Source organism: Halichoeres trimaculatus, unplaced genomic scaffold (genome assembly GCF_033239565.1).
Source record: "Halichoeres trimaculatus isolate MK-OKI-2021-1 unplaced genomic scaffold, fHalTri1.1 fHalTri1_scaffold_12, whole genome shotgun sequence".
NCBI classification, from domain to species: domain Eukaryota; kingdom Metazoa; phylum Chordata; class Actinopteri; order Labriformes; family Labridae; genus Halichoeres; species Halichoeres trimaculatus.
This window is the reverse complement of record NW_027437190.1, coordinates 33,653,643-33,712,542: the sequence shown is the minus strand read 5'-3', so window position 1 is coordinate 33,712,542 and position 58,900 is coordinate 33,653,643. Positions and strand designations below refer to the sequence as shown.

General features: G+C 41.6%; 1 protein-coding gene across 1 annotated transcript; it reads right to left on the bottom strand.

Moving 5' to 3' along the window:
* Positions 1 to 371: 371 nt before the first annotated feature.
* On the bottom strand, positions 372 to 19,418 carry prdm1a (PR domain containing 1a, with ZNF domain). The gene is made up of 7 exons (XM_074683596.1): positions 19,233 to 19,418; positions 15,193 to 15,543; positions 10,907 to 11,026; positions 8,493 to 8,745; positions 2,897 to 3,933; positions 2,666 to 2,794; positions 372 to 2,555 (listed from the first exon to the last, which is right to left on the bottom strand). Exons 1-7 carry the CDS (start codon positions 19,257 to 19,259, stop codon positions 1,965 to 1,967), a joined length of 2,508 nt encoding a protein of 835 aa, XP_074539697.1. The 5' UTR covers positions 19,260 to 19,418; the 3' UTR covers positions 372 to 1,964.
* Between the last annotated feature and the right edge of the window lie 39,482 nt (positions 19,419 to 58,900).

The window sequence follows — 58,900 nt, the reverse complement described above, 5'->3', positions numbered from 1 at the left end:
AGCAATTTAGCAAACTCCGGCTAGCAGGAATGTTTGGTGCTTTTTAGCTTATTTGGATATTCACGTTTTGGGCGCATACTTTAGATATTGAGTTGTTGCTTCGCTGTTAGCTTCCTGCCACCATCTTTAAAAAAAATAGTGATTATTTTTTATTTAGCTGTCAAAATTTTTTGGCTACCTTTGCTCAATTCAACAAATTTAATACCTTTATGTGTTTGTCAAATAGAGAGTATCACAATAGTCTCTCCAGTGTTGTAGAAACTGTTAGCTCTTCTTTGGTTAGCCCACCAAACAGAATAAAACTCACAGAGTCTGAGGGTTTAATTTGGAGCAGTGAACATTTATATCATAATTTACACTTTTTTGACATTTTGCACATAAATAAGTATGTAAACCAGAATGTAAACAGAGACAGTCCTTTGGGGGATTCTCCTGTGGAGTTAAAGCTCTGATCAGAGAGAAAGAGACGCTTTGGTCAAACATGAAAGAGACAGAGGAGGAAACGGAGAGATCCAGAGTTCAGGTTGTTGATGTGCAACTGCTGCAGAGAGTCACAGCTGCTTTAGCGACATTAAGCTGAGTTAATGCCATCATGACCAGTTTGGTTTATCTGTACACAGTGTTAATGGTGCAAGCATCGGCACTGAAGTTATAAAGTAGGAAGAGGGGGGGCCAGTGCATCAAAGAAGGCCGAGGTGCTTTGGTTGAGCCAGTTCATTGCCGAGTCGGCGGACGGGAGGGTTGGAGAAGGGGCCATCGCTTCCCAACCGAAAAACAAATATAAACAAAGACATGTACAAAGCCAACACTTCATCGTATACACACACAGTTCTTCTTCCCTTGTCAGCATTTTGATTCCTCAAGTCCTTCTTCCCTTCTTTTGATTTTCCTTCCCTCTTTTTGGTGTGCGTTAGAAATTAAAGCCGAGTGAACTTTGGTAACTAGCGTGGAGTGGGAATCCCTTAATGTGTTCACTTCCCTGGTGGGTGCTGACAGTGTTGTAGAAAAATAAAAGGATGAACTAAGGCGGTGGCTCGCCGGCCTCCTGAGTCCATTATGTGCTACATGTCAAGCGGGGCCGCGCCGCAACACGCCGCGCCACAGCGCCGCTCCTTTTGGACCACGTGAAGAGCTGCACTCCAGTTCAGTTTGGTTTCTTCTTCGTCTTCTTCAAGTAGCAAAATCAAATAAATAGAAAGCTCCCACTTCTTGACGTCCCTTTCAACACTCACACATCCATCCAGCCACACACACACACACACACACTCTGAGGTAACCGTTGTGAAAAATATACAAAAAAATGCCCGTTCTGTTTCTTTAAATTACACAGGCATTCGAGGACACACACACAGTTAAGGGAAGCAGAGTTGAGATAAAGCTAAATCAAATTTATGTGCCATATTTGGCAAGTTCTTCAACCTGCTTTGACTTTTTTTCAATTTAAATACATAAACCCTGAAAGTGGACGCCCCCTGGCCCTAAAGGTCAGAGGTCACAGGACGGATACAAGCAAAAGGAGCGTGTCATCTGCAGAGAAGTGGCCACAGAGAGAAAAATCAAGAATAAAAACGTCTTAACGTCGATTTCACGCCGTCAGTGTAACCATCTATTCCTCTTATTGCTTCTGGAGACAACAAATACAAAGATAATAAATTAAGGAGGTTATATAACAACTAATTGATCCAAAACAAAAAGCGTTTGAAAATAGAGACCAAATTATTCAACAACAACAACAACGATAATAGCATTATATTAATTACATTAAAGGTAAGTCCGGTAGATGATTGTCTCTAAGTTTAATAAACGCTGAAGCTGCTAAGTAGTCATGGGACAGTGTCTCTTGAGCCCTGAGTACGTGAGTCCCTGATAGGTTGGAAACCTGGATGATGTCACTCCTGATGACGACCAGGTAGAGAAAGAATATTTACAACTGTTGCTGTCTTTGTCTCTGGGGTTAAAGGTCATTAAGCGTGATCCTCTGACTCCTGCTTGATGGTGACGTTGCCAGGAAGTGGGTGAAGAGGGCTACTGCGCCGCATCTTGATGACCGACGTCTCCTTAGGGGATTCGTATACTCCATAACCGGACCGGAGCTCAGGTGGGCTGGACCGGAAGCGTGAGGACTTCAGGTCGGACTCGCTCCACAGCATCCCCAAAACCTGCTTCTCCAACATGGCCTCCACTTCCGCTCCTCCCTGCAGCTGCTCCAGGCGCTCGGCGTGCTCACTGACGTCAAAGCGCTCAATCTCCTCGTTGGCGCGTTGCACCTCCTCCAAAGCGGCCTGGCTGGAGACGGCGGGGCTGGCAGGGCCGGAGGTAGCCGCCAGGCAGTAGCCCTTCAGGTGGAGGCGCAGGCTGCACAGGTGGATGTAGTGGCGGTGGCAGTGGGGGCATTTGTGAGGGCGCTCGCGAGAGTGCAGGCGCTTGTGCAGCTTCAGGTGCACGAACTGGGTGAACTTCGCCGGGCAGAGTTTGCAGTGGTAGGGTTTCTCTCCTGAGTGCAGGCGCAGGTGAGTTTTCAGGTTGCTGGTGCTGCTGAAGCGCTTGTGACAAACCTGGGAGAGCAGAGGGGAAAGATATTAGTCAACAGCTTGTACAGACCCACAATCTGACTCTCACATCCAGTCCAGGAAAGTAGTGAGTCATCTTCAGCTCTGTTTCTCACCTGGCACTCATGCGGCTTCTCCCCAGTGTGGACCAGGAAGTGCTTCTGCAGGTGAGCCAGCTGGGTGAAGCCTTTGTTGCAGGTCTGACACTTGAAAGGTCTTTCTCCACTGTGCACACGAAGATGAACCTGAGGAAAGAGGCATGTCTGTTAAGGCACTGACCGGATTATCTTGATACGCTTTGATCTGAGCGCTGTGTTTCCTTTACGACATTTCTCCTGGGACCTTACCTTCAGGTTCGACAGCTGTCCGAAGGTCTTGCTGCATATGTTGCACTCATACTTGATCTTGCCGTTCTGCTTCTTCAACGGGTACGGCAGTGCCTTGTATCCAGCGGAGCCGATCCCACGCTTCACCTTACTCAGGTTGATGGCCTCCTCATCCTCGGTGTCACCCAGCAGGGCTGAGGTAGGCTTGGTGGGCACCCGCTCGTTGGGTGGTGCTGTGCCAGCTGTTGGAGAGCCGCTGGAGGGCGCATGGGAGGGCCCATGATGATGGGGGTGCCCAGAGTACGGGTGGTGAGGCCCGGCTTTGTCCTTCAGAGACGTGGCAGCTGAGAAGGCACTGGTGGGCCCTGGGAGGAGGAAGTCTCTGTGGGAGGGGTGGACTGGGTCTGGGATCAGGAAGGGCCTCCCTGCTGCATCAGAAGGCAGGATGGGGACATGAGGGGGCAGGAGGCTGCTGTACAGAGGGTACATCCTGGGGAAGATCCCAGTAGGGACACCACCTGCCGGCAGAGGGTAATAATGGGGCAGGAGGTGGCGTGAGTAGGGGGCTCCAGGAGGGTAGAAGGATGAGGAGAGAGGGGCAGATGGTGGAGAGTACCCAGGGTAGGACCCCAGTCTGGGAGGGTAGAAAGAAGCAGGGGTTGGACCTGAGGGGCTCCCATGAGGGCTGCTTTCTGGGCTGCTCCTTGCTGATGGACTGGGTGTTGCTGAAGACTGGTTCCCAGGAGAATGAGTCACAGGGTAGCCAATGTGTCCAGGCTTGTGGCTCAGGAAGTCCTCAGGGATGTGAGGCCTGAGTGCTGGGTAGAGGGCACGAGGGTACAGGGGGCGCTCTGGGCTGTCGGCACACCTCGGGCGTGTTGGGAGAGGTCGACTGGGCTCCCTCTTTGAAGACGGGGAAGAGGAGGTGCCACGCAGGATGGAGAGGACACTGTGCTCCCTCTTGGGCGGGTTGGGTGTGACTGCGACGGAGGTCGGACTGGAGGCTGAACGCTCCTCGCTGGTCACCTGCTGCTGCTTCACCTCCAGGAGAGACTGCTCTGTAAACACATAAAGAGAGGAGAGAGGTCAGTAGGAGTTCACATGACCAAGAGAGAGGGCTCCTGAGTAGCTTTAAAAAATTTGGACACAAAAACTGTTGTGTGGTTGGGAAGGCCTTCAAACCAGCCCAAAGTTCAACATCCGGTTCTGGCAATCTTACTGCTAGACCCAATATATGACCCAATCTTTCTTCCCCAACAACTTCTTCCCCTTTGTCCCCTTAAGCACATTGCTGGGCAGTGAAGGAGAGAGAAAAACTGCAGCTCTGCATGTTTTAAAGTAAGATTTTTCAAGGATTGATCCAGGCGTTCGCCAGGGTCACCATCCGGGCAGACACGGAAAAGGCAATGCCTAATCGGTGATGAATACTGATACATGTGATCCCTCTCTGCAGAGATAAACCTCCTCATCAGTGTGTGAGTGTGTCATGGGGGTGGGGTGGGGGGTCAGGGAACACCAGAAGTAACTCAGTGAATCAATTAAGGTGACAGACTTGATGAACGAGCACGAGGGGCGAGGAAGGGGGGCGCGAGCCTGGAAGTGAGGCGTGACAGCCGCCTTTGGGCATTGTGTGTGTTTATATCAGTGTGTGCCTATGAAATCAAGATAAAATCAAACTGGTGGCAGGGCTGATGGAAGGTTTCCTGCCCTGGCCTCCACCTGCCCTCCCCCCGTGTGACAGCACACACCGAGCCGCCTGCACACAAAGGCCTCTGTCTGATTTGTTGACTCTCCCACTTCTGGAGAACACACACTTTTGATCACTGCTGATTTCTCTCAGCCCTTTGCTTTTGTTTCCAGGTGAAAGGTCACATCAGAGAGCTTCCTCCTGGTTCACTCGCACCTTCAGTGTCCTCGCCATGATGAAAGAGTGGATTAGGCGGAGAGCTTGCGCGCACACTGGCTAAAAGCTTTGGGTAGTCAGTTAGCGGGACATCTCGGCTGTTAAACGGCGCAGGCCGGCCCTTAAAAAGCTGCTGTCTATTATCTATAAGCTCGTTTACTGCCCAGTCAACTTTTTACCAGGAGGTCGCTCAGAGGGAAGAGTGTGAGAGTGTGTGTGAGAGCGATGGTGGTTGTCAAAGTTAATCCTGAGTGCCAGCGCTTATGAAACTCCCCTCCCTCCCTCACACAGCCGGTGACCCTTGCATCAGTCGTATAGCTGCAGAGTGTAAACATTAGGTTATCAGCTTCCTCCTCCTCCTCCTCCACCTCCTCCACCTCCTCCAGAAAACAAACAGGGCTGCCATCTTGGAGATATCAATCTGTCAACACGGCCCTTCTGCCAGGAAGTTCAAGTAGTCAACAGAGGGGGGGAGGAGGTGCCACTCCTCTACCTCTCCCTCCTCCTCCTCCTCCCTCACTCTTTCTGCTCCTTTCAAGTGGCGAATATATCAGAGCAAATGGGCGACACACACTTACACACACTCACACACAAGCGAGTGTGAACGTGTTGGCATGTCTTCCTCAAACACACACACACACGGTGGACAGGTGCTTTCTAGCGCTCCAAGAATGCAAAGTGGCGATGGCGAATAAAGAGCGAGATGAGAGGAGAAAGTGCGGGAGGAGTGAGACTGCGGTGCGCGCTCAGTCACACACACAGATGTCAACACACTCACACGTCTGGTTTTGCTATGACTGCGCTGGAAAGAGCTAAAAAAGAAGAAGAAGAGAGAGACGACGCGATGGTTCCGTGATGATCTGCTTTTCTACTCCACAGATCGACAAAAATTTACTCCAGAGAAGAAGAAACTTCTGCTGCAGGATTCAGAGGAAATAAAAACACTCGCTGGCGTTTTTCTCTGCGTTTTCCTTCCTCTTCTTTTACCTTTTGCCCTCATCTCCGGGTTTCAGTTTAACGTTTCTCAGGTTGTGGTTTCTTCTCTGTTTTACTCAGCACATGAGATTATTTCTGACTGGGGTTGTTGAGCTAAATCTCCACGCTAACAGTCAGAAGTTTGACTCATCCTGGGAACAAACGCACGACACGGCAGACCAAGGTTCATTCACTGAGTTCAGACGCTGAGTGGAGGCACTTTTTATTTCATTCTGGAGATTTTACTCTACCTCTGCAACATTTCTTGGACATCTTTGATCCTAAAACTTACTTTAAAGCCAAGATTATACCACAAAGGTTAATGATCGTGTTAAAAAAGGGAGGTTAACAAGCTTGATCGATGGAATTTGCAAGAATAAAGTTGCAGTAAATCTACAAAGAAAAGTTGTAAATTTATGAGGATGAAGTCATAAAATTATGAGAATAAAGACTTGACTTTATAAAAATGAAGTCATGAAATTTACAAAATTGAATTAACTCTACAAAAAAGGTAAATCAAAAGAATTAAGTCATAGATTTACAAAAATAAAAGAGTAAATCTACAACAAAAAATATTGTGAATTTACAAAAAAAATCATAAATTAATGAAAATTAAGTCATAAACTCACAAGAATGAAGAAAAAAAATCTACAACAAAAAATATTGTACATTTCAGGAAAAAAAATTACGATAAATTTACGAAACTTAAGTCATAAACTCACAAAAATAAAAGAGTAAATCTACAACAAAAAATATCGTGAATTTCGGAAAAAAAAATCATAAATTAATGAAAATTAAGTTATAAACTCACAAGAATGAAGAAATAGATCTACAACAAAAAATATTGTACATTTCCGAAAAAAAAAAATACAATTAATTTACGAAAAATTAGGTCATAAACTTGCAAAAATAAGGAAGTTAATCTACAACAAAAAATATTCGTGAATTTACGAAAAAAAAAATGTGAACATACGAAAATTAAGTCATGAACACAAGAATAAAGAAGTTAATCTACAAAAAAAAATATTGTGAATCTACGGGGGAAAAAAAACGAAATTTACAAAAATTAAGTCATAAACTTACAAGAATAACAAAGTAAATCTGCAACAAAAATTATCATGAATTTGATTTAAAAAACATTAATTTATGAAAAATTAGTCATTAACTCACAAGAATAAAGAAGTAAATCTACAACAAAAAATATTGAAAATTTATAAGACTGAAGTTTTGAACCTCGGAGAATAAAGTAGTAAATCTATGATTTATGAGCCAAAAATCCTGACTTTATTTTTCCCAGTAAAGACGACTTCGTACAACCAAACTGAAATCTGAACAAGAAGTTCGACTATTTGAATTAAGTGTCAGATATTGACGATTTATAGGGAACGCATTTGTACGAACTAGTCCTACATGTTTTATCAGATCAACTCCAAACTTAGCTTGTGTAAACCAAACACATTAAGGAATAAAAGTGGTGCGAGGTTTTTCTGTAACTCAAAAAACGAGCTTGTTAATCACCGCTGATCTGTTTGCATTTGTGCACCTACGTCAAGTCTGAATTTTATTCAAAACGAAGCCAGTGACACATTTCCAGACTGCACCTTGCTCTTTTTTTTGTTGTTGTAAGAGGTGTTGTGGTTTGGACTGAGTGAGATTTAAAATGCTAACTCAGGTGTTTTTTTTCACCTAAATGTGACTTTGATCTCAGCTCTAACTCGGATCTTTAAACTCCTGCAGGTACGCGTTTGTGCTGCAGGTAAATATCAGCGTTTGAGTCAACGGCGGGTCAACAGGAGCCTGTGGGGCTAAATGACAGAGGAAGCTAATGAAAGACAACACAGATACTGTATGCACACACACACACACACACACACACACACTGGAGCATTAGAGAGGAGGAGGAGGGGGGGGTTCCTGTACCTGTGCCCCAGGTCATGCGCATTGTTCCCTGGGCAGAGGAGTCGCCCAGGCTGGGTCTGCTGGTTCCTCTGCCACCTTCACTCTGCTATTAGCCTCAAGACACACCTGGAAACCCCTCAGCGCCCCCCCTCTTTGTTTCCCTCTCAGCTCACGCTCCCTTTGATCCGCTCTGTTAAAGGTGTGTGTGAGTGTGTGTGTGTGTGTGTGTGTGTGTGTGTGTGTGTGTGAGTGAATCTGAACTCAAGTCTCACTCTTGTTTTCAGATTCTGTTTTTATGAAAAGGTTTAAAGAAGTCTCCCTCTGAGGACACTCAGTTTCCTCATTAAAGGTCACATCACACACACACACTAAAGCCATGCAAACACACACACACACACACTCCTGTCTCCACTCCTTTTATTGAGGTTGTGTGTGTGTGTGTTTGTGGGCTTTCATGTTAAAAGCGTCTCTTTAAGAGTGTAAGACTGTGGCATTAGGGGCCATATCCCCCACTGTCTGTGTAATTACACTGTCACTGACACACACACACACTCTCACACACACACACACACACACACACACACTGTGATGGCACTGCGGAGATGAAAGCTTGTCGGTCTTGTCCTCGTGTGTTTTTGTGTGAGGGAGATAATGACAGGCTAACGTTCAGAGAGGAAGGAGACACGGCAACGCTGAAAACCTCTGTCAGGGTTTAAGAGCGGCGACAGCACACACACACACACACACACACACACACTCTCTCACACACACACACACACACACACTTTTACACTTTTTTACACGGCGAAGTTGCCAAACCTACAATCTAACGCCACTTACTGAGTTTCTCCATCATCAGCTCTCCGGACGGCGGGTAGTGCAGTCGTCGTGCGAAGTCGTGGCAGTACCAGACGAGCAGCTCGGCGCCGGCGGGGACGGGCTTCACCGTGTAGAAGTAGATCTCCATGCCATTTTGACACGCCGCCAAGTTCTGCTCCGCCGCCGAGTGGGCTGGGTTCACGTACCGCATCCAGTTAGAGCGCGTCTCATCCAGGCCGTCCACGAAGTGGTGGAACTCGTCATCCACGTAGATCTGGAACAAAGATCGGAGAATTTAGCTTAATACGAAGCTACGAAATTTAACGTCAGAAACTAATTCTTTAAGTCGCTCCACAACGATCGTTATGAAGTGAAGCATTTGTCCGTCAAAAGAACGTAGGACAAGTTTATTTATGTTGGTTTCTGGAATCTGCAAAGTGATATGAGGGTTTATTTTTGTCCACAAGGGGGCGCCAAAATCCACATGAGCACAATGTCTTATAGGAGCTTTAAACCAAAACAGGAAGAAGTTTCATATGATATCAAAACTAAAATCTTTTTTTTTTTTAAATAGTAAATGCAAAAAAAATAATAATAACAAAATAAAAAAATAGAAAAAAATTAGCCTTCAAGCTAACTTGTATATGGATGTACTGTTCCTTTAAATTTCTTCAATTAAAAAAAAAACAAAAAAAAAACACTTGTTATTTACCATCAAAAAGACGCAGGACGAGTTTATTTATGTTTGTTTCTGAAATCTGCAAAGCGATATGAGGGTATATTTTTGTCCACAGGGGGGCACCAAAATCCACATGAGCAAAAAGTTTCTTACAGGAGCTTTAAACCAAAACAGGTAAAAGTTTTAAACATTATCAAGACTAAAATCGGATTTTTTAATGGCAAATGCAAATGCAAAAAAAACATCAAAAACAGAAAAAAAAACCCAGAAAAAATAGCATTTAAGCTAACTTGTATATGGATGTATTGCTCCTTTGAATTTCTTCAATTTCAAAAAAAAATTATACCACTTGTAATTTATGGAGAGGTAAATAACAAGTGTTTTTTTTTTTTCAAAAATTGAAGAAATTTAAAGGAACAGTTCATCCATATATGAGTTAGCTTAAAGGCTAATTTTTTCTGTTTTTGATAATATTTCTTTTTTTTTTTCATTAACCATTAAAAAAATCTGAATTTAGTCTCGACAACATTTAAGTCCATCATGAAGACTTAATGATAGAAAAAAAAAAATTAAAATACAATCCTCATTTTTCCTTGACCTTAAAGCTCCTGTGAAGAACTTCTGGCTTGTAAAGATTTGGTGCCTCCTGCAGTTTTTTACAGATTCATGTTCCTGGACGTAAACCTCTCATCCTGCTCCTCTTTAACCGTCAGGGGAATCATTTATTTAAAGTTGCTGCCGAACAGGTCTGACACCTAACCCCCTTGCTGGAGTTTGAAGACGTTAAAAAAAAGTTCGCAAAAGTGGTTAAAAAAATAATTCTGATGGTGAATCATGATTTTTCAGCCTTAAAGAAACATTTCAGTGAATTTTAGTCCATATCATAACTAGATTAAAAAAATCCTCAGAGGAGCTTTAATATTTTTCATTTAAACTTTACTGAAAAAGATTTTAACAAAGTCGCTGAAAAAAAGGAACTTACCGGATTCAAAGCGAAAGAAACGGACGGAGAGATCGAACTTTAGAGCAACAGAAACTGAAATAAATTTTCTCATCCCTTCATCACTTCATCCCTTCATCTGCACCTCCGGCGGAGCGACAGACGAAGACGAAGAGGAGGAAGAGGAGGAGATCCTCTTTTATACCAGAGAGAAAAAAGGAGGGACGACTCGTTTCTCTATCTATCGTCTGTCTGCTGCACGTGTGTGTGTGTGTGTGAGTGTGTGTGCATGAGTGTGTGTGTGTGAGAAAGTGAGATAAGCCTGAGTGAAGCACCTTTCTGACTTGACAGTCTCCTGTGGTTGAGTTTTCACTCACACACACACTCACACACTCACACACACACGAACTCCTGGTGGAGGCTTTGGTCAGGTAGGTGGTTTGTGAAGGTGTGTGTGAGTGTGTGTGAGTGTGTGTACTCTCACTGTCAGTTACGGGTAGTGATGGAGTGTGTTCTGCAGAACGCTCTCTTTCTCTGCCTCTGTGTGTGTGTGTGTGTGTGTGTGTGTGTGTGTGTGTGTGTGTGTGTGTGTGTGTTACAGGAACCGCGGAGCCACATGTTATTTGTGCGAGGATGACATCACATCCCCGTCTCGCTTTCTCACACACGGTGGCGTAAAAAAACATCCAGCCTGGTTTCCTGTTCCACTGACTGACTTAAAACGTGTGTGACGTCACAGGAAGGGGACCCTCCGGCTTCGCAGGAAGTGTGTGTGTGCTTCCGTGTGTGTACGTGTGTGTGTTTGTGTAGACTTACCCTCCAGAAGTACTTGCGGTTGGCGTCTTTGGGGACGCTGTCGGCCGTGTAGATCTCGCCCACCAGGGGGCCGAAGCGGGTTCCTTTGGGGATGTACTCCTTGCTGCAAACGCCGACCACCTGCACCACGACACACACACACACACACACACACACACACACACACACACACACACACAGACGGGGGTCAGGACAAAGACAGAAGAAGCTTTGAAGTGACGTTCAGGAGCAGAAAGAAGAAGTTTTTCAGACGGACTAAAACATTTTCAGCTCAAACGTCTCAAATTAAAGCTTCAAGCTGCAACTTCAGCCTCTTTAACTCTCACTACACTGTAAAAACATGAGCGGTGACAAAAAGACACCTGAATTATTTAAAAAGAGTCAAAAACCTGCCATAAAAGTTTGTAAAAATGCGCTTTTTTTTAGTTTCTTGTATTTTTAATTTAATACAAGTTACATTTTTTTCTTTTATTGCGGCGCTTGTTTTAAGATGTCACTGCAAAAAATGAAACCCCTGAACCTATTTTAGAAATCCTCAAAGCCTTTTATTCTCACTTTCACTTAAATTTATGTCATTTACTAAATAATGTTTGAGTTTTTATCTGCTTTGCATCTTTAAAACATCAATTTGGACAAAAAAAAACTCACCCTGCACTGCAAAAAATGAGGTAAAACCACATTTTTAAGTTTCATTAAAAGATTTAAGAAGAAGAAGAAGAAGAAAACATCTACCTTTGAGTTTAGAAAAATATAAAAGTTTAATTTCTTGACGTTATTTTCTTTTAATATCTTGAATTAAGTCATTTTTTCAAGAATGTGGCTCAGACTGAGACAAATTTTGCTCAAAACACAACATGAAGATGTTCATTTTTTGCAGGGTACATAAAATAAAAAGTTTATCTGACACTGAAAAATTACTTTTTAAAAAATCTGATGAAATAACCAAACAAAGGGTAAATGGGATAAACTTTCTGGATGCAGAAACATAAAGAAATTATTTTTTAATGACCTGAAAAGTTGAGTTTTTTTGGCATTTTTATGCAGGGTGCCAATTTCACAAGTCGTAAATTTAAGAGCAAGAGCATTTTTCTTGCATGAAACAAAAGATTCAGGGATATTAAAAGGAAAAGTCAGTTAATTTATTTGTCTGGAGTGTTGTTTCTATTCTGCCAACAGTTTTTTTTTATTAGATTAATTTACCTTCGAGTCTCTGGATTGTGAAATTATGCAATACAAGAACAACAAGTGTAAAATCACACAAACCCTCCTCAAAAAGAGTGAACTGTTCCTTTAAAGTATGAGCTGTGATGTAGGATGAGGATTTTAAACATGTGCCTGCAGACTGAGCGTGCTAAGGGTTTTAGAGTGATGTGTGTAAGTGTGTTTTATGAACGTTCATCAGCTGAAAACAAAATTTACTTCCTTTAAAGTTTGAATGTTAGTTTTAATAAAGTCTAAAGTTTGTTTTTTTAACATCCTTCATCTGAACAAGTTAATTTAGTCTTCATGAGTCTCACTGCACGCTCAGAGTCCCGCTCCGCTGCAGCTGATGTGTGTGTTTGCACGCGTTCCTCTTTGTGTGTGTGTGTGTGTGTGTGTGTGTGTGTGTGTGTGTGTGTGGTTAAAAGAAACACAGCCAGATCTCTTCTCTCATTTCTCTTTGTGCTGTCACACCTCGACTTCACCACATCAAACCCGACCTGCTGCCACTTCACACGCCGAGGGGAAACATCCAGACACTCCGAAACAAAAAAGACCAATCTTCTCTGAAAAACTATGAAAGAGGAGGAGGAGGAGGAACCAGTGGTGTGCATAGGAGGGGGACCAGGGGGTGGCCAAACCCCATCATGGCCCAATGGTTGGAGAACACACGCAAAAGTGCCCTCTTGGGGGCCAAACATAGACCAAAGCGCCCTCTTGGGAGCCAAGTGTAGACTCAAGTGGACTCTTAGGTGCAAAACATTCACTAAAGTGTCCTGTTTTGGGCCGAATTTAGACTTAAGCGCCATTTATAGGGGCCAAACATCAACTGCAGCGTCCACCTGTAGGCCAAAAGTAGACCAAAGTGGACTTTTGGGGGCAAAAAGTAGACTAAAGCGCCCTCTTGAGTGCAAAAAATGGTATTTAGTGTCCTATTAGGGACCAAACATAGACTAAAGGGTCCTGTTTTGGGCCAAACTTAAACAAAAGTGCTCTCTTCGGGGCCAAACGTAGACTACAGCAGCCTTTCGGGGGCCAAACATAGACTACAGCGCCCACTTGCGGGCCAAAGTAGACTAAAGTGCCCTCATGAGGGCCAAACGTAGACTACAGTGCCCTCTTATGGGCCAAATGTTGACTAAAGTGGACTCTTTGGGGCCAAACATACACAAGAGCATCCTTTCGGAGGCCAAACATTGACTGTAGTGCCCTTTTGTGGGCCAAAGGTAGACTAAAGTGCCTTCTTAGGGGGAAAAAAAGACCAAAGTGCCTTAGTGGGGGCCAATTGTAGACTTAAGCGCCCTTTATAGGGTCCAAACATAGGCTACAGCGCCCACTTGCGGGCCAAAAGTAGACTAAAGTGCCCTTTACAAGTCCAAACATAGACTACAGTTCCTTTTTGGGGGGCCAAACATCGACTAAGTGTCTTGTTTTGGGCCAAACGTAGACTAAAGTGGACTTTTGTGGGCCAAATGTAGACTTCAGTGGACTCTTTGGGGCCAAGTATACTCTAAAGTGCCCTCATGAGGGCAAAATGTAGATAAAAGCAACTTCTTTGGCGCCAAAGGTACACAAGAGCATCCTCTCGGAGGCCAAACATTGACTGAAGTGCCCTTTAGTGGGCCAAAAGTAGACCAAAGTTCCTTCTTGGGGGCCAAAAGTAGACTGAAGTGCCTTTTTAGGGGCCAAACAGACAGAAGGGCCCTCTTCTTGAGAGCCTAAACGCAGACACAAACTGGCTCCTTAACCTCTGCTGAGGTGGAAATATCCCTTTTTTGTTTTAATCTACTCCTGACTCTTCTTCACACCCTCATCCTTTTGCTTCTTTCTCAGCCAATCAGATCGTCTGCTCCTCTCCTCTCTTAGCTTCCTGTTAATGATTAAATCCACACACAGGTGTCACGTCCCTTCAACCTGCAGCGTCTAAAATCATCTTTCTTGACTCTGAATCCTGCAGATGTCTCAGCGTCTGCGCCGCAGCGCGTGGTCAAACTCCTCTGTTCTCTGACCTCGGCTTCAACCTTTGACGGCTTTGATCGGCTCGGCTCGCGCTTCGATCAATAACTCATCCTCTCTGCTCAGGAGTCACAGGATCTCTGTTTGACGTGTTGGGAAAGAGCTGCAGAGGAAACACCTACACCTGATAAGACGACCTGAGAACCAGCTCTCAGTTCTCGCTGAGGGGCTTTAATTCGTCTTTTGGAGTTTTAATTCAGTAAACTTTTATTTTTTGGAGATAAAAGCTGAGAAATGTAGAGTTTTTATGAGCAGGAAGCCTCTTAGGGGTCAAAGTTTACACTGTAATCCCATTAAAAGCAGATTAATCCAGCAGAATGACTAAATCTGAAGTGTTGAGGTGTGAAACGCTGCCCCCTGCCAGGTGACGCTGGTACTGCAGCTTGTTTAATGACTTTAAGGTAAAAAGTGATTTTTTAAATAACTTTAATCCTCTTATTTAATATTTTATCCCTTTAAATCAACACTTTATCTCTTTTAAAGATAAAATCTTTCATTTTTAGTCGTTTTCCTTTTTTTTTCTGACTCTGACCAAAATTTTTTATCGTTTTCATCCTTTTTTGGTGTTTTTCTGTCGCTGTTTTTCTCCTTAAGTGTCTTTTTTTATTTTCTGAGGTCTAATATTTTCATGACAGGAACATAAACTTGTTCAGATCTGAGACACACACTCACACACTCACACACTCACACACTCACACACTCACACACTCACACACTCCCCTTTAATGGATGCATATGTCTGAATGAGAGCATACATTTAGCCTCAGGCGATTCACACACTCACACAGTCTTTGTAATGTGTGTGTGTGTGCGTGTGTGTGTGTGTGTGTGTGTGTGTGTGTGTGTGTGTGTGTGTGTGTGTGTGTGTGTGTGTGTGTGTGTAGTTTTACGGCGAGACACGACCCCCTCTTCATTACATGACCCACGTCTGACTCACGAGTGTGTGAGCGCCAACAGACGGCTTTCTCTGAGTGTGAGAGAAAGTTTGTCTGAGAGTGTGTGTGTGTGTGTGTGTGTGTGTGTGTGTGTGTGTGTGTGTGTGTGTGTGTGTGTGTGTGTGTGTGACTGACCTCCTTGCTGTCAGCCGGGTGTTTGAAGGCCAGGTTCCTGGGCAGAGACGCCTCAGCTCTGGTCGTCGTACTCGTCGTAACCGCGTCACCGTCTGGCCCCGCCTCCCACGCCGTATCTTTGACGATGTACGTGCACTTTTCCTCAAACTCCGCCTCCGTCCAGCGCGTCATGTCCGCCTCCTCCACGTCCAGCTCCATGTCCACGTCAGAGTCGGCCTGCGTCGTCTCGCCTCCGTCAGAGCCGGATGCTGTGGTGGCGGCGGAGGCCATCTTTACTTCTTGTCGCGTGTCGTCCTGCTCCATGGCGTGCGCCCCCTCACTGGTCAACATGGCCGAGCTATGAGAGGTCGCCTGGAGAGGAGGGGACGGAGAGGAGAGAAAAGATTAATTTAATTACTTCTCAAACGTCAGGACGTCCAAACATCAAAAGTTTAACTTTTAAAGAAACAAAATAAAAACAACAGGAAGTTTTTGAAGAAGAGAAAACGGAGGGAAGGAAAGAAAGGAGAGAAAGTAACAGGAAGCAAAAGAAACAAAGAAGAAGAAGTTTGGAAGATGAAGAGAAAGAAAGATGGACACAAGAAGGAAAAGAAGAAAAAGAAAGGAGATAGAGGGCGTATGAAGGAAAAAGAAAGAAAAAGTGACAAAAGGAAAAAAAGAAAGAAGAGAAGAAAATTAGATACATCGAGAGGAAGCAAAAAAGAGAGAAAGTGACAGAGAGAGGAGACAATGAATAAATAAGGGAAAAAAGGAAAGAAGGAAAATGACAAGATTATGAAGAATGAGACAAAAAAGTGATAAAAGGAAAGAAAGAAAGAAAAATAGAAAGAAAGAAAGAAAGAAAGAAAGAAAGAAAGAAAGAAAGAAAGAAAGAAAGAAAAAGGAGGGAAAATTAAGAAAGAAAGATAAAAGGAAAAAAAGGAGAAAAGGTAAGAAAAAGAGAAAAAAACAAAAAGAAAGAAAGAACAAAGACACTTGAAGAAAAAGAAAGAAAGAAAAAGAAAGAAAAAACAAAAAGAAAGAAAGGAGGAAAGAAAGAAAAATTAAGAAAGAAAGAAAGAAAGAAAGAAAGAAAGAAAGAAAGAAAGAAAGAAAGAAAGAAAGAAAGAAGACACTGGAAGAAAAAGAAAGAAAGAAAAACAAAGAGTAAAAGAAGTAAAGAAAGACAAAAGAAAAAAGAACAAAGAAAAAAATGATTTAAAAAGTAAAGAAAAAGATGATAAAACAAACAAAAAAGAGAAAAAGAAAAAAAAATAGACAAAAGAAAAGAGACATAAAAAAACAAAGAAAGAAAACAAAAAAAGAGAGAGGACGAAAGAAGAGAAAAAAGAAAGAATCAAGGAAAGAAGGGAAATTAAAAAGAATGAAAAATAATGAAAAGAAAAAAGAAAAGAATAAGATGGTAAAGAGCAAAGAAATCAAAAAGTTAAACTTTAAAAAAGAGAGAAAAAAATAAATAAATAGAGAAAAAGAGAAAAGAGGAGAGGGACTGAAGCGCTCACACTCAGAGAGATGAGGAGATGAAGAGTGAGAGGAGGAGGAGGAGAGGATGGATTATTGTGAGGGTTGACTCAGTGAGGAAGGGGGGTCTGACTAACACTGCTGTCACACACACACACACACACACACACACACACACACACACACACACACACACACACACACACACAGAGGAAATCCGATCATTGAACATTTCATCAAATTTCATTTCTCAGACTCAGATTTTGACGCGTCTGAATTAAATCAGTGAATTCTTCAAAAACAAACTTTGATCAGTTTTTGTTTCTTTGGACGGTTTGAGCCCTCACTTCAAACAGCGTCTGTGATCAGTTCAGGAGGATTCATGAGACCAAAGCTCAGTCTCTGTCATTTCAGGTGTTTCTTTTTACTTCTTCATCCTTTCAGGTCAGATCCAGGTTTTTAAAGGAGAATGAAAAACAAGAAGAAGAAGATACGGAGAAGTTAGTCTGTGTCTGTTTTTCTGCAGTTTTCACTTTGATTGTTGATTGTTAAATCTAAAAAAAGGGTCAAAATGTGGACAAACTGAGGTCAGAGTTTGTTTTTCTGCAGATTTCCTCAAATTAAAACTTTGTTTCCAGTTTTTTAAAGAGTCATTTTCATGTTTTTGTGCTTTTTACGCCAAAGGAAAGTGTCATCTGACTGTTTTTGTTTCCTGTCAGTGAAAGGTTTTAACAATGAGCTGGATTCACACAGATTAAGATCCAACGTCTCCCCCTGTCTCCCCCTGTCTCCCCCTGTCTCCCCCGTCCTCCCCCTGTCTCCCCCTGTCCTCCCCCTGTCTCCCCTGTCTCCCCCTGTCTCCCCCGTCCTCCCGTCTCTTCCTGGAGACAGAGGAAGGAAGGAAACGCTGTCTGTGTCTGAATGAAGCTAAAATTGGAAGCAGAGCGACTCTGCAGCGGAACCGGCAAATCATCCCCACTCCCAGCATGTGTGTGTGTATGGATTTATGTCTGTTTGAGTGTGTGTGTGTGTCTGCACTCTGTGTGTGTGTGTGTGTGAGTGTGTGTGTGTGTGTGTGTGTTGGTAATGAAGGAGGGGGCTGAGATGAGGAAGGGAGCGCCAAAACTTTTCCATTTGGGGGGCCACAGCAACAACAGCAGCAGCAGCAGCACAAACAAAACTTCAAACACGATCCCACCCAAGTCACACACACACACTCTGCAGACACACACACTCTCACACACACACACACACAGGGAGCAGATATCCACAGAGGGACAAACTGCTCGTCCCACGCAGCAGATCTCTGTGAATTCTTTTAAAAACCGCAGAAAGAAAATGATCCTCCTCAAAGTCAGAGCTCGACTCACGAGTTTCCTCCAAAATAAAAGAAAAAGCATGAAGTAAAGTCGCTTTTTATAAAACATTTACAAAAATAAAAGCTCATTTATTTACTCTATCTGTCCAGGAATCAAAAACACAAAATCTTTCTTCTAACTTTTCCTTCTTCTTCTTCTTCTTTTTTTTTTTTTTAGGATTAATTCATTAAATTTTGAGCTCTTGCAAAATCAGACAAAAAAGATTCTGCTCTTTAGTTTCTTGATTTTGCTTTTTAAATTATTAAAATATTTTTAAAACTTTTTGAAAAGAAAGAAAATAAAAACTTTCTGCAGAAAAAAAAAGTTAAAAATCTTCAAAATTTTCTGCATAATTTTTCTTTTTTGCTTTTCCCTGCAGACATCAAACTCCTTCTCCTCCACACTCCTCTTTCTCTTTTTAAAGAACTGACTCTGTAGAAAATGTTTCCCAATATTTCAGCAGATCTTTTTGCATAACAGCTGCAGCTTTGAAACTAATAGTGAAACAAAAAAAACAAAAAGCTCCAGCTCTGTCACTTTTAGAACAACTGAAATCACCAAAGTCTGAGCTGAGCTGCAGCGGCGCAGTCTGCGGGATTTTACGCTCATCTGCGCTTCCAGGATGAAACTTTGAGAGCTGTGCGCAAACCAGAGGAAGAGGAGCACATTTCTGAAATGTTCCCACTTTTTAAATCCTTAATAAATCCTCACAAATCAAATCTAAACTACTTAAAGTTTCATAAAAAAATAAAAACTAACAAAATATTTTAAAGCGTCTAAAATAGAGAAAAGAAAAACACCTCTAATGTGAGGTAGATCTGAGAAAGGCATCAGGAGAAAATGCAGGAGCTTAGAAATAAGAATTAAAATGATTTATCAAATTTAAAAACATGTTTGCGAAACTTCTTTTTCTGCTTTTGGAAGAAAATCTGAGTTTTTCTGACGCGTAAAAAGCGTAAAAACGGATTCAAACAGCCTCAAAAAAGCAGAAATGATGATTATTTGGACACAAGAGGAAGAAAATGTCTGGAAGTATATTCAAAGAATTAATTCCGAGTTAAATCATCGCGCACAAGAGAAATTAAATTGAGGAAAAGCGTAAAAAAAAAAGACGCATATTGTGCGTAAATTTGGTTCCAGAGCAGCCAGAGTCCTCCAGGTGTTGCTTTCTTCTTCTTCGGTTAAAAACAGGTGGAGGGTCGGTGTCTGCTCCGTACTCACCGTGTAACTTTGGTCCCATCCACACATAGGGCCGTCCGGTCAGATCCTCCGTCCAGAAGCGTCACTGTGCGTCCCGGACAGGTGCACTCTCCCCCCGCGTGCGTCCGTTCCTCCGCGCGCTGATACTCCACACCGGTGTCCGTGTGCGCGTGTGTGTCACGGAGCGTGTGTGTGTGTGTGTGTGATCTGCTTGGTATCCTGAGTTCAAATGCTTCACTTCACAACAAGCTCGCGGACTAAGTCTGAGTAGGCCACGCCCCCTGGTCCTCACCACTCCCCCTCCTCCTCATCTGGCCCCGCCCCCTTTCTTCATGGAGACTGAACAGCAGGAGCTTTCACCTGAGGCAACACACACACACACACACACACACACACACACACACACACACAGAAAGCTTCAAAATAAAGTTTTCTTCAATGAGTGTGTGAGGGTGTGTGTGTGTGTGTTGGAAATGTCTTTTAGCAGCTTGAAACGGGTAAACAACATTTGCCTTCTTTGTGTGTGTGTGTGTGTGTGTGTGTGTGTGTGTGTGTGTGTTGGGGGAAGGGGGGTTGAGTCACTGTCACAGGATGTCCCTCTCTTCCTCAGGAACAACCCCCCCCACACACACACACACACTCAGACACGCACAGACTCGGCCTGTAGGGGGCAGCACTGATCTGCCCTGACAGCTTTCCTCTGTCTCTGTCTCCAGCAGCTCTTTCTCTCTCTGTTTCTCTCCTTCTACTTTCTCTCTTTTTTTTCCGGGGTTTTTATTTTTGTTTTTATCTTTTTGATTTTAAATGAAAGACGCTTTCGTGCAGATTTCTGAATCACTTCCTCCGTTCTTGCTCCTGAGGAGATTTCAGGACAATCAGAGTCACAAATCGCTCATTTTGTTCCTCCAGTCTATCTTTAAGTCTTAATTTAATGGGTTAGAAAATAATAAAATCGGGAAAAACTTTCTTAAGATTTCATATTAAAATCTCTCCAACCAAAGAGTCCAGGCTCAGACCGGTGTTCTGTCAAATTCTGCTCCCTGTCAAAAAATGCACCATGTGTGAACTGATAGCAGAGGCCAGAGACACCAGACATGTGGATGACATTTTTGTATGTCATGCAGTTTTAATCGATCTATTTACTTATTCATTTATTTATCTATTAATTAATTTTTAATTACTTATTTATTTATTTAATATGTCCATATAAGTATATATTTTTTAAATTTATGTTTGTATTTTTTTTATCTATCTGTGTTTTCTTGTATTTCTTTATCTATCATTTTAATTTATCTATTTATTTATTTATTTATTTATTTTTATATATTCATCTATTTGTTGAATAATTTATGAATTCATATATCTTCTTATATTGTATTAATTTTTAATTTATTTAATTAGTTTTTTATTTATTTATTTATTTATTTATTTATTTATTTATTTATTTATTATGTAGTTATTTATTCATGGTTGTGCCTATCCTTAATTTTTTCCTTTATTTTTTTTTATTTACTTATTTATTTGTCAATTTTTGTATTGTTATTTTTTATTTGTTTGTATTTATTTATCTATCCATCTATCCTTTTGTCTATCTATTTACTTTAGTAATTTATCTATTTATTTATTTGTTTATTTTTTTTTTCAACTTTTATTTATGCATTTATGTTTTTGTTTATTTTCTTAATCTTTGAATTATTTATTTATTTGTTTATCATTGTTTTTTTTTTTGTTGTTTTTTTTTAAGCCCTGTGATTGACTGGCGACCAGTCCAGGGTGCACCCTGCCTCTCGCCCAATGATTGCTGGGATAGGCTCCAGCCACCCACGACCCTAAACAGGATAAGCAGTATAGAAAATGGATGGATGGATATTTTAGTTTTTTATTTATCTATTAAATTATTATTATTTTTAATGTTTTCATTCAATTATATAGTTTTTCATTGATTTATTTTTTACTAGTTCTTAGAAAATTTTATCTATCTGTTTGTTTATCCGTTAATTTTTTATTTATTTTTTATTTATTGATTTATTTTTGTTTTCAAAAATAAATCAATAAATAAACTCCTGCATTCACAAAATCAAGAAAAAAAAAAAAACATGCATCAGCGCTGTTTGTTCCCTCTCTGTTTTTTTCCTCTGTCATGTATCCCCTCTCTCCGTGTCTCTGTGACCTTTGACCTCAGCGTGTAAACAGCAGCTCTATCACTTTAATCTGAGCATGATTCAAACATCTCTCTCCCTCTCTTTTTCCTCACTGTAAGTAAATCTCGCTCGCTCCTTGACGCTGGAAATTCCCGTCTAATTGTCGCAGACTTCCTTCATTTACCTCCTACTCACTCGCCTCCTCCCTCCCTCCTTCCCTCCCTCCTTCACTCCCTCCTTCTCTCCTCCTTCCCTTTGATTTCTCAGCTTTATTTACAGAAATGATTTTCCACGCTGACCTCCATCGCTCCACATTTTCCATCACTTTCCTCCCCCGAGTCTTCGTCCTGAGGCCCACCTCACAGAGACGCTCAGACGCTCAGACGCTCAGAGGAGGCCGACGCTTCGTGCGTTTCAGTGAAAGGATTGCAAAAAGTCTCTTGTGCAGGAACATATTTTTTTATTTTTGATCTGCTCGGACTTTGCAGAAAGTTTTCACCGATAAGAAAGTCGCCTCAGACGTCTCAGACGCAGCGAGCGTCTCTGCACGCTCCTCCTCCGTGACGTGAAAAAAACGCTCAGAGTGAATCTGAGCTGATGATGTCATCACTGCCACATCGACAATCATCAGCGTGAGCCTGTTTGTGTTTTTACTCGTCTAATGAGGAACGATGATCAGGAAGAGAAAACAGGCAACAGGAAGGAGACACACACACACACACACACACACACACACACACACGCACACACACAGAGGACCTCGCTCTCTGGTGACAGAGGGTCTGACCACATCACTCGCTGCCTACTGCTTCCTGCCAACGGACGACCCTGACACACACTCACACACACTCACACACACTCACACACACACACTCACACACACACAGCTGCAGATCTGTCTCACAGCTGTCGGACATGTTGATGCTCTCTCTGCAAAACAACCAGACACACACACACACACACACACACACATAGAGCTGCTTTTTAAGAAGGTGACGCTCAGAGTGAGTGGATCCTGATTTTACAAATTTTAATCATAAAAAGAGGAAAACGCTGAATCTTCAGAGTCAACCTGCGTTTTCAAAACCTCTGGATCACAGAGAGTTCGGCCAAAGCTCGACGGAAACAACAGAAAGTTCTGTTACAGCTCGGAGAGTGTTTGGTAAGAGTTTGGTGAAAATTTGGAGGAAGCTCATGGAGAGTTTGGAGAGAGTTTGGAAAAAGCTTGGAGAAATTTCGGTGAGAGTTCAAAGAGAGTCTGGTGTGAGTTTGCAAAAGTTTTGTGAGAATTGGAAAAAGTTTGGTGAGAGTTCAGAAAATATTTGGAGAGAGCTCGGAGAAACTTCGATACGAGGTTGGAAAAAGTTTGGTGAGAGTGTTTTTAGACCATGGTGAGAGTTTAGAGAAAGTTAAGTGAGAGTTTGGAAAGAGTTTACAAAAGTTTTGTAAGAATATGGAAAAAGTTTGGTAAGAGTTTGGAAAAATTTGGTGAGAGTTTGGAGAAACTTTGATACGAGGTTGGAAAAAGTTTGGTGAGAGTTTAGTGTGAGTTTGGCAAGAGTCAGAGATGGAGTTGCGAGCGCTCTATGAGAGTTTGGAGAAAGTTTAGTGAGATCTTGGAAAGAAATTGGAGAAAGTTCGGTGAGAGTTTTTTTAAGATTGGGTGCGATCTTAAATCTTTGGTGAGAATTAAAAAAGAGTTTAGTAAGAGTTTGAAAAGAGTTTTGAGAAAGTTTGGTGAAAGATTGGTGAGTGATCAGAGAAGATTCAGTGAAAGTTTGAAAAGAATCTGGAGAAAGTTAAGCGAGAGTTTGGAGAAAGTTTGGTTAAAGATTGGAAAAAGTTAAGTGAGATCTTGGAAAGAGTTTAATAAGGGATTGGAGAAAGTTTCGTGAGAATTAAAAAGAGTTTGGAAAGAGTTTCAAGAGAGTTGAGTGAGAGTATTTTTTTTATCTTGGTGAGAGTTTGGAACAAGTTGGTTAAGAAATAAAAAGAATTTTAAAAGAGTTTGGAGAGATTTTGAAGAAAGTTAAGTCAGAGTTTAGAAAAAGTTTAGCGAGATATTGAAAAGAGTTTGATAAGAGTTTGTAGAAAGTTTGGTGAAAGATTGAAAAGAGTTTTATAAGAAATTGGAGGAAATTTGGTAAGAGGTTTTTTTTTTTAATCTTATTGATGGTTTGGAGAAAGTTTGGTGAGAATTAAAAAGAAGTTAGTAAGAGTTTGGAAAAAGTTTTGAGAAGTTCAGTGAGAGTTTGGAGAAAGGTTGGTGAAAGATTGGTGAGAGTTTGGAGAAAGTTTAATGAGATCCTAGAAAGAGTTTAATAAGAGTTTGGAGAAAGTTTAGTGAGAATTTATAAGAGTTTGATAAGGGTTTTGAGAGATTTTGGAGAAAGTTAAGTGACAGTTTGGAAAGAGTTTAATAAGGGATTGGAGAAAGTTTCGTGAGAATTAAAAAGAGTTTGAAAAGAGTTTGAAAAAAGTTTGGTGAGAGTTTTTTTTTTTAGATCTTGGTGAGAGTTTGGAACAAGTTGGTTAAGAAATAAAAAGAGTTTAAATGGAGTTTGGAGAGATTTTTAAGAAAGTTTGGTGAGAATTAAAAAGAGTTTGATAAGAGTTTGAAGAAAGTTTGTGAAAGATTGAAAAGAGTTTTATAAGAAATTGGAGAAAGTTTGGTAAGAGGTTTTTTTTTTTATCTTATTGATAGTTTGGAGAAAGTTTGGTGATGATTAAAAAGAGGTTAGTAAGAGTTTGGAAAGAGTTTTGAGAAGTTTTGTGAGAGTTTGGAGAAAGTTTGGAGAAAGTTAAGTGAGAGTTTGGAGAAAGGTTGGTGAAAGATTAGTAAGAGTTAGGAGAAAGTTTAATGAGATCCTAGAAAGAGTTTTGAGAGATTTCGGAAAAAGTTTGGCGAGAGTTTTTTTTAGACCTTGAAAGAGTTTAGAGAGAGTTTGGAGAAAGTTCAGCGAGAGTTTGGAAAGAGTTTAATGAGGGATTGGAGAAAGTTTCGTGAGAATTAAAAAGAGTTTGAAAAAAGTTGAGTGAGAGTTTAGAGAAAGTTTGGTGAGAATTTTCTAGAATTTGGTAAGAGTTTGGAACAAGTTGGTTAAGAAATAAAAAAGAGTTTAAAAAGAGTTTGGAGAGATTTTGAAGAAATTTAAGTCAGTGTTTAGAAAAAGTTTAGCGAGATATTGAAAAGAGTTTCATTAGAGTTTGTAGAAAGTTTGGTGAAAGATTGAAAAGAGTTTAATAAGAAATTGGAGGAAATTTGGTAAGAGGTTTTTTTTTTTATCTTATTGATAGTTTTGAGAAAGTTTGGTGAGAATTAAAAAGAAGTTAGTAAGAGTTTGGAAAAAGTTTTGAGAAGTTCAGTGAGAGTTTGGAGAAAGGTTGGTGAAAGATTGGTGACAGTTTGGAGAAAGTTTAATGAGATCCTAGAAAGAGTTTAATAAGAGTTTGGAGAAAGTTTAGTGAGAATTTATAAGAGTTTGATAAGGGTTTTGAGAGATTTTGGAGAAAGTTAAGTGACAGTTTGGAAAGAGTTTAATAAGGGATTGGAGAAAGTTTTGTGAGAATTAAAAAGAGTTTGAAAAGAGTTTGAAAAAAGTTTGGTGAGAGTTTTTTTTTTTAGATCTTGGTGAGAGTTTGGAACAAGTTGGTTAAGAAATAAAAAGAGTTTAAATGGAGTTTGGAGAGATTTTTAAGAAAGTTTGGTGAGAATTAAAAAGAGTTTGATAAGAGTTTGAAGAAAGTTTGGTGAAAGATTGAAAAGAGTTTTATAAGAAATTGGAGAAAGTTTGGTAACAGGTTTTTTTTTATCTTATTGATAGTTTGGAGAAAGTTTGGTGAGGATTAAAAAGAGGTTAGTAAGAGTTTGGAAAGAGTTTTGAGAAGTTTAATGAGATTTTGGAGAAAGTTTGGAGAAAGTTAAGTGAGAGTTTGGAGAAAGTTTAATGAGATCCTAGAAAGAGTTTTGAGAGATTTTGGAAAAAGTTTGGCGAGAGTTTTTTTTAGACCTTGAAAGAGTTTAGAGAGAGTTTGGAGAAAGTTCAGTGAGAGTTTGGAAAGAGTTTAATGAGGGATTGGAGAAAGTTTCGTGAGAATTAAAAAGAGTTTGAAAAAAGTTGAGTGAGAGTTTAGAGAAAGTTTGGTGAGAGTTTTCTAGGATTTGGTAAGAGTTTGGAACAAGTTGGTTAAGAAATAAAAAAGAGTTTCAAAATAGTTTGGAGAGATTTTTAAGAAAGTTTGGTGAGAGTTTGGAGAAAATTTGGTGAGAATTAAAAAGAGTTTGATAAGAGTTTGAAGAAAGTTTGGTGAAAGATTGAAAAGAGTTTTATAGGAAATTGGAGAAAGTTTGGTAAGAGGTTTTTATTTTTTTTTATCTTATTGATAGTTTGGAGAAAGTTTGGTGAGAATTAAAAAGAGGTTAGTAAGAGTTTGGGAAAAGTTTGGAGAAAGTTAAGTGAGAGTTTGGAGAAAGTTTAATGAGATCCTAGAAAGAGTTTTGAGAGATTTTGGAGAAAGTTTGGCGAGAGTTTTTTTAGAACTTGGTGAGAGTTTAGAGAGAGTTTGGAAAAAGTTTTGTGAGAATATGGAGAAAGTTTGGTGAGAGTTTAGTGGGGGTTAAGAGTCAGACATAGTGTTGCGAGTGCTCAATGAGAGTTTGGTTGGAGCTCTTCTTATGAAGCGGGTGGTCGACGCTCAGCCGTCTGCGCCGTGTGAAGCAGGGAGCTGGAATCACTGAGTGAAGTTACTCCTCCTCTGATTGGCTGTTAAAGATCCTGGACTGTGATGATGTGTGACCTCAGAGTCTGCAGGGTCACTGCAAGTCCACCTGTACCAAACAAAGCCGGGAGGAAAACTCTGTCCAGACTTCTTCAGGACTTTTTCTCAGTTTTCATCAGAGTCAGACGTAACAAATGCATCACTACCAGAATTTCTCATTTCATGTCACTTTTTTGTAAAATATAACCTCTTTGTTCCTCAGTTTTCTCTGCAGATGATAAAAGTGTTTCTGTGTCCACCATTCATAGATTCAGATTGAAACATCTCTGCTGTCATATTTCATGATAAAGATGAAGGTTTTATTTTGCGGATTGCTCCTTTAGTCTCCACTCACAGATGCTGAATCAACCGGAGCATGAAAGTTTTCTGCAGAACAATCGTGTTTCGCTCCGAATGTTAGCGTTTGGATGTGATTGTTTGCAGACAGAGAGACACATTCATGCAGATTATGTGTTTGCCTTTCACCGCGCTGAGTCTCTGCCTCCTTGAAGCCTGTGGCTGCAGGGTATCATCAGTGGGGGGGGCAGGGGGTGTGTGTAGGGGCGGTTTACCCCCCCTCCACACAAACAGCTCTGAAGTCACATTAAAATGTGTCTTTTTGTCTCCGTGGTGGCCCTGCATGCATGCCTGCAGGAGCCGGAGAGCAGGGACAAAAGAGGGCCCCGAGACCACCTGGGTGTGTGTTAGTTTAACAGAGGGCCTCTATCACACACACACACGCATGCAGTGGAGAGGGACACACACTTTCCTCCTGCATGAGCTCTCCATACAGATCAGAAACTGTGAGGTGGACACACACTCCTCTGTGCATCGAATGTCCAACAGAGGAGTCCGGTCTCAGAGATCTGCTCAGAGACCAGTGTCACGAGGTCGCATGATGAGAAACACCAGCTTCATCTCTGCTCCGTCAGATCAGATCTGACAGGTTTCTGTTTCAGTCTCTGTGTAAACTCACACATCAATTCATAAAAGAGACAAAGCAGACAGGAAGTCATGCACAGAAACTGCATTAAAACACAGGTTGACTTTCAAAATAAAACAAACCTCAGCTCAGATCTGAGCATGAGACGGAGCATGGAGTTCAGAGAGCAGGAAGTGGAGAGTGGAAATGAGAGATATGAGGTTGGAGAGTGGAAAGTGGAGATTGTAAGGTGTAGATCTGAGGTTGGAGAGTGGAAAGTGAAGAGTTGAGATTGTAAAGTGGATATTGTAAAGTGGAAGTTGGAAAATGGAAAGTGGAGAGTGGAGATTGAAAGTTGAGGTTGGAAATTGGAAAGTGGAGACTTGAGATTGTAAAGTGTAGAGTTGAGGTTGGAGAGTGGAGAATTGAGATTAGAGGATGGAGAGTGGAGAGCGGAGATTGTAAAGTGGAGGTTGGAAAATGGAGAGCGAGAGTGGAGATTGGAGAGTGGAGATTGAAATTGGAGATTTGAGGTTGGAGAGTGGAGATTGGAGATTAGAGGATGGAGAGTGGAGAGTAGAAATTGTAAAGTGGAGGTTGAAAAATGGAGAAGGGAGATTGGAGAGTGGAGGTTGGAAAATGGAAAGTGGAGAGTGGAGATTGAAAGTTGAGGTTGGAGAGTGGAAAGTGGAGAGTTGAGATTGTAAAGTGTAGATTTGAGGTTGAAGAGTGGAGAATTGAGATAAGAGGATGGAGAGTGGAGAGTAGAGAGTGGAGAGTGGAGATTGTAAAGTGGAGGTAGGAAAATGGAGAGTGGCGAGTGGAGATTGGAGAGTGGAGATTGAAAGTGGAGATTTGAGGTTGAAAAGTGGAGATTTGAGATTAGAGGATGGAGAGTGGAGAGTAGAAATTGTAAATTGGAGGTTGAAAAAGAAGAGTGGAGAGTGGAGATTGAAAGTTGAGGTTGAAAATTGGAGATTGAAAAGTGGAGTTTTAAGGTAGGAGAGTAGAGAGTGGAGATTTGAAGTCTGGGGTTAGAGAGAGGAAAGTGTAGATTCTAGAGCGGCGGTTGGAGAATGGACAGTGGAGATTGGAGAGTGGAAAGTGGAGAGCGGAGATCCAAGGTTTGAGAGTGGAGAGTGAAGAGTGGAGAGTTGAAATCAAAGATCATGGAGTGGTGATTGTAGATTGTAGAGTGGAGACTAGAGGTTAGAGATTGGAGATTGGAGATTGGAGGTTGGAGATTGGAGTATGGAAATTGGAGAGTGGAGCCCTGCAAGTGGAGAGTGGAGGTGTGGAGGGTGGAGGATAGAGATTGGAGAGTTGAAGTCAAAGATCATAGAGTGGAGATTGGAGATTGGAGATAGGAGATTTGAATATGCGAGAGTGGAGATTGGTTAGTGGAAATCTGAGAGGGGAGAGTGGAATTCAGAGATTGTACGTCAAAAATTGAAGGTTTGGGGGGCGGAGGTTGAGGAATGGAAGTTTGACATCAGAAAGTTCACATCTGAGTACAGAGTCTGGAAAGTAGAGATCAAAGATTGGACAGAGGAGAGTGGAGATGAAGTGTGTGGAGAGTGGGGCTGCTCTGCAATCTGGTTTATTCTTGCCATTCTTTTCTACTTCCACCAAAAACTGAGCTACAGTCTAACTTTTGGCTTTGGGAAAAATCTTTACATACACTTGTTGTTTGTTGTTTTCATGACGAACAGTGAGACGTACGACTGAAGGAGGCTGAGGAAGAAACGGTCAAAGATTCAGAGACAGAAACATACAATCCATCAAACTCTGGAGAGATCTCTGAAAAGTCTGGATTCAGGTGATCACAAACTGAGACAGAGAGAAGGAGAAGACTGACCCAGAGAAATCTCTCCTGAACTCCTCCTCCTCCTCCTCCTCCTCCTCCTCCTCAGTAACAAACATTTTAATTGCAGCCCACAGGCCATTTGATGCCAAATCACTGTGAAGAGATCAGCTATTGTCCATTTCCTTTGTGTGTGCGTGTGTGTGTGTGTGTGTGTGTGTGTGTGTGTGTGTGTGTGTGTGTGTGTGTGTGTGTGTGTGTGTGTGTGTGTGACACGATCTGTTACCAAATGACGGTTACACTGCAGGCCAGTGTATGGTGGACCTGCTGAATGTGTGTGTGTGAGTGTGTGTGTGTGGAATTAGAGAGTTAATCCTTGAATGGAGAAGCCATTAGAGAGAATTAGGCAGGTTAGACCCGACCATGATCCCCCTCTTTCTCCTCTTTCTGTGTGTGTGTGTGAGTGTGTGTGTGTGTGTGTGTGTGTGTGTGTGTGTGTGTGTGTGTGTGTGTGTGTGTGTGTGTGTGTGTGTGTGTGTGTGTGTGCAGGACAGCCGTGAACGCGTGGCATGCGTCCGGGTCGAGGCCCCTCAAAAAGCCGGGGAGGAGGCGCACCGGGGACAGAGGAGGAGGGGGTGAGGTAGCCGACTCTCCTAATCTTGCCAATCCACCCCTGCTGTGGACACACACACACACACACACACACACACACACACACACACACACACACACACACACACTTGGTGGAGTGGGTTCATCCTGACACTCTCTCAACAGATGGCAGCGCAGAAAGGCCGACGGTAAACTTGCAGCAAGACCCAAACCAGACAGTCCACCCCCCCACACCCACCCCCTAGAGTCTACAGCTAATCACAGAGTCCTCAGCACACACACTTAAACACACACACACTATAGAGAGGAAACACACTCTTCACCAGGAGGAAACTTAACACACACATAGTGGTTAAAGCTGACTGTAAAACTCACAAACTTCAATCCTAACAGCAGAATCTGCTCGTCGGACAAACTGATGAAGAATCAGAGCAACAGGTGAACACCTCACCTTACCTCACCTTCACCTGCTCACTATACATCACCCCTTCCTAATAACACAGCTCTGAGTGGGAGGTTAAAACACCAAAACACCTGAGCAGCAGCGTCTCTGATCAATGAGCGTGTGTGACAGAAAGTTTGATTCTGCGAACATAAGAGTGATTTAATCTCGTCTTCTCTGCATAACACAATTTCAGGTTTATTTCACTTTAAAATAGAATAGAACTTTATTGTCATTGTAACAAGTACAACAAAATTGAAGTCACAGCAGCAATCCAGAAAACAAAAGTAAGAAAGTGTATAGAAAGTGCAAAAAGCTCCATAAGAAAAAATAAAATAGATGCTGACAGCTTGTCCATCATTGTCCAGTCAGCCAGCCTCCACCTCCACAGGGTCCAGGACTGAGCTTCTTCAGCAGTCTGTTCAGTCTCTGTCTCCTGGATCCTGTCTGCTCACAGCAGGTGAAGCTCTTCCAATGTGGCGTTGGTGTCTGATGTTAGCTCTGTTAGCCATGTCTTGAATAGCATGATGCTACTCTGCCTTCTGGTATTCCCTCTGTTGCTGGGTTAGCACAGCTAGCTCGTCCATCTTATTGGAGATAGATCTTACGTTCCCAATAACGATGGATGGAAGGACAGGTCCATGTCGTCACTTCTTAGCTCACACCTGAGAGGTCGTCCTCACCTCCTTCTCCTCACCTTGTGGGGAAACATCCGGCCTAGCACCAGTTAGCATTGACATGCTACAGGCTGCTAACAGCTGATTTCACATGCAAACAATGCAGCCATGGTTACATGTAGGATCTCCAGACAAACACAGGAGCAAAATTGAACTTTAGTCTGAATATTGAAAGATTGAAGAACTTGGGATGGGTACCTTTTACATTTGAAACGATACGGTACAGATGCCCAGTACCTGGCAATTGGTACTCAACGGTACCAATTTTCAGTACTTTTTTGTATTTATGTGGTAAAAAATACATATTTTTTTAATAATTAAACTTTTTTTTAATTAACATATTTATTCTTAAATATATAACCGTGCAATGCTGTGTTCATGTCCAGCATGGAAAATTGCCTTCTCTCCACTCCTTTACAGTCACAATACATACATACACACATACAGCTCAAACCCTTTAAGAGTGAAATATAAAATGTATCTCATGTTTTTAACTTCAAACTTTCCTTGATAAGAAAACTGGAGTTCAGATTTTTGTAAATATAAACACCAAACTCCTGCTGAGCTCGTGATGCTCAGACGACAAAAACATCTTCCTCTAAAAGCTTTGTGTCCTCTTTGTTCTTTTTCCAGCTCCAGTCCCGTCATGTGAGTCTGTTTCTGCCTGCGTCATGTTCGGACAGAGACGAACGTCAGTTAAAGAAACTCTCTAAGAACAGAATAAATCAGCTTTTAAAGCACTCAGAGAAGTCAGAGAAACACAGAGACGCAGAGAGGCTTCCCGCTCGCACTCTCAGGTAGCCATTAAAACTTCAGGACATAAACATGTTCCAGCAATATTCCAGTAAACAGCGGAAAGAGCCGTGAGTCACTGCACATCACACACACACACACACACACACACACACACACACACACACACACACACACACACACACACACACACACACACACACACACACACACGTTACCCCCTGTCCTGGTGGATTCCTCTAACAAACCTCTGTGATTGAGCTCCAGTGGTTTGAATGAGCTCATTAATACAGACTCTGTCCTTCTTTGTTCGTCTCTTCATCTCTAACACTGTAACACTCCAACAGTCCTAAAACTACAGGAACCTCCGTGTTTTCTCAATAAAATAAGAGGCTTGCAAATCTGATCCAGAGGTCTCTGACCTGCAGGAGCAGGGATCCCGCAAAAAACTTCAAAACTGTGGCATGCACTGACTTTTTCAAGAGGTGAAATGAAAAGAAAGACACATACAGCGCGCATTCTGTCACGCAAGAAAGCAGTTTATGAGATTTCAACCAGCCAACAGAGCAGTTTGATTTATTTTGATCACGATAAAAGCACATTATAGCGTGCATTGTTGCTCCCAAGAGGGCACATTAGGGTGCACTTATTTTTGTCCCAAGAAAGCAGTTTGGTGCATGTTTTAGCTTCCGAGAGTCCACTTTAGTGCTCATTTGGGTGCCAAGACTGAAGTTTAGCACAGGTTTTGGCTCCTAAAAGGACACTTTAGAAAACATTGTGGCTTCTAGGACTGCACTTTAGCACACATTTTCTCCCCTAAAAGGCAGCTAAGGGTATGTTTTGTCTCCCCAGAGAGCACTTTAGTGGTTGTTTGTCTCCAAGAGGGCACATTAGCACATGTTTGGCTCCCAAAAGTGCACTTTAGCACACATCATGGCACCAAAGAGAGCACTTTACATCTTGTTGGGCTCTCACGAGTGCAATTTAGTTAGCATTTTTCCACCCAAGAGGGCACTTAATCGAGCATTTACCTCCAAAGAGGGCGCTGTGGTGCACAGGTTTTGAGTCTGTAGAGTGCACTTTGCATGTTTTGACTCCCGAGATGGCACTTTAGCACAAGTTTTGGCTTCCAAAAGGACACTTTTGCATGCATTTTGTCTTCTAAGAGGAAACTTTTGCACGTTTTAGTTCCCAAAAGGACACTTTAGTGGTTGCTTGTCTCCAAACAGTGCACATTAGCGCACATTTTGGCTCCCAAGGGTGCACTTTAGCACACATCATGGCACCATAGAGTGCACTTTAAAACTTGTTTGGCTCTTATTTGGGCAATTTAGTGAGAATTTTTCCACCTAAGAGGGCACAATAGTGTGTGATTGGCTCTAAAGAGGGCACTAAATCGAGCATTTAGCTCCAAAGAGGGCGCTGTAGTGCACACCTCTTGGGTCTTAAGAGTGCATTTTAGCACATGATTTAGCTTCCAAGAGGGCACTTAAGTGCACAACTTTTTTTACGTCCCAAGCTAGCAGTTAGGTGCTCATGCTGGCTCCCAAGAGTCCACTTTAGCGCTCATTTGGGTGCCAAGTGGGACGTTGAGTGTAGGTTTTGGCTCCTGAGAGGGCACTTTAGCACACATTGTGCACCCCTAAAAGGCAGCTAAGGGTGTGTTTTGTCTCCCCAGAGAGCACTTTGGTGGTTTTTTGGCTCCGAAGAGGGCACTTTTGCACATGTTTTGGCGTTCAAGAGTGCACTTTTGAATGCATTTTGGCTCCCAAGAGAACACTTTTGCACACATTCTGGTACCAAAAAGTGCACTTTACAACTTTTTTGGCTTTTATTTGTGCAATTTAGTGAGCATTTTGCCACCCAAGAGGGCACTATAGTGTACGATTAGCTCTAAAGAGGGCACTTAAGGGAGCATTTAGGGCCAAAGAGGGCACTGTTGTGCACACCTCTTGGGTCTTCAGAATGCATTTTAGCAGATTATTCAGCTCCCAAGAGGGCACTTTATCACTCAGTGGGGTCCAAAGAGTGAACTATAGCACATGTTTTGGCTCCCAAGAGGGCACTTTAGCTGGGGGTGTAACAGTACACAAAAATCAGGGTTCGGTACGTACCTTGGTTTTAGGATCATGGTTCGGTACATTTTCGGTACAGTATGGAACAACACAAAACCATTTGCTTGTTTATCATGTTTATTAAACCAAAAACTTGCCATTATACAGCGAGGGGGGAGGCTCTTCAAGCTCCGGTTGGTCGTTAGCAGCAGCCATGATGCACAATTCAGACACAAGCTCCTGTGGCTACGGAAGCTCTTTGATATTCATCTTCTGATTGGCTCACTGTGAGACGTCACGTCCACATGATATGCACATGATCGCAAAGCACGAATCACAGACCACTTTCCTCATGAATATTAAAACGCCTTCCCTGCTCAGCCAATCATAGACGAGTACTCATGTGAATATTAAAGAGCCATGTGCAGCTGCTAACGTAAACTTCCTGTACTCGTTCAATACAACACTGTACCGAACTGAACAGCCTTATGGAGCGGTTTGGCACGGATACATGTACCGTTACACCCCTAACTTTAGCACTTGTTTGGCTTCCACAAGTGCATTTCAGCTGGCATTTTATGCTGCGTTCTTTTTGTACTCTGAGCTGGGAAGTCAGAAGTGGGAGTGACGTCATCTCTGAGTTTAGTGTCCCAGCTGCCAAATCAGAAAAACTTGCCATGACAGCAATATTTCTGTATATAAAAATCGAATAACACTATATGTAAGGCTGATTTGTTGCGACAAATACTTTTCAAAAAATCCAAAAGAAAAAGAATCTAACAGGAGCTCAATTGCGGTTTACCCCCCAACTCAGCGTACTTTTTTCAACAGTTAGACCACAAGGGGTGGCATCCTCCCCCCTTGCCCCCCAAACCTCTTAGACAAAGAGACTCTGCAGACTCCTTAAGGATGCTTATTCTGATTCTCTGCAAAACAACACACGTTGAAGAGTTGCATGCGTCCTCTAACAGCGTAGAAAGACCTGACGAGCTCTCAAAGACCAAACAGCAGATAAATAAACCCAGCTCACAGTTTGTTCCCTTTCTCCTCTCACTCCATCCCTCTCTGACTTCCCTCTCCTCTCTGGTTTCTGTTCGTGTCAGAGCAGTTTCTAAATGATCTCACTGAGGCTCCAAACATGCATCGAGACTTTTATTAGCAGCTGAAAAAGAGAAACGTTTGTTGAGAAAGTTCGTCTGAAACTTTGTCATCAGGGTGAAGATGTTTGTTGGAGGCCTGCAGAGAAATGTGTGTCCTCTTTAATGAAAACAAACACTCAATACACACACACACACTTCTCTCTGTTATCTGTTAATGTGATGCTAACGTGTTCTCACACCTCTATGAGGAGTCCAATTAACACTTTCACTAATGTGATCACCCTGAGCTCACACACTCACAGAGCGCTCTGCTTAGAGACGCATCGTCAACACAAGGATCTGTGGAGCCTGTTTGCAGTGCATTAACTAAAAGTTGCTATAAATGACGCAAACACACACACACACAACGGACACACTCCTCTGTTTAATGAAGCAGAATGAGGAGGAACAAAGAGCACGCTCTGCAGAAAGTGGGTCACTGTGGGGAGCCGACACGAGGAGGGTCAACGGACAAAAAGTGCAGCTCGACTCGGACACTGGGACTCCAGATTTAAAACCTGAGATGTGGACTCTGAGCGGGGACGAACAGGAAGTGACTCGCTCTCTGGAGGAGTCTCAGTTTAGTGAGGACGTCTCTGAACCAGGAGTGATTGAATCGGACGTGTTGGAGTCAGCAGCCGCTCAGCGCACTCAGCTGTGACGCCACAGTTTCATCTGCTCTTTAATTGTCCCTGAACGCCTCGTGTTCATCTGTGTGTGTGTGAGTGTGTGTGTGTGTGTGTGTGTGCTGATTGAGCGACCGGTCATTAGGGGGTTAAATGGGCCCTGTTGTCCCCGTGCTCTGCTGATTAAGCCGGACCGGTCAGGGCTGGTGGGCACCTGCCATGAGCAGCCTCAGCCTCATCCATCACCCGCTGACCTGGCCGCATCCTGGCCCCCGGACACCGCAGAGGCCCTCAGGGTGTGGAGGCTCCTGAACTGACCACTACCATTACCCCCCTGGTGCCCTCGCTCCTCTTTAACCTCGGCTCACACTGACCCTCCAGGATGACCACCACCTTACCCCAAACTGCTGACCAAGGCGAGAGCTGGCCCCAGAAACACTGAGTGTCCTCTGAAACTCCGGCTCCAACCAGGCTCCATCCTGACCTGGAGCTGACCAACATGATTAACCCGAAACTGAGAGCTGAGTACACCTCTACATGACCCTTCACCCCTCTTAAACCCAGCCCTCCAAACTGACCACCAACACTACCCGACACATGCAGGACTTTGGACCTCTTCCCATTGCACGGTTTAGGTCCCAAACCTTGAAAATACAGACCAAGACTACGACCAATAAAAACTTCAGCTGAGACCAGAAATGTCATCATTTCTGCATGCCGGCCCTTTAAATGGATCTAAAACTAGACACAAACTTTCCAAAAACCATAGGGTACATTGACTTATCCTGTACCATTGCGTATCTAAACCAAGACCTTTTCCCTCCAACTGAAAAAATGATCAACACCCCATCCTTGTGACATCGCCTTCCGTCCCCTGGCTGCTAATCCTTCGGCTTTTGATTTCTTGGTCTTGTGGCTGTGTTTACACCAAGCGGTTCAGTTAGGTTCTTCATGGCCCGGCAAGTATTATTTGGCATCTTCACTGACATTTCCTGGTACAGATCCCCAAATTTCTGGTCCCAATTTTTGGGACCCTTCCATAGGGGTGCCAGACCTTCTGAAAGAAAGCTTGATTGTTCTTTGTAACAAAGAGCCACATGGAAATCACAAAGAAGACGAATTGCTGGATGTCTTCCATCGTTGCTCTTTGTGTACTGTGCAAGGTTAAAGTAGTTTTGGATTTGTCCTTATAGTTTTAGTTAGTTTTGACATTTTTTTTCCATTATAGTTTAGTTTTAGTTAAGTTTTGGAGCGGGCATTCTAGTTTTTATTTAGTTTTGATTTTTGCAACAAGGCTTAGTTTTAGTTTAGTTTTAGTTTTTCATACCTTATTAACCAGGTGCAGGATTCAAAAAGGTCAGAGTAAATATTTTTTAATGCTGTTTATTTCCCAGTCCGACATAGTGCTCACTGCTCAGTCAATGCTGATTACTGAACTGTTGGCTGCTGCCTTAAACACAAGAAAACAATATAAACTTAATATAAAAATATAAACATAAATTATATAAAATAATGTTAACATGAAAAAAATAAAAATAATAAAAACATAAATTATTTAAAACAATAAAATATGAGCTTTAATAATTAGAAACTTGGACTCTGAAACATTAAAGTCAGACTCAGATTAAATTAAACTATTACAGATGCTCTGATTCATTGCTCCTCTACGTTTGGTCGCAGCACAGCGCACAGCCAGTCAGTTCAGTAAACAAGCACGTCCCAGTACGTCTCTATGATGGTGCCGTACGGCGCTGACAACTGCCGAAAACTGTCGTAAAATTGGTTGGGAAAATGTGTCGGATTAATTTAAACCTTAAAGGCTTTAATGTTGTCAAAAACTATAACTAAGGACATTTTGTCTTTAATTTTGGTTAGTTTCAGTAAGTTTTGTGAATGTATTTTAAATTTTAGTTTTCCCGTTTTAGTTAACTATTATAACCTTGGTACTGTGTCGCGTTTTTCTTCTTCTTTGGATTTATTAACAGGGCACTTGTGTCGCACGGTTATGTAACTGATGCTGCTTTCATCATCCGGCTTACACGCTGCCTACCACGAGGGGGCACGGTTTGCTGTGGAAACGCAAACATGACCAGGCTTAACTGATCCAACTCGTGCTAAACTGATCTACATCAGACTGCTTGGTGAAAACGGGGCTTTTGTCCCCCCAAATCACCAGAGAATGGGAGCTCAAAGAACAACCGTTTGTTGTAGTTAAGTTCCACATGAACTAAACGATCTACAGCACTGTTCCCACCAAGTGGTCTGGTACAGATCAGTAAAGTCCAGTTTGGTACGAGTCGGATCAGTAATGCCTGATCCTGTTTGTATTTCCACAGTCAACCGTGCCCTTCCAAATCGTACTGATCTAGACCTGACCACTTGGTGAAAACTGGGCTTTTGTCCCTCAAAATCATCAGAGTATGGGAGCTTCAAGTACAATCTTTTCTCGTACTTAAGTTCCTCAAAGACTGAAAAATCTACAGCACCGTTCCCACCAAGTTCCCATCAGTTCCTGTGCGCTGTGCTGAGTGGCTGCACATCCCTATTGCTCGAGTACTAGCAAACTTTATTGTTATTGTTCCGCTCATGGACATGCAGGAATGACCGGTTTAGGAGCACTTTTGTCCCTTAGGCTCTACAACTCAGTGAACGGACACTGGTGACACCTTTTAAAGTTTTGTCATGCTTTTAGTCTTTCATAATTTATTTCTTAATATATTGGTCTTAACTGTTTTTAACCTGTGTACCCAACCTTTCTGTGTTTTTAACTTGATTGTTTGTAAGAGCAATAATGGGATATCTTGAATTTCCCTTAGGGGATCAATAAAGTATCTATCTATCTATCTATCTATCTATCTATCTATCTATCTATCTATCTATCTATCTATCTATCTATCCAAGTGGTCCGGTCCCTTCTTGGTAGGGTGTGTGTAAGCCAGATGCTGATAGCTGCGCCAGTTACATAATAGTGTGATGTCACAGCAGTGCGATACGGTGTGCCCTGCTAATAAATCCAATGAAGAAGAAAAAACACAACATTTTTTTTTATAATAGTTCCGTGCTGTTTCGTGACGCCAAGTTGACTAGAAGTTTAAACATGGCAGGGTTGGGTGTCGTTCTTTATCACCGTGTTCAAACAGGAAGTGACGATTCTACCTAAGCAGAAGGGTACCAAAAAGTGGGACGGTACGGGTCGGTAATTTTGGGAACTTGTGTCTTGGCTTTTGTTTAATTTCAAAAACACAGACTTCATTTGAAAATGCTTAAAATCCTTGAGGAGCTGTTCTTACAACATGTTCCTCTCTGTGAAGCATCAGAAAAATGTTAATTATTTACATCATGAGAAACTGAAAGTGGTATCAGCTTGAGTGGAGAGTGAAGCTTTTGGAAAACCTTTAAAATCTGTCGCCATGACCTCAAGTTAGTGCAAAAAGAGATCATGACCTGGGACGATAGTTCCACCGTTGTCAAATAAACATCTGTGGATGAACACTTTGGAGTTCCCAAACCGTACTATGGTGCAATTTATCCGCTTAGAGAAGTTTGTAAAAGAAACAAAGGAGGAAAATCAGCTAGTGCAAAGTTTAGAAAATGTCTGCAGTCGATTAAAGCTTACCAAAAAGTGTTTCATAAGTGTGTTAGCTCTGAAAAAACAGCAAAGAGTCACAAAAACAGATTTAAAAACACGTCCAAACCAGACAAACGATCTTAAACCTTCACCCCGCCCAGACTCCTTTCTTTAATACGTCCGCCTTAAAGACAAAATCAATAAAAAATAATCAGCCTGTGTCCTTCACAGCCGCAAGCTGTCAGCTATAAATCAGATTAATAACCTGATTCAAAACAATACGTCAAAATTAAACTGACTCTGCTTTTGTTCCTGGAGTAACTGGGACAAAACACAGCAGGGGGTCCGGGCAGAAGAGGAACCAGCGAGAGGAGAAAGTCGTGTTGTTTTGGACGGAGAAGATGTCGTAACAGCTGTCCTAAAGAGGTCAAAAAGACGGTTAGGGGTCAGATATTAGGGTCAGAAAAAGCTCTGAGATCAGTTTGTTGGAGATCTCTGTTGTTTGGTCGGAGCTGATGCAGGTTTGGGTGTGGATGGAGGTGTTCAGGAGTTATCTGATCAGGGGCTGGGTTTCACTGGTTCATGGTCTGCTGAGATCTGATAGGAGATCTCACACACACACACACATGGTCGTACACACTGCCTGTGATCTGTTATCAGCGTGCGGAGGAGCTACGGTGCAGGTAACACTAACCCAGTGACCTGCTGGCCTTGAAAAGTGAAATGGATGTACTGCTCCTCTGTTTTCAGCCCTTTCCTCTCACACTGTTGTTGTAGTGAGGTTTTACTGCAGCACACACAGGTTGTGTGTGTCGGGAAATATGCGACGGATCATTACGGGGGTTGTCAAGGCCGGTGCTGAAGTTCAGAAAGAGTGGATGTTCGCACTCCCTGACTTTGAGGCACGTCCCTGATAAGTCCAGGAGGGTTTGTCCCACTGTGACCCCTTACACACACTTTCCAAAAGGATGCAGTCTGCAGACTTAGGCTGTGTCTGAAATGTCATACTAACGTACTACTCATACTAAGTGTGACGTCAAAAATAGTATGTAGTGCGTTCACATTAAATAGTATGAAAAGATTGTGTGCGCGAGAAATACCCGGATGTATACTATATTGGTAAAAATTTTAAGTATGGGAGGTGGGCATACTAGTCGCACTGACACGCCCCATAATGCATTGCGAGCCCCGTATTTATAAACGTAAATACAGAATGAGATGACAAGATGAGAAGCAACTAAAATGGACTTAGCTCTACAGGGAAACCTAAACGTAAGTACAAAGAAATAAAGTGCCTGAGGCGACGGACGGATCGTCTTCGGTGTCTGCGAGCAGTAAACATTTTTTAATTTTTTGAAGAGAGATAAATTCGTCTTGAGACCGGTGTTAGCTAAATATCATCCACTAGCGAACTTCCCGTTTTCAAAATAAAAGCACCCGTTTATCTCCTTTAAGTTCTTTAACGCTTTTGTAAATTAGGCTCTTGTTTTGGGGTGAACCGGAAGTTTCTTCCATAGCATATTGGCGCTCTTAACAGAATGTCCGAAATGTCGAAATTAAATTTGTATCCGTGCGTTTTGTGGCCAAAATGACCACATTTTGGTTTTCTACGTGATGACTTTCTCGCCTAAAATGTTCTTTAAACTTTCAAATATGGGGAATCAACAGAGATATTTGATAGCCTGGTGAGCTTCCATAGACTTATGTAGCTTCCAATTTTTGTCGTCGGAGGTTTTGAAATGCATCATGGGAAACCGAGTAGTATACTACAGTGTAAACGGTTGGCACTCTAATCATACTCATAGTATGTAGTATACAGTATACACACAACGACCATGTAGTATGTAGTATGTTAGTATGCCATTTCGGACACAGCCTTAGTGTGAGTGAATTACCCAGAATTCATTGCATTGTGATGTAAAACACAGGATTTCCAGGGTAAGCATGAAGTGCCGCAACACAAACAAGAAGCATGACAGGCGCAGCCACTGTTGTAGTTTGCCTGTTGATTAAAATGACATAATTAAATAGAAACAGAGGGGGAATTGTGCTTTTTTGGGGTCTTTATTCTGTCCCTCTGGGGCCCCCGTAGTTTCTTTACATAATTTACATTGGTGTTTAAGAAAACCTGAATTCCTGCCTCTGTCTGAAATCCTTGCGCCCACTTTCCAGGTGGCGTCAATTACACCGTAAAGGCTCAGGGTTCGTACCAGACTTTCACCAGATCTGTGTCTGATCCATCTTTGCTCTGTAGCGATTTGCAGTAGTTACTCATCACTTTCCCAAAAATGTAAATGAATTAGTAACAAAACTACTGCTTCTTGGATGTGGTTGGTCACCAGGGAAAATAATTCTTGTGGCACCTTTAATTTTGCAAAATAATTCAGTTTTTGAGCAGGTTTTACTCTGAGACATAATGTTCACGTCCAGGGCCGGCCCTAGCTCAGCAGGCGCCCTGGGCGAAAGACAAAAACGCGCCACCCCCAAATAAATACATAATAAATTGTGAAGATAAACATATATACATTCTTTATTACTTCAATGCGCACTAAAAATTTACAAACAGAACTTTTTGTGAAAATAAAAACAATACAGCAAATCTTAAAACTTTTCAAAACAGTGCAATTAGCAAAAAATGCATATCATTGGAATATTTAGAACCATAATAAAAAATAAATAAAAATAAAAAACACTTCCAAGTTTAGTGCAAAAGTCCCTGGGGGCAAAAAGTGCAATTCCAAAAACCTCTCTCTCTATTACAACATGGTAACATCCCACTTCTTGTCATTAAAATAATCAACAATACAACACAACCAAGGCAAACCGGACCGGAAAGAGAACTCAACTACCCATGAGCGCTAGCGCGTGCATACTGCCGTAAAGGTACAGATCTGCCGGTCGCGTGTATTTGTTTTGTAGGCGAATCACAGAAGCCAGGACTTCACTCAGAAGTATTCTTCTGCCTTCAGCGGCTGTTTGCAGGATGGATAGCGACGAGGTAATTTATGTAATTTTGGCTAAATGACGATGTTTAAAATTGCTAAGTTCAACTGGTTTTATCAACTGGTTATATTACCGGAAGTCGCCCCTGCGCTCGTCCTGTTGAAGCGATGAAGTGAATAAAAGTAAAGACAACCATGAGCTGGCGATATCACACACTTGAAATAGGTCTAAACAAAACCACAAACTGGTACGTTCTCAAGAAAACTGTAAACGGATGGTAAACAATCAACAAGTACTTACAAGTCGGCATCAGTCAGACATCCCTCCTCATCTTTTATTTCACGCCAGCAAATGAACGGCCGCCTAGGTTGCCTATGCCAAGGGCCGGCCCTGTTCATGCCTGTTATGGCCAAAAAGATCCCATTCCTGATTTCGGAGGGATTCTCCCGCTTTTTAACCCTGTTTCTTGCTGCACTCCCGACTTGTAATTTCTCCAGATTAACCCTTTATTTCTTTAAAGTATAGTCCTGTCATCTCTAATATTGTTTCAAGTTGGCTACTTGTGTCTTACATTCAAACCTCAAAAAGCCCCACCCCTCTCCCTGGAGTTGGTTTGATCCAAAGACGCTGCATGAGATCCTCTCTAACTGAGGTTACACAGACGCAAACGCGCCTCATTTCACTGTCGGTAACAGTAACTGCATTACAGTGTTTGAAATAGTAATGAATTAGATTACCCATTACTGGAGAAGCTAACAGTGTTAGTAACACAAATGAAAGATGTTACTAGAGTACAGATATCAGTTGTCGTAGCGAGCTAGCACTGTCTTAGCTAGCTATAACTCAAAATGTGTCAGAATTAACCTTGTTTGATGACAAGTCTGGAAGGAATCTAAAGGAAACCGTTCCACTCTCTCAAGATTCACGTCTTCCTGTACATGGAAATGGAGTCATTCATATGGGTAATTAAGGGGTAACCACAAACTATCTGAAAACCGGTAAATCAAGGGAAACCAGGACTAAAAGCTAAAAAAAAGAAGTGCTCTCACGTAGGCCTTGTACACATAAAGCCAGGTACTTTCAAAAACGTATATCCCCATTGTTTGTTTATGAAAATACTTTCATTCACATGTAACCGAATACGTCATTAATGCTGCTGGAAGCATGCCAAACCCATAGGTGGCAGTGTTTTTCAGACGTGAAACCCAAGAACTTAGTTTCCAGGTGTACACATGAAACAATTACACAGGAGTTTTCCAAAATCTTAATGTCGACTGGAGTTTTCAGAAAACATAGTTATAAGTGACGTTAAACCTGCGGTGTGGTGTGGACAATCTGTTACATGTGGACATGGCCTCAGTCACATCCTTTTTCTCATGGTGTGGTTTGTGTGACGCCCACATGAGCGTAAACTCCGTCACACCGGAGCCTCACACACTCTTATCTAAAGGTGAGGAGAAGAAAGAGAAAGGAGGTGAAAGATGACAGTGACACACATTCTGCAACAAAACAGCCCTGGGTACATATGTGTGTGTGTGTGTTTGTGTGTGTGTGTGTGTGTTTGTGTGACTGAAGTGGGACACTTCTCAGCACAAAGAAACTCGTTCCAGGTGCGTTTGTTTACCTGTGTGTGGGAGCTAAAATAGGAAAGTGTTGAGGATCACAGGGGTATAAGGTGACACGGCTCCGGTCAAACCCTCACACTGTCTCTGTCGTCCATTTCTGCTGACATGACCCTGAAGAGATCACAGATTCATAAACCATGTCCTCTCTTAACTCCCTGGATTGTCTTTTTATTTGTTTTTCCAATGAGAGATAATTGCTTCCTGCAAACATGTTAACTGGCAAAGTTTATCTCCTGTGAAGAAAGATCCAAGTTTAGAGGAAGGTCATGGTTTTGGTTAAATATTTAAAAAGTAAAAACATCCTGTCGTACTGTTCCACTTAGACTTTAATTTTTATTATTTAACCAGAACCAAAACTTTTTCCTTATACCAACCGAGAGCTGAGAGCGCAGACACACATACCACCAAAAAGTGACTTCTCGTCCTGGAAAAGGAAAAACTTTACAGATATGTTCTTCAACATCTATTTCTGGACATTTTTATTATCAGTGACGTAACGTTCCTCATGACAGCAACATGAATACAAAGGTGGAGAGAAAGAAACTGGTTTTAGTGGATTTGATAAGCGAGAGTTCACAGTGAAGACTGACAGACTCTGTCTCTTTAAGAACTGATGTTAAAGTCCTTGTTCTTGCTTCTAAAGCTCTTCACGGCCTTTATGCTGCAGCTCCATCAATGAGGTTCTGGAATGTTCAACGTCAAGGACAGAGAGCTTTCTGTCTTTGTGATGTCACAACATTCCAGAACTCTCTGAGCTCTCTGAGTGTTTTATAAGGAATAACACGCGCACACACACACTCACATATATATATATATAACATTTGCATGTTATTGTCGTGGACGCTGTAGGATAGAGGAATAAAATCACGGGAGAGACAGAAAGTGTGTAAAAAAACAATATAAATATGTTAAAAACTATAAGTTGTTAACATTAGCGTCTGAGTTTTTGAAAATCACTCAATAAATGATTATTATTATTATTATTATTATTATTATTATTATTATTATTATTATTTTATTTTATTTTATTTTTTTTAAATGCACTTTCTACCATCATTGCTTTTTATAATGTCAAAATTTCAACCCTCCTTTATCCGGGATGGGTCCGGCAAAATTAACCTTAAAAAGACTAGCATGAGCGCCAGGGACGTAGCTACAATTAGGCAAACACAGGCAGTTGCCTGGGGCCCCAAGATTCCCAGGGGCCCCCAAAGCATCTCTTAAAAACTGATTTATTAAGTTCTCTTCAACTGAAAGCATTTCTTTTTTCTAAATCTTACTTCACATGCTTCAAAATCCATCAAAAGGCTTAATCTGTAAAGATGGTTTTGGGTCCTCCCCCTCCCTTCTTATTCAATGGGCTATTCCATGTTACAACACATCTGAACATTTGATTCAGGAAGAAAGTGGTAAAAACACTTTTTTCCTTTTTTTTTCTTATTTTCAACCAAGTGTGAAATAAAACCAATGTTGCTCTGAGATCTGAGATAAACATATCAGACTTTTAGGATTTTAAGGACTTTATCTAGCCCAGGAAACAGGATCATTTTCTCTAAATCAAACTTTTTGAGTTGGTGATAAACATTATTGTATAAATCTCTTTTTTGGAAACATAACTCACTGGACAGGGGGTCAAATAAAAATACATTCACTTTAAAATAATAGTACCAAAAAGTATGCTAACTGTAAATATCACCTCTTTCAGTAGATTTTTTTCCAGTTTGATGTTGTGCTTGATATTTACATATTTTTTCTTTACTAAATTATTTTTTCCAATATTTACCTATTGTAATGTTTTTCACGTCATACTTTCTTGTTTGTTACTGTTACTCTGTAAATTCCCCACTGTGGGACAAATAAGCTGTCAATGGACCATAAAAGATTTCAAATCCAGGACAAAGTGGACTAAATGATGGATTCACTTTTTTCAAAATCAAACTAAAGTACAGAACTTGAGGAAATGCACTTAGTTGCGTTAAGTTACCATGTAGAAGATTAGCACTGTCTCATGCCTTGATTCTGTGAAAGAGACAGTGGACCCAGGGAAGGCCAGTCTAGCTCTGAGGAAGATGAGTTACAAGGACATGGAGGGCCCCATGGACTGGGTTTGCCTTGGGCCCCCAAACCACTAAATACGCCCCTGATGAGCGCCAAAACAACACACTCCAAACTCCAGAAAAGTCACTAGATTTTGAGTTAGTTGCTTTAAAAAAAAAGTTGATAGAGGGGCCTGAATAAGCTTATTTATCAGTTAAAGACAGATTCAGGGTTTTCTATTGGCTGATCACAAAGGGGAGTGACCAATCAAAACTCAGAAGACCCAGACCTGGACTGATACCAAGACTGGGACGGGCCTTCCTGCAAATTATTCACATTTAGTTTATGTATATAAACACACACACACACACACACACACACACACACACACACACACACACACAGCAGGCTGCAGCGCGTGGCTGTTTCTGCAGGATGAAGTTTGGCTTAGTCTGATTTCTCTGGCAGTACGCCAAGATCAACACACTCACACTCACACTCACACACACACACACACACACACACACACACACAAACACACACACACACTGACAACACACACTCCACTAGTCAGAGCTTAGCGCCACGCTCAGATAAAGGCTTCCCCCGATTTGTCTGCATAGTTGTTCCTGTGTGTGTGTGTGTGTGTGTGTGTGTGTGTGTGTGTGTGTGTGTGTGTGTGTGTGTGTGTGTGTGTGTGTGTGTGTGTGTGTGTGTGTGTGTGTGTGGACAGAGAGAGTGGATGGGGACGTAAAGTTTAAGTACAGTCAGACAGGAGAGAGTAAACACTGATAAGTCCCAGCTGTGTGTGTGCGTGTGTGTGTGTGTTTGTGTGTGTGTTTCCATGTGTGCTTCCCCCCAACACACACGCACTGAAACACTTCCGAGCCCCCAACCTTTCCATCAAATCCATCGTCCCACACACACTTCCACCACTTTGATGAGGTGAAGGAGTGTGTGTCCTTCTTTAATGTGTATGTGTGTGTGTGTGTGTGTGTGTGTGTGTGTGTGTGTGTGTGTGTGTGTGTGCGTGTGTGTGTGTGTGTGAGGGAGAGCCTGATCTGTTTTGTGTAAAGATCAGAAGATTCGGCTCATGGGCACGACGGAAGTCAAAGCCACACAGTTTGGAGAAACCAGAGGGAGAGGATGAGGATGAAGAGGAGGATGAAGAGGAGGATGAAGAGGAGGGTTGGATGGAGAAACCAGCAGCTCGCTGAGAGTAAACGAACATCAGCAAAGATCAGTCAGACTGATCAAACACACTCTTCAACTCTGAAACACCCCTCACACAATTCGCTCAGTGACAAAATCGGTCGTTCCACGCTAAAAGAAATTAATTTTTGTTGTTGTTGTTGTTTATTTAAGGAAAAAAGAACATTGAAATTTCAAGAAGTTATAAAAAAATTGTAAATCATTACAGGTAGGGTCTGCAGGAATTTCCGTTACTTGTTAGTAAACACAACATTTAAAGTTGGCTCCTCCTCCTTGGCTCAGTGCCAGCTGCAGCACACACCCACAGCCTCTGACCATGGCGTGAACACACTCACTAGTCCAGCAACCACCTGTAGCATCATGTTTCTACGTGGGAGAGACTCGAGAGCCATGCGCCTGACTTAACATGTTAGCACAAGCAAGCCACAGGTATTTAACACATACATGGTTAGCAGAAAGCTAACTCACGTAGCTCTTTGTCCCGTGCTGCTCTCCAAGCTCCTGAAAGCCAAGCTTAACCACGTTTAGGAAAAAGCTTTATCTGTTTGGAGTTTTGTTTCACTTTGGTTGAGTTTTCCTTCCTCTGTGCTACGTCCACTATCGTAGCTGCTCTGATTAGCTTCTTCCACTCGCTATTTTCAACACAGAAAGTCACTTACACATTGGCTGTGTTCTGATTGGCTGAGGTGGGGGTGTTGGATCAAAATAATAAAATGACGTATTAAGTAAAAGCTTTTATAGTTTTAATTGTTTTTTTTCTGAACTAAATTCATTCTATGTATTGTTTTAATTCCCTGTATACATTTAAAAAATTAAGTATTTACAGAGATATTTTCCAAAATTAGAAGATTAATAGAGTAGAACTGTTTTCCTCAGTATATTACTTGAAAGAAACGGACAATAAATCTTGAGATATGACTGAGAAGGATTCACATAATCCATCCTTCAAGACACACGGAGAGGAGTCCAGATTCGTGAATAAAAAACTAAAACTCTAGAGCATAATAATCTAAAATAGAAGTTCTTTGTGGTAAAAGAATTGTTAAATGTGAAATCTTAGGGTTTTTTTATCTTCAATAAATTAACAAAATTTATGAAGTTTTGATAAGTCGCAATTTAAAAAAAAGCAAAAATTCGCAATTTTTTTAAAAATTAAATTAGCAAAAAATTCATTAATTTACAAAAAATAAAAAATGTAATTTCATAAATTTGCCGAAAATTTAATTTAAAAATTTTCTTTATTTTTAATGTAAAAAATGTAAAAAAAATGTCTTAGAAGTTTGCTCAATTTAAACAAAATGAATTTAAATAATTTGCAAAAATTTGCAGAAATTCAAAAAAATTAGTTATTTGCTAAAATTTAAAAATTATGAAACACCCCCCAAAAATATGATTTTCCCAAATTTGAAAAAAAAGTCAACAAATTAAAATTCAATATATTTTCTCAAATTAAAAAAGTGTGAGAATTTAGCAACAGATGTGATTAATTTTTTTGTTCACCAAAATGTTAAGACATGATTTTGATTGGTGAGAAAAAAAATTCAAATATTCCACAAATTTTTTTAAGCCACAAGGAGCCACTGCAAAGGAGTCAAAAGCCACAAGTTGCGTAACCCCTGATTTAGATAGACAAAAAAAAGATTTTTTAAGAAAAAAAAGTCTTGTGTTTGGTTTTTTAGTTTGGGAAATGTTCATAATTAGTATCAAGTATCTGACGGCGCTCTCTGACGGCGCTCTGTGACGGTGCTCTGTGACGGTGCTCTGTGACGGTGCTCTGTGACGGCGCTCTCTGATGGCGCTCTCCGATGGCGCTCTCCGACGGCGCTCTCTGACGGCGCTCTCTGACGGCGCTCTCTGACGGCGCTCTCCGACGGCGCTCTCTGACGGCGCTCTCCGACGGCGCTCTCTGCTCCTCATCTCTTTTCTTCTGTTTATCTCCAGCTCTCGTGTTTTCAGGCTCCACGGCGGTCGGCCTGATGACACACAGCTCTGTCTGGCCTGTGGTTACAGCTCAAGTGGTCCACAGACCCCCCCCACCATACACACACACACACACACACACACACACACACACACACACACACACACACACACACACACACACACACACACACACACACACACACACGCATACACACCATAAACAGGACGAACACATCGACAAACTGCTGCAGACACACACACAGGATGAAAACATGCTGCTTCAGAACAAGCTGAATCACACGTGCACATCCACTCCCACACATGCACGCCCACACAAACATACACACACACACACGCACACACACACTCTTACACGTATGCACGAACAGCTGTTTCCAACATGCTGAGGCGGTCTGGAAACCACTTCCTCTCAGCGGCTCCAACAGGTTTTATTCATTTACTGTTTGCTCAAACCGGCAGGCAGAGAACTTTCACTGCACACATGCACGCAGCGTGTGTGTGTGTGTGTGTGTGAGTGTGTCTGCATGAGTGTGTGTCTGCATGTTTGAATGAAATTGAGTGTGCAGCATGAGGAAACTTTTTTACGATGTGCTTGCACAAATTTTTCACATTTATGATGTCTGCTTGGGTGTGTGTGTGTGTGTGTGTGTGAGTGTGTGTGTGTGTTAAAGCTAACACTTTAATTGTGTATTAACTGTGAGAATGTGTGAAGTGTGTGTTTCCTTTTCTGCAGCAGCGAGGCGCACTGAGTCTCCAGCTTTGACCAGGAGAATAATGTGTGTATTATCTAAAACACACACACACAAACAGTGATACACACACTCACACACTCCTTCACGGCGTGGCTGGTGGCCAGAGTCTGCCTCGCTCTGATTGGCCGGAGCTCTGTAAATATTTAGAGGAAGCGGAAGGGTCCATGGTCCGGGCTGTCGCCACGAGAGACAGATCGCCTCTCATCCCTCAGCCCCTCCCCAAACACACACACACACACACACACACACACACACACACACACACACACACACACACACACACACACACATTTTGGAGGCTGGATATTGGACAAGGTGTTGATATCTCTCGCTCTTCAACCCCACGATGACCTTTCACCTCAACCCAGAGTTCCTTCGGCCAATCAGAGGTCACCTCTCTTTCTGACCCAGCTGCTCTCTTTTATTCAAAACACACACACACACTTACACACACACACACACACACACACACATAGGGACACGCTGCTCTCTAGACGTCTTGGAGAGACTTTGTTGAACACGTTTCCCCAAACGTCTTTTGTTTCTGTGGCTGATCTCTGCAGAAATCTGCATCCAGAATCCTAAAAAAAAGTGGAATAGCCCTTTAAGTGTCTCTTATGCACAATGACCTTTTCATTACAGCGGAGGAGAAGGAGGAGGAGGAGGAGGAGGAGGGATGAAGAAGGAGGTAAGGAACCAGAGGAAGGAGAGGAGGAGGAGGAAAGAGGGTAGACTGGGGTCAGAGCTGACGTTGGGGGGGTTGATGTGGGGTCAGCATGATGAAGCAGTAATGGAAGTGTGTGTGTATGAGTGTGTGTGTGTGTGTCAGAAGATGTATGGCTGGTTGACAGAGGAGAAGGAGACAGAGGTAGATTGCAGCGGAAGGTAGAAAGGTAATGGCCTCGATGTGGGCGTGTTCCTCATTGTGTGTGTGTGTGTGTGTGTGTGTGTGTGTGTGTGCCTCATTTATATTCTCTTTGATTATTCAGCGTCTTTCACTTCCTGAAAGACTCAGAGAAAAACAAACCTGCAGGTCAGAGGTTGACGGTTAAACGCCCAAATGAAGCTCCAATAAAACCGGAAGTTTCTTTACATCAGATTTTCTCCTGTGAGGTCACTGCCCCTGAGGATCATGGGAAAAATGTGACATTTAAAACTACCAGTTTAATTCTGCAGAAGCTACCATTTGATGCACATAGTTTACCATGATGATGCTAACAGATGCTAACAGTGTTAGTCCCCCAGAACAAGGGTCTTCAACATGTGGCTCTTTGACTCCTTTGCAGTGGCTCCTTGTAGCTTTAAAAAATAATATTGAAGTAAATGATTTTTAATTTTCTTAGAACCATGGGTTTATATTTTTTGACCTAAATATGCATCAAATCTTGCAACAGAGCTATCAATTTTTTTTCTTTATTTTCAAATTTTTTAAATAATAATTTAAACAATAATTTTAACATTTTTTAATGAGAATATATATATATACATATATACATATATATATATATATATATATATATATATATATATATATATATATATATATATATATATATATATTAATTTAAAGATTTAAAGCAATTTTTTTACCTCATTTTTTAAATTCTGCATTTTTTGGCAACTATTTCATTCCGTTTTTTTTTTTAAACGTTGATTTTTAAATTTTTACAATTCTTGAAAATCAAGCAAATTCTTGAAATCAACATTTTTTTCAAATTGTTTTAGCAAATTAATTAATTTATGAAAACTTTTTGAAATTTCACAATTTTCAAAATATTAGCAAAATGTGTAATTTTTTTATATTTCATTCAGTTTTAATTAAATTATATATTTATTTCTTTTTTTTTTTTTTTGAAAACTTTGCAATTTCAAAATTTTTGCAACTTGTTGATGTTCTTGACGTTAGGCTCTCTGACGTCTTTTCTGTGGACTGATTTGACACAACTTATGATCAGTTTGTCTTAAGTTATCAAGGTTAACAGACGCCACTTGAGTGGCTTCCTGTTGCAGCAGCTCTGTCTTCCTCATCCCTCTTTCAAATTTTTCCTCTTCTTTTTTGTCATTTTTGCGCTAGAGTCTGTCACTTCTTTTAATGTCTCCTCTTTTTGTCACAGACACCAAACTGGTTGTGTCTACAGTCGTGTTCTAAATATTCCTTTAATGCTAACTGGTGCTAGGCCGGATGTTTCCCCATAAGCTGAAGAGAAGATGGTGAGGACAATTTACTGGTGCTGCGGTGTGAGCTTGAATGAGACAAGATCGACCTGTCCTTCAATTCATCATTATGGGGAGTGTTAGGTCTATGTCCCATAAGATGGATAAGCTTTTTGTTACTTTTTGTCCTCTGAATCATTGTGCGTCCCTTCATAGCGTAAATTTCAACCTAATATTTCCTTTTCACCATGTCAGCATTTGGATCAGATTTTGAAACCCTGTATCCATCCACTGTTTTTAAGTTATAAATGAGCCTTAACGTCACCCTTACATGCAGTCTTCAGTGTAATTAAGGCCCGTTGTTTGTCTCCTGTCGTGTTTAATGTCTTTTCACCTGACGTCACCCTGACTCAAAGCTTTGAAAACCCTCTCCTGTCTCTCTGTGGATGTTTCCTCTCCTTCCCCCCCTCGTCCTCTCATCCTCTTCATCTCCTCCGCCGTATGAGCGTGGAGGTTAGACCTGTTAGTCGGCGTCGCGGGGAGTTTGATGTCATCTTTACGAGCTTGTCGGGGCATTCCTGACCGCTGTTCTGCGAGTTTAACACACCGCTAATTAAAGAGAGACAGAGGAGGCCGGAGAGGGAAGAGTGTGTGTGAGTAAAAGGGCGGGGAGGAGAAGAGTGAGTGTAATAGCTCCTATTAGCACATACCTTCAAAGAGGAACATGTTTTACAGACTGACGGTACATCATAACGTCTGAGGGGAGACGGCGAGAACAACAAACTCCCTCAGATGAAGTTTCTGCTGCAGATTCAGATCTCAAACACAGAAGTTTAGTTTTCATTACAGGAGGAGGAAGTTTTTCATGTCTGCAGAAAATAATCAGAGGAAGTTTTTGTTTTGTTGAATCAGACTTTAAGGAGGAACAGTGAAATTTGTCAGAGGTTTTCTTTCTGTGAGGGCTTCCAGATCCTTGAAGGAGCAGTGTGTGGAAGTTGTCAATCTTAATATGAGTGAACAATAAGCTCTTTAACACTAACCCACATTTAATTTCTTTTTTATTAAGTTAAAAAGAAAAACTTTTCATATTCAAATTACTGCAGGTCCTGTTCACAGTGGCAGACTAAATGCACAGCCATGTTCGTCTACGGCAGGCTTTGGGGAACAAAAAGAGCAAAATGTGGTTTTCAATACTAGCCTGGCCACGGGTGCTGAAATCTACCTGGAAGTCAGGCAGAGAAGAAGAGAGGGGATGGTTATTGTTGATGATGAAGAAGAGAGCGGGTATATTTTTGTTGGTGTAAACAAAGAAATTGGTATTGAGAGTATTTTCTGATGGAAAATCAATAAATAAACAAAACTGACATTTTTCTCCCTGACTTTGCCTAAACTACACCCTTACCATTGATTCCTAAAAAAACATAAATAAATAAATAAATAAGGTATATATATATATATATATATATATATATATATATATATATATATATATATATATATATATATATATATATATATATATATATAGTAAAAAAAAATCCTTTCCTCCCTGACTTCGCCTAAACTTTACCCTGACCATTGAATTTTAAAAAATAAATACATAAATAAACAAACAAATAATTAAAAAAAAAAAAACTCAATAAAATAAATAGAGTTTAAAAAAAATATTTTTTCCCTGACTTGGCCTCATCTTTACCCTGAACCTTGGTTTCCAAAAAATAAAAATAAAAAAAGAAACAAATGTATAAATAAATAGGTAATTAAATAATTAAATAAAATAAATAAATAAACAAATAATTAAATAAAGCTTAATAATATAAATAAAGTTCTTTTTTCCCTGACTTGGCCTAATTTTTACCCTGACCATTGATTTCTAAAAAATAAAATAAAATAAAAAACAATTAAATTGATAGATAAATAGCAAATTAAATAATTAAATAAAGCAAATAAAATTAATAAAATTAATAAATAGAAAAATAAAAAAACACCTGTCCTGACTTTGCCTAAAATTTGCCTTGACCCTAGATTTGTCAAAATAAAATTCAAATAAATAAATAAATAATTAATAAAACAAATAAAATTAACAAATAGATTAATTTAAAAAAAAATCTTCCTTTACACTGACTCTTGATTTCTAAAAAAAATTCTTTGCAGATGGTTTGAAAATGTATCAGCCAGAACAGAAAGATAATTCAATGAAAGCCTCTGAAGGATGGTTTTAACTGTTAAAAAAAGAAAAAAAAAAAAAAAAGAGTGACTTTCCAAGATAGTAATGCATCATTATGTGTTTCAAAAACTCAAATCATGTGACCCTGGAGTCAAAAACGAAGGTGGATAAAGGAGGTTTCCTAAGAGAGAGGAAGAGGAGATAAGAGGGTGAGAAAAGAGGACACATCAGAGCGTTAGCTTTCAGGTTATCTGTCACATGCTCGGTGCAAACACAAAAACTGCAACCGCTGTTCTTCCTGGACCCTGATGTGACCCCTGAGCAATCTTTAAACCCACTCAGAGGTCTGAAAGAGCCAAGAACCAAAACTCTGAGATGGTGACTTGATGAAATCCTATCATTGGTTTGTGCAACTGTTGTCTGTGTTTCTGCTGAAAGGTGTCAGATAAATGACGAAAAACTTCCTTCTAGGGGCGCTTTGATGAACTTACGGTGACCACGATTTGGTGAGGAAATCTGAGGCCTCAAACCAGCTCATGTAAGATTCACTGGAGGACAGAAGTTGAGTTTCTCCTCCTGAAATAATCAATGAGATCATCTTCAGGTCAGAGAGGAGGGAAGGAGGTGCAGGCTGTGAAGTGTGTGACATGAAAAGCTTTAAAAGTGCAGAAAAAGTGCAACCAGGGTCAAAAATTTTCTTGTGCAAGCGAAGAAAGGCAACAACTGGCTGAAAAATGAAAAAATATTTAGTATGGAGGGATTAAATTAATGGATTATACCTTTTATGCCAGTGCTTGTTTGTTTGGCAGATAAATTTGTGCATCATCAACAAAAGAGCTGGAAGCTGTTGTATGAAATGGTAAAGGTATTTCTTCCCCCAGCAGCCTAAACTCAACCCCCGTCCCCCTGAGGACTGACCGGACCCCTGACCTGTTACCAAACAGAGTCCTGGTTACTGAGTAACCCTCCGCCTCACTTATCAAACACCTTCCTGTGGACACCTATCAACACCAGTAGCATGCTAACACTGAATGCTTCCTCTCTGTCTTCCTCTTCCTCCCGTCCTGTCGTCAGCGACCCCCCCTCCTCCTCTACGACCCCCGCTTCATTTCCCTGCAGACAGTCCTTATCTGACCTTTGACCTTTGATGAGCAGAGATAGAGGAGACAGTCCACACTCTTTCACTTCAGAAATAACAAATCACCTCTTAGCTTGACCAAAGCTCCAGCTGATAGAGCTAATGTTTGCGTTAGCATGTTAGCTAAGAGTGAAGTTTGAGTGATCAGCTGATCAGGAGGTCGGTTACTGTGCTACAGTGGAAATTCACAGAAAATCAGACCCAGAAAGGTGTGTTTGGGGTGTGTTTTTTCGAGGTGTGTGTGAAGTGTCATGAGTTTAAAGTAGAGAAAGAACACTGTTAGCATGCAGCCAGACTGATGTTAGCTTGTTCCTCTTTTAAAGATGGTCATGATCATTTTCTTTGTGTTGTGGCAACGTTGAATGAGTGAAGTTTGCCTGATTGAATACATTTTAAATAGGTGGTATTGTCCTTTTTAGTCTTTATTTTGTCCCTCTGGTGCTACCGTAGTATCTTTCCATGATTTCCAGCTCAGTAAATCTCTGTTTCTCTCTCTGGTGTTTAGATAAAGTCCTTTCTCCTCCTTCAGTCTCTGCTCTGGCTCCTGTCTCTTTAAGAACTGATGTTAAAGTCCTTGTCCTTGTTGTTAAAGCTCTACACTGCCTTTATGCTGCAGCTCCATCAATGAGGTTCTAGAATGTTCAACGTCAAAGACAGAGAGCTTTCTGTCTTTGTGATGTCACAACATTCCGGAACTCTCTGAGCTCTCTGAGTGTTAAATATTAGCCATGTTTGAACTGTTGGTTGTATTTTGAAATTGCTCATTATAACCATCTAGCTAAGGCTACTATAGCTACAGCTACAGCTAATAATAGCTACACCGATGTCCAGGGTGACACATTCACAGCAAACAGACTTCAGTACAATGAACTGCATTTCATGAATGATTAGACAGGTAAGCTATAAAAGCTAAGGCTAAGCTAACATTACAGTATTCAGAAGCTATGTTGTGTAGCTTCTGAATACTGGACGTTAGCTTATCATTGCTTATTTAGCTAATGCAGCTCCTGAATGCAGCTTAGCTGTCTCATCAGCATCTCACTCATGTAATCGATAAGTGGCTGTTTACATGACAAAGATTTCAGGGTGAAACACAAAAATATTGTTGCATTTCAGCCTAGCGTTTACATGGAAATGGCGTCCTAGCCAACCTAAAATGCAAACTTTTGAAAACGGCCTCCAGAGAGAAATTTTTCTGAAACGCTGCCAACACTGTAGCCGTTTAAAGAGCAAGCCAGCATTTTCAGTGGAAACGCTGACGTCATGCGCCACCTTGCGCCACCTTGACCATAGGTCAGTTATGGCCCCAAGTACAAGCTTGGCATGCTTACCACAGTGTTTTCAGTCCCTCAGTGTTTCCATGTAAGTGCAGATGAAACCTCATGTGAATAGGGCCTCAGTTTTCACCCCTGCCCCTTGGTCTTCAAAACAGGGGGAAGGGGTAGATGAAGGGGGAGGGGTAAGAGTGACAACAGGATTGTCCCTAAAGACCCTTACCTTTTTTTACCTGCTTTTACTGCCATTGATTAATCTACATTTCTTTATATTTTTTCCTATTTTCTCTTCCTTTGTCTAGACACTCTGTTTTAGCTGCTGTCTCTTTAAGACTCCCCACTCCACAAACCCCCTTCCCTCTGATTGGCCAGCCCTCCGGAGGCCTGTGAGGGCCAGACTTTGGTGTTTGAGGCTCAGCAGTGAAGAGATCGTTTGTGCTCCATTTTCAGGGGGATTCTGGGATTTCTACAGCGTTTAAATTAAAAAAACACTAACACACAAAATCAAAGTAGAGATTTCTTACATGTTGACGTCATGATTTCAGTTAGATGCAAACTGGTCGTAGTGTTCACGGAAAGGTCAAAGACATCACAACCTCCAATTACGCTGGTTGAGGTTTTGAAGCCACAAAGTTGCAGATATTGAGTTTAAATTGTGATAAATTTCTCAGAGATTGCAAACTGACCTCAGGACAAATCAAACTGAAGAGAAGAAGAGAAGTTTGACCTCAGCTTGTTTACAGATTTTCACTTTTGTTCACAGAAAATAACATTTCATGAGTCACGGCGCGGTTCAGGGACTCGTTCCCTGGATATTTATCTGTGGCAGTGTTTGCTAACCAAAGCAAAGGGGCGTGTGTGTGTGTGTGTGTGAGTGTGTGTGTGTGTGTGTGTGTGTGATCCTCTGTAATTTGTCGAGACCTTGCTGCGAGCCTGTAATTACCCTCCTGGCATGCACACACACCATACACACACATTTACACACACATACAAAGCCCGTCCGAAGGAAGCGTCTCACGATAGCCCACGTGAAAGAGGTGCAAACAAACACCACACACACTCTGCATGAAGCAAAAGTGACACACACACCTTCAGGTGACCAGGTATGTGTTTATAAACCTGTGGAAGCAGATATTTCAACACACACACACACAAACACACACACACGGTGATGAATAATACGCCCTGACAGCGGCCGACTGTCTTCAGCATGGTTAATGTTTAACTAACCGACCAATCAGACGAGGCAGGTGTGTGTGTGCGACAGGAAACAAAGAGTGTGTGTGTGTGTGTGTGTGTGTTGGAGGAGAAATGAGTAATTAAAGAAGTATTTGATAATGTGACAGAGCTAATCTCTGCGCGCTGATATTACCCAGAGCCTAAAACAAACAGGTGTGTACGTCTGGCTCCAGAAACACAAAAACACACCGATTAATCATGTTACTCACACAGCGACCATCCACACGTGTACCGTCAGATCCAGATCCAGATCCAGATCCCGGTTTAACAGGAATCATCGAGCTTTGTGACTCTCAAAGCAAAGATCTGAAGCTTTAAAGTGAGCGTCTTATTAAAGAAGAGGTCGAAGCCACCGTGACTTCACCCGGTGGTTTGTGGACGGTTTCAAATTTAGATATTTGGAGTCAGAGGTGACCAAATTTGGACCAGAGCTTGGAGGGGTTAGAAAGTAGATTGTCACAACCTGGCACGGACAGGGAGAAGGAAGAAAACTGAAAGTGAAAACTGTCACATTCAGTGCGGAAATCCAGAGTCCGTATCCAAACAGTCCAAACTGTAATAGTTCATGCTAACGACCCTGATCAACTGGGAACAGTTTCTGCTGGTGGTTTGTGGACGGTCACGGCTCAAGCCCTGTTTCCACCAAGTGGTCCGGTATGGATCAGTACAGTTTGGTACAGGTTGGATCGGTAAAGCCTGATCCTGTTTGCGTCCAACCGTGCCTTTCTTGAAAGGGAGATGCTGATAGCCAGGTCAGCTAATAGCTAATAAGTCCAACGATGAAGAAAAACATGACACAGTAAAAAAAAAAAGAAATGATGGAAGACATCCAGCAATTCCTCACAAAGTCAACCGGAGATGTAAACATGGCAGGGTTATGTGTTGTTCCTTTAATACCACTGTTGCACAGGAAGTGACAATCTACAACGATCAATCAACGGACTGCGGTGTGTTTATTTCTGGGGTCACATCAATATGTCTGACACCCCAACAGAAGGGTACCAAAAAGTGGGATGGTACGGGATGGCAATTTGGGGACCTGTACCATACCAAGAAGAACAAAACCTGACTGCTTGGTGGAAAAAAGGGCTTCAGACAGAGTTGTTCACTGAGGACATGCTGCACAAGTCAGGAAAGACTTGTGAGGCTGGCCAGGAGGATGGTCCAAGTAGGTCACCACCAAGACCACTGAGGAGAGTCTGGGCCGTGCTGGTGCAGATAATCCAACCGACACTGCAGCGCTTGGCTCCACCAACGCAGACCAAGGAGGACGCCACTTCTCCAGAGAGGAAAGACTCTGCAAATGCTTATCTGGACAAGGAAAGAGGAAGATTTCTGGTCTTCTGTTTTTCAGTTAAACATGGCGGTGGGAACCACATGCTCTGGGGCTGTTTTTCAGCCAGTAGATCAGGGAACCTGCTCCCAGTTTACAGTACCACAAAGAAAAAGAAGAATATATCAATATTTTTAACAAAAGGGATGTCAAACACAGTAAGAGTGCTGAAGAAATGGTAACCAGACAAAAACACAATGTTCTGGGGTGGCCCAGCAAGAGTCTAGACTCAAATCCTGTTGAGAATCTGTGAAGGGGGCTTAAGACCAGAGTCATGGCAAGGAGAGCCTCCAACCTGAAAACATCTTAAAAGATAAATGGGCAAAACATTTACATTTGAGTGCATTGGGCAGGGAAAATGGTGCAAATCTGCAC

Bases quoted from the DNA above. Each gene is read 5' to 3' on its own strand.
- prdm1a (XM_074683596.1), bottom strand. From the start codon at position 19,259: ATGTGTGGATGGGACCAAAGTTACACG. The intron at 11,027-15,192 runs GTCAGTCACACA...GTCGTGGTGCAG, and splicing joins ACCCGGCTGACAGCAAGGAG to GTGGTCGGCGTTTGCAGCAA. The intron at 8,746-10,906 runs GTAAGTCTACAC...TCTTTGTTCCAG, and splicing joins ACCGCAAGTACTTCTGGAGG to ATCTACGTGGATGACGAGTT.